At 37.2% G+C, this 72,089-nt stretch overlaps 2 protein-coding genes and 1 long non-coding RNA gene across 4 annotated transcripts; all 3 read right to left on the bottom strand.

The window, feature by feature from the left end:
* Window positions 1-38,711: 38,711 nt before the first annotated feature.
* LOC128205365 (uncharacterized) lies at window positions 38,712-48,110 on the bottom strand. Of its 2 annotated transcripts, none has more exons than XR_008256225.1 (3): window positions 48,072-48,110; window positions 39,070-39,183; window positions 38,712-38,826 (listed from the first exon to the last, which is right to left on the bottom strand). It is a non-coding gene; the product is annotated as an uncharacterized LOC128205365 (long non-coding RNA). The 2 variants fall into 2 exon arrangements; XR_008256224.1 differs by having other exon boundaries at window positions 38,758-38,839.
* Window positions 48,111-48,694: 584 nt separating this feature from the next.
* Window positions 48,695-49,198, bottom strand: LOC128205925 (uncharacterized). Its single transcript, XM_052907986.1, has one exon. It carries the CDS (start codon window positions 49,196-49,198, stop codon window positions 48,695-48,697), a length of 504 nt encoding a protein of 167 aa, XP_052763946.1.
* A 1,932-nt stretch (window positions 49,199-51,130) lies between these two features.
* LOC128205923 (splicing factor 3A subunit 2-like) lies at window positions 51,131-52,466 on the bottom strand. The gene is made up of 2 exons (XM_052907985.1): window positions 52,438-52,466; window positions 51,131-51,710 (listed from the first exon to the last, which is right to left on the bottom strand). The coding sequence occupies exons 1-2, from the start codon at window positions 52,464-52,466 to the stop codon at window positions 51,131-51,133; spliced, it is 609 nt and encodes a 202-aa protein (XP_052763945.1).
* Window positions 52,467-72,089: the final 19,623 nt, after the last annotated feature.

Below are 72,089 nucleotides of genomic sequence, written 5' to 3'. Positions count from 1 at the left end.
AGTGTGCATGTGATCCGGACTCTGAACATTGGATGAACTATCATTAAATATTGTAGATTTACGTAAATGGCCCAAAATATAAGAATAACAATGAAAATACATGCATGTTTGACTTGTTCTTTATTCATAATAAGTCTAAGTCTTTACAGCACATGTTTGGCAGAATCAAGTTCTAATGAACATAATAATTGATTTAAATGTACAGTGAAATAAATTGTTTTATACAGAAAATAAAAACCTTAACGATTCAGACCGATCTGTTCTCGTTTTGTTTTGGTGGCTCAAATATTTATCTGAGTTTTGGAGGAGGCCTAGCTGGTGTGAGCTGGTCAAATACAGTAGCTGCTTGAGGGTCAGTGTTTTCTTGATTGGATTTCCCATCGACAAAGTGCTGATATGAAAATAAGAAATCTATGAAATGTGTCGGAATGACAGCTACAAAAGCCATTGTTTACATAGGAACCATACGAGTATATGAGATTCGGAAGCATGCGATGGTTCGGACAAAAATCTAGTTGTACGATATTTCCTGATTTACTTTGAAAGCAAAGCAGTTTATAAAAACTACATAACGGTATCAACAAAAATACCTCTATCTTGAATGAAATCAATCGTGTCCATGTTGAACCTGATATTAAATGGCCATTAATGCCGATTTGACAACACAAGCCAAAGCATAAATGTACGATGTTTATAGTTTAAAAATAGTAACACTTATTTAGGTCATGCACGGACAATTTCAGTATTAAATAAATTTTGATATATATATATATATACATTGGTGGCGGTCATACTCATATGTAATATATATATAATATTACATATACATAATACATCTCAAAGGTGAAGGTGTGCAGGTTCAGGTAAATTAAATTAAAAGCATAGGTTAATTTACCTTTTTGTTACTTGTTTAAATTCTAAAATTATTTATGTATACCATTAAAGTATGCTCATGGGACTAAGGCCTTCATTCATTTGTAATAAACTAATCAACTGTATAAAAGTAAGTAAAACAACTTTTTGGAAAAAGAATTCGCTGGCAACGTAAAATCTATGAGTGAGTCCCTTAAACCTTTCCTGCTGTTTTTCTGTCGAACAACTAATCATATTTTTAACCAAAAGTGCTTTTGGAAGGGAAGCCATTGGTTTTGGTATTAGAGCAACGCGCCAACTTTTATGCTTTAACACAAGACAGCAACATTGTGCCATTTTAAAATATCTCAATACGTGACCGGATAAACCTAAATGCAAAGAATTTTAAAATATTATTTGATACTGAAAATCAATGGCGGACACACTCGCTCACTGTCAAGTTTTGTATAGTCTCAACACGGTTATTATTTTAGAATGTTGCTAAAGTTAGCATCAGTTAAGCAAAGTTCATTTATAACGTCAATTGTACAGGTTATAAGACGCAGATGATTTGTATCGATATGTTTAAACTTTAAATAGAGCTGTATAGATTGAAATTACATGAGTTCTCATAAAATAATTTTGTTTTTCTAAATTTCCAGACCTGTGTTCAAAACTCTAACTACCTATTTCATCTACCAGGAAGCAACATTTTCCGTAAATTATTTCAAACACATAAATATTTTATGAAGGTCGTTAAAGGATTATCGTAAGCTTTAAAATAAAATAACTATGATTTACTGCAGTTTAACAATATCAGAAAATCCCGAAATGCCTAAAGAGTAAATATCTGATTTAGGCCATTTGAGATTTTCTAACATTGCTAAACTGCAGTAATGCATAGTCATTTTATGCTAGATAGTTGATAGGAGTTACCCCTTTGATAAATCTGAAGAAAAAAACAACAAACATTTTAGTTTAAATGTCACTAAATTGTTCACAGGTCATATTACACCCAAGCAGGAGTTTATCCCTATTAATCTACAGTGAACGTATTGCAGACAGAAATGGTAATTTACGCCACAAGGCAACACAGCGACATGAGCTATGATATAATTGAAACTACATGAACGATCACATCAGTCTTGTTTAAATGCACAATGACCAAAAATACTGCACAAGATAGGATACATAAACGCCTTTACGCATCACATATGCTATGAGGTCAAAGTTGTTGGTCGAGCGGTCAAGTTTTAAGGGTAGATGAAAAACTTAATCTAAAACATTTAAAAATAAATTGCGTTTATCAATTTGTTAATGATATTGCTTGTTATATGTCTATAGGGAATATTGGGGACAGGTTGGACGGAAGCTGATAATTTACAGGACACATATTCGGAATCAATCATACAAAAGAGAAAGGGCGACACAGGCGGCCCAGTTTGTTTTGAAACTGTCTCAAGAAAGGAAAGAAGGGAAGCCAAAGAAGCACATACAGTATTAGATAATATATCAGCTGAACGCAAACAGTCTACCTGTAGCCAGGGTAAACAAAATTTAACCAAGGCACACACAGTGTAAAATATAAAAGTGGAAATCTAGAACGAATATGCAGTACTTAAATGAAAGTTTCAAAACCTTTAGCATAATATACAAGCATAAAAAAGTGATTCCCGAGTATGCACAACACTATCATTGTATACGGATGGTCGAACGCCTTGAAATAAAAGACAAGAAACGCCGCAATGCGACGAAACCAGGTTTTCAATGATTGACAGAAGAACTTCAGCCTGTGTCTGTTTTTCTATTTTAAGTAACAATGACCTTGACTCTAGGGACCCCAAACGCATTCCCATGAAAGGTCTCCATAAACTCTTCCTTTACACCAAGTTTTGTCAAGATATGTGAACACTGACTAAAGTTATTCAGTTTCATCTGTTATTCTGTTTTTAGTAACAGTGACCTTGACCTTGACCCTAGGAACCACAAACGCATGAAAGGTATCCATAAACTTTTCCTTTATTCCAAGTTGTGTCAAGATATGTCAACCCTAACTAAAGTTATTCAGTTTCAATCCCTTTTTCTATTTTTAGTTACAGTGACATTAACCTTGACTCTATGGACCCCAAACGCAATTCAATGATATGTATCCATAAACTCTTCCTATGATCAAGTTTGGTAAAGATATGTGAACCCTGACTAAAGTTATTCAGTTTCAACCCTTCTTCTATTTTAGTAACAGTGACATTGACCCTAGGACCTAGATATGTGGTGCGTGACTAAAGTAATTCAGTTTCAACTGTTTTTCTATTTTTAGTAACAGTGACCTTGACCTTGACCCAAGGGACCCCAAACGCAGACCAATGGGAGGTATCCATAATCACTTCGTTTATACCAAGTTTGGTCAAGATATGATATTAACACCTCAACTTTCATTCCTTAAATGAACTGCCTTTCGGCAATTGCGTTCATCAATCGATGAACGCAATATCTTCGGATATGTTCGGATCGTAATTCATTGCATAACAATATACATGAAAGCTATTGATCTTGTAATTGGTTGTATTGTGGCTGCAGGTCCCGTAAAATATAGAGTAACATTTTTAAAAGTGTTAGTTTATTATATTTTAAATATATTGGTACCAGAAGTGTTTCAATTCTACGTTTCAAAGTGATTTCAAGTGGTTGATCTTTTCCCGCGTTATTGTGACGTCATTTGAAAAAAATGTTTCCGGTTATAGTCGGGTCGTTCTATTTACAGAATGGGTAAGAACGGATTACTGAAAGGTTTTCTTTAATGAAATGAAGTATATTTTTAACAATTCTTAAATGAAATAATGAACTATTTGTGTAAATATAAGGAATGAATTGCGGGGTTGATGTCATTATCGGGGATATGAACGCAATTGGGTTGGTCAAAGTACGCGTGGAGTCCTTCGGACTCCACACACATTGACCAACCCAATTGCGTTCATACCCCGATAATGACATCAACCCCGCAATTCATTCCTTAATTAAAGTTATTCAGTTTCAACCGTTTTTCTATTTTCAGTAACAGTGACCTTGACTTTGACCTTAGAAACCCCGAACGCAATTCCATGAAAGGTATCCATAAACTCTTTCTATAGACCTACATTGGTCAAGATATGTCAACCCTTACTGAAATAATTCAGTTTCATAGGTGGGTTTGACGCCCCCGGCCGCCCGCCCGCCCGTCCGAACAAAGACGTTCGTCATTCTAATTACCAGGTTTCACTATGTGAAAACCTGGTTAATAAACTGTTAGCTTTCCGAGTTCTGCAAAACGATATGGAGATTGATATAGAAAGCATGCATTTATAGAGAGAGAGCTACTCGAGTAGAACTTATACCTAGGGGAAGGTTTCGACCTGTGTATCTTCAAGAAAAGCCGCCTCAACTGCTCGGACCGCCACATCCGCCTTACGAATATGATGAAGTACGGCACAACCTCCACATGTGTCAACGCGTCAATAACCACCACGCCAATCCCCTGCACTACCGTTACCAACTTGATCAGAGTCGATACCCGAAAATGTCGAATGATGTGAACGTACTCCACTGATTTGCCGAAGGCAGTAAATACACCAGTCATAAGGCAACATATCCGCATGCACTTTCGGACAGCCCTGTTCAGGCATTTGAGACAGGACATCCTTAATTAAGATTGTTCCCCCGGTCTATGACAGAGAGCAATATTGAACTGAGGTGGTTTTTCCATCGACCTAGCCAAAGGACTCTGTGGCTCCCAGCCCACAACAACCACGTTAGACTCGAATGATCAGTACAAACAGTAAACGCCCTCCCAAAAAGTTAAAGGCGATACTGCCGTATGAACCGAACTGCAGCTAGTAGCTGTTTACGTGTTACACAGTAGGGCCTCTGCTCCATTGTAAGAGAGAGACTACAATCTGTAACAACCAGACTAGCAACCAGCTATCCCATATCCTGGAACTGGCTCGGTACAGTTTGAATTGCAAAATTCAGGCCTCGAACAAGGCCTGCTGCTCCTCATCCCACTGATATACATTCGTGCCAGAAACACGATACAACGACAGTGCCTACAAAGTGTGGTCCTGAATGAAACAGCAACTAAACAAACCGTTAAACGCACGACATATTTTAAGCGAGTAAGATGAGTAAGTTATTAATAAATAACTTATCAACCAGCACATCAAAACAAAACTAGCTGGCACCAGACTTTCATCAGCGCAGGATAACCAAATAAACAATAACGTTTGAAAGCAAATATTTAGTGATTTACACTAAAATATTGCTCAACAAGTACCCATTCAACCTTAATCAATAATGATCCACACTCGGAACTTGCATGCACGTAGCCGTAAAGACCAATTGAGCGATTGAGTCACGACCGTAACCCGACCAAGCACCACAGGCAGTTGACATGTATTGCACTCGAACATCATTTGAGACACCATTGTAGTATTCCTACTATTACATAAGGACATACATTGCATTTAACCAGGTGGGTGTGTGTGGGTAAGAATCAGGAGAAAGGGGAACCTATTCCCTAATAAAGTATTGGCGTTGTTGTTGTTTTCTATTTCTAGGTCGTAAAGCAGTTACACAGAATCCCTGTGCCTGCGGTGACTTCAAAATTTAAGGTTTTAGCGATCGAGAAACACCGCAATAAGAAAGTCTTACTTGAACTAGGTCAAGATGAGAGCCAGCCACAAACAAATGCAATTCTCAATGGGAACACTAGCACCATAAAGAAAACAAAAACGTCCGCTTAAATCAAATTCAAACTTTTCCACGAAGGTAAAACAGTCGTCTCATATACTCAACCATGGAAACCCAGATACCAAACACAAAATAGATTGTGGAGGGCAAATTACATCAATTCGGAAGTGACTACTCAAGGTTACATGCCTTTTGTTTCCTTTTAAACACATGGCAGTAATTCATAGCCTGTTTATACCATTTCAAACCATTGTCTACTTTCCATCTTTAAATATTTAAGGCTGAATGGCAACAACGTTGTTTAATGTGTTGTACATGAGTGGAACTTTCTTCCCATTTTTGTTTATTAAATGCAGATGGTTTAATGAGCAAGCGGTTTAGTAAATTAGATTCTAATGAAATGATAACTATGTTTAATGAAAAGGACGTACTTTTGTTCACATTAGCATGGCTAATTGATGCATAACTGTCAGGAAAAGAAATTGCATTCCGACCAATGAAAGCGGAAAAGGAAACAATATGTGCCGAACGAGATTGTAACGGTGTATCGGTGTACTAATTTCTGTACATGTGGGATTGTCAAATGAATTATTCAACAATACAGTTGCCTGTATATTCTGGATAAAGTTAAGCAAAATAGTATGCATCTCTGATGAGATGTGTTTTATATTCAGCTTACAATGTGCTTACTGTCAGCTGTTGGGAATTACTAAATGTTTTAGATAAATTTATTTTATTTTTGGGCACCTCAATGGTCCCCTAGGTTTGAGGATATAACATGAAAGAACTTGTTTACATAAAATAAAAATGGTAAATTAACATGCGTTAATTCACATGACAGTAGTTTAATAAATAATGTTATGTGTAAAAGTGATTGTTTTAAGATGCAATCTTACTCTCAATTAAGCAGGACTGCAACTAATACAATTGTTTATTTTACCGAAAAGGATGAATAAATATAGAAAACAATGATTCTTATGCGTTTTTAGCTATTAAATACACGGTTACAATCTTGTTATCAGGAATTAAAAATGTTTAAATGAACTATTTAGTACTTAGTAGTTAAAGGTTTATCACTCAATATTTTTGTTTGTTATATTGATTATAAATATGAACTTTAAGTTATTTGAAAAGGTATTTTGTCAGACCACTGTGTGGTAAACTTTGGTCTGCAATCATGTTTTGATATTAATACTATACATTTAAATAGCGAAAGTAACCTAGAAGGCAACTTTTTAAGAACCTGTGTGTGTTGGTGGCTAATCTGATGAAAAACGTGACACAGAAACTTATAACTGTTACTGATAATCATCCAAATACAATTAAAATATTAGTGATGTTGACAATAGTCTTTGTGGTTTTATTCATAATATTCGAACTCCGTTTTTATGACAAATGTGGATAACGTCAAAACGTAAACAAATATTTCTTAGATGATGTATAGAAGTCACAAATGTCCACAAATTGGCAGCGTTCAAATTTAAGTATAAAACTTTTCTTTTGAATAAACATTAAACCATTCTGGTAAAGACTTGAAATCCGACTGAATACATTAAAAACAATTTTTTTTAAACGTTATATTTATTATCATCTTTCTCACTTGTTATAAAATAAGTTGGGTGTTTGTCGGTATGCGCTTGAAATTCGCTGAAATTATACAATGTGTTTACAATGGTTTATTATTCATTAATGCTTCATGTGATTTAATTTGTATCCTTTTTGCTATGTGTGAATTGTGTACTTGTGTTTAACATGATTATCATGTTTTATTATAAGTCATTAATGCTTAATATGATTTGTTATTTATCGTGTTTGATGATATTTATATAATAGTATGTATACATGCGTGAATTGTGTAAAGCTGTATGCCATTATGTTTGTTTTAGAAGACCATATTGAAAATATGATGTGTTATAGTTGACATTGTAATTATGTCATAACGTGTTGCCTTCTTAAAATAAAGATTTTATTATATTATTATTATCATAATGTTGTATGAAATGAATAGGTTGTCTTGACTTGGCAATACCATCGAATGAAGCAGGTGAGACTAAATAATAACTAATTGAACATTGGGACAAACATTCCAAGATTATTGATACTATTTCTTACAAAACAAACCCAATTGGATTTGATATTATTTAAAGTTAAGAGTTTATGCAATGTTATATAGAATAAAATGCTCAATGTTTTGTCATGTAAAATTTAATCCCAGTAGTTAAGAACTTAACTTTAAATTCGGGTTGAGAGTGGATCAATACCTAAATCAACATATATTTTACCATTTGGTGTCCTCTGCTTCAATTGTAGAATTATGTTTAGGTACATCAATTTAAATTATCCACAACACTTACATTTCAACACCCAACACTTCAGACAAAAAACATTTAACTGAACTGCCTTTTCCATATCAATCTATATATACTACTATGAAATGATAATTTGAAAATACCTGTTTCATAATTGCAAATTTTGAAAACTTTGTTATTCAGGATACACCCTTTTTACATAAATATCATTTGAAAGGTTTCTCTTACAATATACGGTATCTGACAGCATATTTGAAACATGTAACCATATACAGAAACATCAAATACTATAACAATAAGATGGACTTTAAATGTTAAAATTAAAAAAAAAAGATTTGAGCTTCAAAACTTAGCAAGCATAATACATATATCCGTTGCACCATGTGTAGCTGTATTTAGAAGTTAAGAAAAGATTTCAAATAAAAAAGGTTTTGCATTTTGTCCTCAATTTTATTATGCAAATAAATAAGTTTTTTTTTTTTAAAGTCAGTACTACCCATTCAACAATGTATTGCGGCTTTGTGGTGATTGCAGCTTTTGCATAAAATATATTTGCATATTTGTAACCAGGATATGCTCTTAAACTTCTATGGTTCATTATTATAATAAATATCTTTCTTATTTGATAATATATCACCAAGAACCCACAAAACAGTGTCGATAAGGAAGTTTGTTTTTTGTTGTTGTTTTTTTTTTGGGGGGGGGGGATTTTGACACAAACACATAGTTATATTATCGACAGACTTTCAAAAAAAGGCCAATGCGTATGATCCAAACGCTGATAAAATCTCTTTTTTTTAAACTTGTTTAACTCATTTTTTCCCCAACAAATGTCGCAATGGATGTATGTTTTACCCTTGAAAAAGATTGTTTTTCAAAACTAAATAAAACATGAACTTATGAAACGTTTTAATTTTTGGCCGTCCTTACACACTTTCGCACAGTCCATTAGTAGCGAAATAAAACCCCTAGTTTTTCCCATTTAGCGTCGTTTTGTTTCGTTTAAACATCAGAAGTAAGTCGGATAATTAAGCAGATTCCAACCGTTTAGCCAGAGATACGTCGGGGTCTATCATTTTGTAGCATGTGATCTCAATCGTGAATCTCAAATAAGCTTTAATCGCGTGTTTGTTCAGTTATTTGCAATTCAATTGTTCAAACTAAATGTTAGTATATCCAGTTCCGTCAAGTCAACCACTCGATAACTTGCAGGATCAGGGACCATGAAAAGTTGTATTTCAATGGTATCGTGAGTGAGAACAATATTGGTATCAATATTCTATTAGACACCATTGACCACCAAGTGTTACCCTGACCTTTGTGCTTGTCACAAATTTTACTGGCAACATACTGTCCCATCGTGATCTACATTTATGTCTGTTTCGATTGAAATTATTAATGAAAACCTGACCTCAATGAAACGACTGTATGACTGAACCAGGTGGCGGACTAACGGTATTTTTAAAGGACGGACGATATGACGGACGATGATCTCTACCATTAACTCATGTTTAATCAGATTTTTTTCAGAGCCATAAAGTTTATTTATGAAAACATGAAACCATGTGTAAAGATAGACAATAAAAAGTCATGTTATTTCAAAAGTACATGCGGAGTCAAACTAGGCGATCAAATAAGCCCAGTACTGTTTAGCCTATACTTAAATGATCTCGAAACAAATATACGCTCAAATAAATACGCAGGCATAAATATCGAGAGTGAAACGATAACAAATTTATTTAACCTAATAATTTTACTTTATGCTGACGATACGGTCCTTTTTTGGTCGCAATGAAAAAGAATTCCAAGATACACTTTGTTTTCCAAAATTATTGCAATCAATGTAATCTAAACAGAAGTAAAACTTAAATAATGATTTTTGGTGCCAGAAAAATAGATAAATTCCGTTTTAGGATTGATAATGATAATATTAAAATTAAAAAGCTATAAATATCTTGGAACTCTTCTCTCCAGTAATGGAAGATTTAAATCAGCAAGGCAACATATAGCTATTTAAGCAAACAAAGCAAGGCACTTACTATTATTAAAAATACATCACCTAGATAGTCCAATAGACTTACAATTTAATCTTTTTGATAGCACTATTTTACCAATACTTAAATATAGATCGGAAATTTGGGGGTTTGAAAATATTGATATCATTCAGAAATTATATAATGACTTTTGAGGAAAATCACTTACGCCAGGAGAAGTACATCAATGTATATTCTTTACGCAGAACTTTGAACCCCCTAAATATAATTCTGCGCTTGAAAATAATAAATTTTTGGTCGTAAATTTTAGATCCAAACTCTCTAAAATTAGTATCGTCATGTTATCACTATATGCTTCATACACATCACTTACTATCACTCTGTATAACATTGTATCTGTATATTTTCACGAAAAAATACATAGCCAAACAGAGCCCCTGGTGTTTTATACCCTTGTCTGAGTATCATAGTTGATACAATGTGATACTGCTCTATTTTATAGACGGGATAAAATAACAGAGGCCTTGCCAAGCTTTTATACACGTACATATGTAGATGTTCATCATTTTACGATATAATAAACCCTTATTTCGAATTCCTGTATCCGATTACGAATAATTAATATTCGTTCTATATATATCCTATTCATGTTGTTGCATACATTGTAACCTGATTTAGTAATAAAACGAGTCTTGACAAGTAAACTGATATCTTACTAATGGTTTGGGGAAATAACACATGATAGCCGTCATGTTTTCGACAACCATTTATATCCCCTATAATCAGTCAATGTAAATCGTTTGTTAAATATTGAAATAATTTTTTACAACCCGTATCTCATATTCAACTTTCAGATATTCTAAAAGATGAGCAGCCTTTCCGTCATCGTTTCACTTCAAGGCGCGTCCGCCGCACGGCTTGTGTGTTTACAGTATACTGGCGGTGATTCTAAATTCATTTTACATATTATCCTATTCAAATATGCGGTTTAAAATGAGCAGCTGTTTGGGATGCAACCCGTGCGCCCTCTCCCCACGAAACAAAACATATAGTTAAAGTAATTAAGCGGTCCTCTAACACACGGTGTTTGACTATTTTAGTCTGAATTGGTGCATTTCGGTATATTGTATTTATTTGTCTACGATATTGACAAACAAACAATATTTGCGCTCCCTCTATCCTTTAGTAGTTACCAATGGAGGGCACAATCGCTCACAGTTAAGTGTCACCTTCGCGATATCATCAGGGTTATTATTTGAGAATGTTGCTGAAGTAAGTCCCAGTTAAAAAAGGTAATTTATGTCAATATGTTCAGTATTGTTTGAAAATGCTATTAATTCTCATAAAATAACTTACATTTGCTATTAAATTCCCGACCTGTATTCAGAGGTCTTATTTATTATTCATCTACCAGGAAGAAAATTTTCTCTCAATGCATAAATTATTTCAAACCCGGAAGTATGTTTTTAAGTTTGATAAATGATAACCGTAAACTTCCACACCGGTCTTGCTTGAGCACAACGCAAAAGGGCACAAGGAGCATACTTCTAAACCAGACAGGCTACACAACGCTACACGACACAACGAGCAAACCTCTGCACAAGGATCAAACTTACAGCACCAGAGATGCCGCACTACGCTACAAGGCACAAAGAGCAAACTTTTCACACCAGACAAGACACACCACGCTAAATGGCACCAGGAGAAAACTTACTGCACCAGATAGGACACACCAAGCTACAAGGCACAAGGACCAAACTGACTGCACCAGACAGGACACACCACGATACAAGACACAAGGATCAAACTTACTGTACCAGACAGGCCACACCACGCTACAAGGCACAAGAAGCAAACTAACTGCATCAGACAGGACACACCAAGCTACAAGGCACAAGGATCAAACTGACTGCACCAGACAGGACACACCACGATACAAGACACAATGATCAAACTTACTGCACGAGACAGGACACACCAAGCTACAAGGCACAAGGAGCAAACTAACTGCACCAGACAGGACACACCACGATACAAGACACAAGGATCAAACTGACTGCACCAGATAGGACACACCAAGCTACAAGGCACAAGTAGCAAACTAACTGCACCAGACAGGACACACCACGATACAAGGCATAAGAAGCAAACTAACTGCACCAGACAGGACACACCACGCTAAAAGACACAAGGAGCATACGTAATGCACCAGACAGGACACACCACGCTACAAGACACAAGGAGCAAACGTACTGCACCAGACAGGACACACCACGCTACAAGACACAAGGAGCAAACGTACTGCACCAGACAGGACACACCACGCTACAAGACACAAGGAGCAAACGTACTGCACCAGACAGGACACACCACGCTACAAGGCATAAGGAGCAAACTTACTGCACCGGACAGGACACACCATGCTACAAGGCACAAGGAACAAACTTACTGTACCGGACAGGACACACCACGCTACAAGGCACAAGGAACAAACTGACTGCACCAGACAGGACACACCATGCTACAAGACACAAGGAGCAAACTTACTGCACCAGACAGGACACACCACGCTACAAGACACAAGGAGCAGACGTACTGCACCAGACAGGACACACCACGATACAAGGCACAAGGATCAAACTAACTTCACCAGACAGGACACACCACGATACAAGACACAAGGATCAAACTAACTTCACCAGACAGGACACACCACGATACAAGACACAAGGATCAAACTAACTATACCGGACAGGACACACCACAATACAAGACACAAAGAGCAAACTTACTGTACCAGACAGGACACACCACGATACAAGACACAAGGAGCAAACTTTATGCACCGGACAGGACACACCACGCTACAAGGCACAATGAACAAACTTAATGCACCGGACAGGACACACCACGCTACAAGGCACAAGGACCAAACTTACTGCACCAGACAGGACACACCACGATACATGGCACAAGGAACAAACTTACTGCACCAGACAGGACACACCACGATACAAGGCACAAGGACCAAACTAACTGCACCAGACAGGACACACCACGCTACAAGGCACAAGGACCAATCTAACTGCACCAGACAGGACACACCACGCTACAAGGCACAAGGACCAAACTAACTGCACCAGACAGGACACACCACGATACAAGACACAAGGAGCAAACTTACTGCACCAGACAGGACACACCACGCTACAAGGCACAAGGAGCAAACTTTATGCCCCAGACAAGACACTCCAATATACAAGACACAAGATGCAATCTTAATATACCAGACAGCACACATAACGCAACAACGTTACATATGTAATTATTACACACATTAAAAAAGCATAATCGTTAATCAATTAGTGTTGGGAAACTTTCTTGGAACGGTTTGTGAGAAAGGCAATTCATCTGTAGTCAAATGGATTTTGGTTATCACAGCTTACATATGTCCAAACATTAATCAAATATGTACAATGTTTTAATTACTCTCTAATAAAATATAATGTTTCATAAATATAGCCGGCATGTAGATCTTAATGAATTAAAAAAAATCATATTAACATGCAATATTGAAAATGTAAAAAAATGTAGTTATAGGAAAAGAAGAAAGATAACTCCAGTTGGAAAGATTACTGTTGTTAAGTCATTGTAACTTCCCCTTTTTAATGACATAAAACAGGTGTGTAAAAAGTTTTAACACACCTGTTTTATGTCATTACCGACCCCTAGTTCATGTATGTGTGCTCTATAATATCAATCTTTTTTTGATGTTTTGGTGGAAGGACTCCATAAGATTAAAAAGTCAATGTTAGTGAAGGACTATATAGATGGGTATCTAAAATGATAGATGTTATAGCACATTGAAATAGTTTGATTAGAAAATTTGTTAAAGGTCACGCCAAATATATATTGGTAACCTCCTTGATTGATGTATGTAAAGAACTAAATTCAGGACAGCTGAATGTTTGCTTAAGAAATAAAAAAAAAACATTTTTAATTGATAAATAAAGAGTATTTTGTGATTATGTTGAACAGTTCTTTACTAATACAGTTGAAGATGTACTTGATATACCACAGTTATAATCATCTTATGAACATTGGTAATAAACCTCGTTTTCGCAAAACACCCTACGCTCGGGTCGGAATAAACATATCTTACACTCTCGGCCATGGAAGATACTTATTATCTTTGAAGAAGGAAAATAATAAGACCAACTTTTGTTGGACTTAAATGTAACTTGAAATTAATTATAAAAACAAATGTATTAAAATTGACGAACATATTATCTGGTCAGTTGTAAGAATGTTTCCTTCGATCACAAGAGGAAAAACATATTTCATTTACTTTAAATAGATTATAATATGTATATTATAAATACTATATTCAGTATTTATATACAGCTCTTAACTGTGTACAAGAACATATTATAAATATGCTGTATTTTTATGCTATTTCTATATTAGCTGTGTGCGACCTTGTTATCTGTTACTAGTTATATATTATATATATAACTTTATTAAAACATGTAAAAAAGCCATTACATAATGCATTGGGTTAATAAAGGTTAACACACACACAATACAAATATAAAATATTGTAATTGTTTGTATTTGTTTATATATTATATTAATTGTCAACTGCAGCAGAACTGCTTGTTGTGTAGAAGAAGTTGAACGACTTCCAAGTTACATTAATATAAGACAAATGTTTCCCCCTTCACTCCTGGTATGTCTCAATTGATTGTAATAAGTAAACGTCTTCTTCCTCATCTTCTTCTTCTTTTTTCTTCATCTTCTTCCTCTTCTTCTTCTTCTTATTATTATTATTGACAGTCCCACCTTTTTTGACAGAATTAACAAATGAGACTGATTTTGCTTATCCTTGAGGTTCGAAAGCGTCTATTTGACGAAAGTTGCAGTTTTTTTACGAGGACGATCATTCATGTACTGCATAAACGTTGAAACAGTGCAATTCGATATTTGTATTTGCATTTTATCCTTCAGTGATTAAACATCATTACATCTTGATCGTGCTCACTTAAGTCATAGAAGTTGCAATCTTCGAAATCAGATTCATTCCAATCATCCTCATCATCTGAATCATCTGAATCATCAGAGCTGCAATTTTCAGAGTTGCTTTCATTATCCGATTTGACACAGTCATGCCCACTATTTATACTATGTGAATCTGGTATCACTACATTCATACACATAGACGGAATTTCGCACACATGTAATAATATTTCTTCAGTATCCGTTGCCCATTTTCTTACATTGTACATATATCCTCTTGTAGGACTGTTGGGATTAGCTGGAATATGCTTATTTAAAACAGCATTGTCTGTAAGATCAATGATATTTATGTCTTTTCTCATTTTGCACAGCACTACCAGGTTAATTTCAACGATAATGTACTTTCGATTTTTCTTTGCTTTTGCCTTTTTTAAGAACACTTTGCAAGCTTTCAGACTGGCTGAAGTGGAAATAAATTGTGTTTTTTTCACTCTTCCCCGCACGTGCCTAAACACCTTCACGTTTGCAGATGGATCACGAGCCGTAAGAGTTTCTGTTGGTTTTTCATTATGAGCTAACAAACGGTACACGCAGGATGGGATGACCATGATGGAACAGTTCTTTAATTCTGTTAATTCAGGCCGTTCTCAATGTCTTCCGTCGCTGTGGAATAAACACGTTTATAAGTCAAGGAAATCGATTATATAACAATGTCATATAAATATGTTTACTTTGATGATGATGCTGATGCTGATGCTTTCAGATTGTACAGATTTATATTTTTATCTATTTCGGGTTTTTCTTATCCACCAGATTACTGCTGTAGTGCCGCCCCTGCTACCGGAGCATAAATAGTTGGTCCTTTGATCTGACCGCGAGGTTGTATTGATGCATTCGGACAACTAACTATTGTTCAATCTCATCTCATCAGAAAAGCATTAGTAATTCATTTGCAAATTGAATCATTTTAGGCTCGGGTTTACAATAGTTTGATCATAAAAGTAAGTAAAATAACTCATTCTTTTCAGAAAAAAATGTTGCCAATATATGAATTGGGAGCGAGTTCTTTTAACCTTTCCTGCTGTTTATCTGTTGATTATCTACATACATTTTCAACTAAATGCGCCATTGAAGTGAGGGCAATTGCTTACGTTATTACATCATTTCGCCCTCTTCTAACGTACAATGCAAGACATGTATGCCATGTCGTTTTAAAATCCTCCATACGTGATCTTGTTACAGCCCAGACGAACCAAACTGCAAGTTTTGATTTACTAATCACCCTTGAGTTAGACCTTTACCTTTAACCTACTGATATTGGTCTTGCGTGCCACACGCCGCTTTAACAAGGTTAACACTTTTTCCACGGTGATTTAACATTCCTTATGCATGATCATAGTTACAGCCCGAAAAAACGGAAATTCAAGAAATTTTGACCAATTACCATTGAGTTGTGACCCTAACCTTTGGCTTACATCGTGATGAACATGAATGTCATGTTGTTGTTTTTTATAAATTTCTGAAAAATTGTGCATGGTCAAGTTTTAACCTGAACAACATATAATTACATATTCAGGTTTCAGTTTTTCCAAAAGGTCTTTCCGTCGTTGTTTCACTGCAAGACGCTTTCCCCGGTGGGTTCGAGTTATATTCGATGTGATTTTAATTATATTAAAAATATCATGTTCCATGCGGTTTAAAGGCACAGTTTTTTTGGGCAAAACTTTGGGCGAGCGCCGTCTCCCCTTGAATGAATAATATATTGCGGAGATGAGGATTAAAGGGGATTCAGGCGTCCTCGATATAAGCCTGATTGAGGTATTCAATGGCGGACACAATCACAATCACTCACTGTAAAGGTATTATTTGAGATTGTTGGTGAAGTAAGCCTGAGGTATGACGTCAAATTGGTCATGTTAACAAACCCTTATAACTTATGTTGATAGTTTTTGATATGGTTTGAAAATGGTGTTAGTTATCTTAAAATAACTTACTTTATTTTAATTCCACATCTGTGTTCAGAACTCTTATTTATCATTCATTTACCCGGAAGATTATTTTCTCTCAATGCTTAAATTATTTTAAACCCGGAAGTATGATTTGAAGGTTGATAAATGATATCCTTAAACGTCCAAATAAAGCGAAATAGAATATGATGGAAAGAAAACTACATGAAAGAGCACAGCAGACTTGTTTAAAGGCACAATGAGCAAACGTACTGTACAAGACATGAAACACAATATGGCTATCAGACACGAGGAACAAACTAACTGCAGCAGACAAGACACACTACGCTACAAGGCAGAGGAAACAAACTTACTGCACCAAACAGGCAGAACAACGTTACAATACAGAGGGAGCAAACTTACTGCACCAGACAGGACAAAACACACTAAAAGGCCAAATGAGTTGACTGAGTGTATCAGACAGGACACACCACGCTACAACACAGAGGGAGCAAACTTACTGCACCAGACAGGACACAACACGCAACAAGTCCCAATGAGTTGACTGACTCCACCAGACACGACAAACCACGCTACAAGACACAAGGAGCAAACTTACTGCACCAGACAGGACACACCACGCTAAAAGGCACAAGGAGCAAACTTACTTCACCCGACAGGATACACCACGATACAAGACACAAGGAGCAGACACACTTCACCAGACATGATTCATCACTATCCAAGGCACAAGAAACAAACTAACTTCACCAGACAGGACACACCACACTACAAGGCAGAAGAAGCAAACTAAATTCATCAGACAGGACACACCACTCCGCAAGACACAAGGAGCAAACTTACTGTACCAGACAGGACACACCAAACTTACTGTACCAGACAGGACACACAACGCTACAAGGCACAAACACCAAACTTACTGTACCAGACAGGACACACAACGCTACAAGGCACAAACACCAAACTTACTGTACCAGACAGGACACACAACGCTACAAGGCACAAACACCAAACTTAAAGCACCAGACAGGACACACAACGCTACAAGTTACGAACACCAAACTTACTGTACCAGACAGGACACACAACGCTACAAGGCATAAGGAACACACTTTCTGTACCAGAGAGGACACACCGCGTTACCAGACACAGGGAGCAAACTTACTGTACCAGACGGCCACACAATGCTACAAGGCACAAGAAGCAAACATACTGTACCAGACAGGACACACCACGCTACAAGGTACAATGAGCACAATTACTGTACTAGACAGGACTCACCACGCTACAAGGCACATGGAACACACTTACTGTACCAGTCAGGACACACAACGCTACAAGGAACAAGGAGCAAACTAACTCCACCAAACAGGCCACACCACGCTACAAGACACAAGAAGCAAATATACTGTACCAGACAGGACACACAACGCTACAAGGCACAATAATCAAACTAACTTAACTAGACACGACACACCACTCTATAAGGCAGAAGAAGCAAACTAAATTCACCAGACAGGACACACCAAGCTACAAGGCACAAGGAGCAAACTTACTGTACCAGACAGGACACACCACGCTACAAGGCACAATGAGCAAACTTACTACACCAGACAGAACACTACACGCTACAAGGCACAAGCAGCAAACTAACTGCACCAGACAGAACACACCACGCTACAAGGCACAAGGAGCACCCTTACTACAATAGACATGCCACACCACGCTACAAGGCACAGGGAGCAAACTTACTACACTAGACAGGCCACACCACGCTACAAGGCACAAGGAGCACCCTTACTGCACTAGACATGCCACACAACGCTACAAGGCACAAGGAGCAAACTTACTGCACCAGACAGGACACACAACGCTACAAGGCACATGGAGCAAACTTACTGCACCAGACAGGACACACCACGCTACAAGGCACAATGAGCAAACTAACTACACCAGACAGAACACTACACGCTACAAGGCACAAGCAGCAAACTAACTGCACTAGACAGAACACACCACGCTACAAGGCACAAGGAGCACCCTTACTACAATAGACATGCCACACCACGCTACAAGGCACAGGGAGCAAACTTACTACACTAGACAGGCCACACCACGCTACAAGGCACAAGGAGCAAACTTACTGCACTAGAAAGGCAACACCACGCTACAAGGCACAAGGAGCACCCTTACTGCACTAGACATGCCACACAACGCTACAAGGCACAAGGAGCAAACTTACTGAACCAGACAGGACACACAACGCTACAAGGCACATGGAGCAAACTTACTGCACCAGACAGGACAAACCACGCTACAACGCACAGGGAGCAAACTTACTGCACCAGACGGGACACACCGCGCTACAAGGCACAAGGATCAAACTTACTGCACCAGACAGGACACACCTCGCTACAAGGCACAAGGAGCAAACTTACTGCACCAGACTATACACACAACGCTACAAGGCACAAGGAGCAAATACACTATACCAGACAGGACACATCACGCTACAAGGCACAAGGAGCAAACTTACTGCACTAGACATGCCACATCACGCTACAAGACACAAGGAGCAAACTTACTGCACTAGACATGGCACACCAAGCTACAAGGCACAAGGAGCAAACTTACTGCACTAGACATGCCATACCACGCTACAAGACACAAGGAGCAAACTTACTGCACTAGACAGGCCGCACCACGCTATAAGGCACAAGGAGCACCTTTACTGCACTAGACATGCCACACCATGCTACAAGGCACAAGGAGCAAACCTACTGTACCAGACAGTACACACAACGCTACAAGGCACAAGGAGCAAATATACTGTACCACACAGGACACACCAAGCTACAAGGCACAAGGAGCAAACTTACTGTACCAGATAATACACACAACGGTACAAGGCACAATGAGCAAATACACTATACCAGACAGGACACATCACGCTACAAGACACAAGGAGCAAACTTACTGTACCAGACAGGACACACAACGCTACAAGGCACAAAGAGCAAATATACTGCACCAGACAGGCCATACCACGCTACAAGGCACAAGGAGCACCCTTACTGCACTAGACATGCCACACCACGCTACAAGGCACAGGGAGCAAACTTACTACACTAGACAGGCCACACCACGCTACAAGGCACAGGGAGCAAATATACTGTACCACACAGGACACACCAAGCTACAAGGCACAAGGAGCAAACTTACTGTACCAGATAATACACACAACGGTACAAGGCACAATGAGCAAATACACTATACCAGACAGGACACATCACGCTACAAGACACAAGGAGCAAACTTACTGTACCAGACAGGACACACAACGCTACAAGGCACAAAGAGCAAATATACTGCACCAGACAGGCCATACCACGCTACAAGGCACAAGGAGCACCCTTACTGCACTAGACATGCCACACCACGCTACAAGGCACAGGGAGCAAACTTACTACACTAGACAGGCCACACCACGCTACAAGGCACAGGGAGCAAAATTAATACACTATACAGGCCACAACACGTTACAAGGCACAAGGAGCAAAGTAATTGTACTAGACAGGACACACCTCGCTTCAAGGCACAAAGATCAAACTAACTGTACCAGACAGGACACAGCACACTACAAGGCACAAGAAGCAAACTTACTGTACCAGACAGTACACACAACGCTACAAGGCACAAGGAGCAAATATACTGTACCACACAGGACACACCATGCTACAAGGCACAAGGAGCAAACTTACTGTACCTGACAGTACACACAACGCTACAAGGCACAAGGAGCAAATACACTATACCAGACAGGACACATCACGTTACAAGACACAAGGAGCAAACTTACTGTACCCGACAGTACACAAAACCATTCAAGGCACAAGGAGCAAACTTAATGTACCACACAGGACACACAACGCTACAAGGCACAAAGAGCAAACATACTGCACCAGACAATACACACAACGCTTCAAGGCACAAGGAGCAAATACACTATACCAGACAGGACACATCACGCTACAAGACACAAGGAGCAAACTTACTGTACCCGACAGTACACACAACGCTACAAGACACAAGGAGCAAACTTACTGAACCAGACAGGACACACCACGATACAAGGCACAATAAGCAAACTTACTGTTCCAGACAGGACACACAACGCTACAAGTCACAAAGAGCAAATATACTGCACCAGACAATACACACAACGCTACAATGCACAAGGAGCACCCTTACTACAATAGACATGCCACACCACGCTACAAGGCACAGGGAGCAAACTTACTACACTAGACAGGCCACACCACGCTACAAGGCACAAGGAGCAAACTTACTGCACTAGAAAGGCCACACCACGCTACAAGGCACAAGGAGCACCCTTACTGCACTAGACATGCCACACCACGCTACAAGGCACAGGGAGCAAACTTACTACACTAGACAGGCCACACCACGCTACAAGGCACAAGGAGCAAACTTACTGCACTAGAAAGGCCACACCACGCTACAAGGCACAAGGAGCACCCTTACTGCACTAGACATGCCACACAACGCTACAAGGCACAAGGAGCAAACTTACTGCACCAGACAGGACACACAACGCTACAAGGCACATGGAGCAAACTTACTGCACCAGACAGGACAAACCACGCTACAACGCACAGGGAGCAAACTTACTGCACCAGACGGGACACACCGCGCTACAAGGCACAAGGATCAAACTTACTGCACCAGACTATACACACAACGCTACAAGGCACAAGGAGCAAATACACTATACCAGACAGGACACATCACGCTACAAGGCACAAGGAGCAAACTTACTGCACTAGACATGCCACACCACGCTACAAGACACAAGGAGCAAACTTACTGCACTAGACATGCCACACCAAGCTACAAGACACAAGGAGCAAACTTACTGCACTAGACATGCCATACCACGCTACAAGACACAAGGAGCAGACTTACTGCACTAGACAGGCCGCACCACGCTATAAGGCACAAGGAGCACCTTTACTGCACTAGACATGCCACACCACGCTACAAGGCACAGGGAGCAAACTTACTACACTAGACAGGCCACACCACGCTACAAGGCACAGGGAGCAAACTTAATACACTATGCAGGCCACAACACGCTACAAGGCACAAGGAGCAAACTAACTGTACTAGACAGGACACACCACGCTACAAGGCACAAAGAGCAAACTAACTGTACCAGACAGGACACAGCACACTACAAGGCACAATCAGCGAACTAACTGTACCAGACAAGACACACCATGCTACAAGGCACAAGGAGCAAACTTACTGTACCAGACAGTACATACAACGCTACAAGGCACAAGGAGCAAATATACTGTACCACACAGGACACACCAAGCTACAAGGCACAAGGAGCAAACTTACTGTACCCGACAGTACACACAACGCTACAAGGCACAAGGAGCAAATACACTATACCAGACAGGACACATCACGCTACAAGGCACAAGGAGCAAACTTACTGTACCAGATAATACACACAACGGTACAAGGCACAATGAGCAAATACACTATACCAGACAGGACACATCACGCTACAAGACACAAGGAGCAAACTTACTGTACCAGACAGGACACACCACGCTACAAGGCACAAAGAGCAAATATACTGCACCAGACAGGCCATACCACGCTACAAGGCACAAGGAGCACCCTTACTGCACTAGACATGCCACACCACGCTACAAGGCACAGGGAGCAAACTTACTACACTAGACAGGCCACACCACGCTACAAGGCACAGGGAGCAAAATTAATACACTATACAGGCCACAACACGTTACAAGGCACAAGGAGCAAAGTAATTGTACTAGACAGGACACACCTCGCTTCAAGGCACAAAGATCAAACTAACTGTACCAGACAGGACACAGCACACTACAAGGCACAAGAAGCAAACTTACTGTACCAGACAGTACACACAACGCTACAAGGCACAAGGAGCAAATATACTGTACCACACAGGACACACCAAGCTACAAGGCACAAGGAGCAAACTTACTGTACCCGACAGTACACACAACGCTACAAGGCACAAGGAGCAAATACACTATACCAGACAGGACACATCACGCTACAAGACACAAGGAGCAAACTTACTGTACCCGACAGTACACAAAACCATTCAAGGCACAAGGAGCAAACTTAATGTACCACACAGGACACACAACGCTACAAGGCACAAAGAGCAAACATACTGCACCAGACAATACACACAACGCTTCAAGGCACAAGGAGCAAATACACTATACCAGACAGGACACATCACGCTACAAGACACAAGGAGCAAACTTACTGTACCCGACAGTACACACAACGCTACAAGACACAAGGAGCAAACTTACTGAACCAGACAGGACACACCACGATACAAGGCACAAGAAGCAAACTTACTGTTCCAGACAGGACACACAACGCTACAAGTCACAAAGAGCAAATATACTGCACCAGACAATACACACAACGCTACAATGCACAAGGAGCAAATACAATATACCAGACAGGACAAACAACGCTACAAGGCACAAGGAGCAAATATACTGTACCAGACAATACACACAACGCTACGAGGCACAAGGAGCAAGCATACTCCTACCAGACAGGACAAATCACGCTACAAGGGAACACTTATAATTATGAGGCAAATTAAAATAGTAATACCTTTATCAATGTATGTTTTTAATACCATCTTAGAACGGTCTGTGAATATCATAATGGTTAGTTTGTACTATACACGATTTTCAAATTGAATCAAAATGACATTCACAATGTCCTTATTGCTCTCGAATAAAAAATATATTTTTATAAACATAACTGGCTTAATTCCTGCATGATACGTTCAGCATTTAACTCCAGTGACATTTCTAAGAGACTTATACAAAATCGTTATCAATAAGCGTCCAGGTATCTGGTTCGGAGCGGCCAGTGAATACAAAGGTTCTCGGGGTTGAGTACTAAGCGTTATAGAGTGTGTTCAGTATCTATTAGTTCATACACACAACTTAATTCAGACAAAGCATGTCATGTTTGTTCACCTCATAATCACCACGTTAAAAAGACTCTTTAAATTCACGGATTCAGCATTTAACTCATTTTTCCTCACCCAAAATTACTTATGTATACTCTCCATTTGTAAGTTTCTTCATATGCTTGATTGAGCTCATTCAATTATTTCCCAACCATGAGCATTCATTTTCCTTCACTTGATCGTCATTGTGTTAAGCAGCTAATTCACCCTAATCATGCTCACTCGCAAAATCAACGCCTTGCCCAAAGTCGCAACATTCCATTGAACGTTTAACAATAAAAAATATATTCTTTCAAATTGTGTGCTCACTGAAAGCATCGTTCTCACAATTTGCCATAGCAACGCTGTTTTCAGAATCAGAATCATTCCAATAAATCTCACTAGCTAAATAACTAAAGTTGTCATTTTCAATATAAGAATGCGTTTGCACATATTTCTTCGATAGTAAAAATAATTGGGACTTACCTTATTCCAAATATATAATGCACAAATGGGGGGGGGAGATGACGTGTATCCAGATAGACGGAAATTGTTCTTACAAACGGTATAAAGGTAACATGAAAAATACAATCTTAAGAGACATAAAAATTAAGATAGATTTTGGATATTTTATTTACATATACCAGCCTACCAATTCATTCAATGCTAAAAACGTAACACTCCTAAATAAAAAAAAACGTAATAAACTTGTCAAAACATTTAAAGCAAACATTTGTTTGTTTGTTTTTATTATCGCTAAGGCTCGATTATTCATACTTTGAACGACGGCAATCTTATCTAAGCGTAAAGATAAATGCATATGAAGTTAAATTAAACTAGTATTTATCAAGCCTATCAACATGGCCACTGTTTGAACAGACCAATTAATATTATTGTGACTAGGTGGTTGCGTTTATGGACAGACAATGATAAAGCAGGGACATACACGTGTAGTCTTGTTTGAAAGATGTTGTGAATTTTCCCAGTAACACAATAAATCGCATTCTAGAAAACTTGTAAGCGAGTTGAACCTCAAACAGTGTGGAGTAAGCCTGCTTATATCGATAACTTTAGTTTGAAATAAGAACAAAATTGGAACACTCTAGCAAGAATAAAAATTTCCCTATGTCGCGGTTGTTTCCCTTGTCATGAATTTCACTATAGTGTGATTTGAAAGTTGCTGGAAGTTGTTGAACGAAATGAATGTACATATTGGAGTGTATGTTGGTGTATTTCGTGCAAATAAATATAGTTTCTTACACCAGTTGTAAAACCACTAGGCATTAAATCCTTTCGGATTAAATTACCAAATCTGAACATCTCGGAAGGAGAGCCAAAGTTTTATCTCAAGATTGAAAATATTCATAGTTCATGGAGTGTCTATGGTTTTGAAACGTATCAGCATTTACGAGAAGACGCTACGTAGAACGATTCTCCGGACTTTTAAGACATATTTCAGACACGAAAATTGTGCTATGGATATGTATTAGGTATCACTGGTTATATTCAAACCAAACAAGTATAACGCACATGTATTCAGCATATTTTTATAACTAGAGCAAAATTAACAAAGTATTTGCAAATTTTGAATTGCAATTATATCTCAATCAAGTCAACATTCAGAAGAATAGAATAACACAAAGTTACGTTTGTCTTCACACCGGCTCGGTATTGAGGCTGGTCGGTAGAGAAACATACGAAGAGAAGAACGGTTTTGGGCTACATGTAATGAGTTCAAAGACAAATACCATTTGTTATTTGAATACATATTGTATAATGATAGACGAGGTAAATATATCAAGAGATACTAAAGAGAAAGACCAAATATGTTTAAAGCTTTTCAGTTGTTAAAAATCTCATAATGCAATTGTTGTGAAGAAATAAGCTGTATATTTTTTTATGCTTATGAAATAAAAAAGATACATACCCAAATCCAAGCCAAGGAAGACCTAAATTTTATTTCATGTTGATCGACCAAAATATATATCCAGTTTCATAATCATATTTATTCACCTTTGAGGTTATACACATTATATCATTATCAGCATGGTATAGTGAAGTAAGATAAAGTTGATGTTTATGATACGTTTGTTTGTTTTATCTTTCATTTGCTCGGCGAATAATTTACTTACGAACATATTTCATATTTTTGATTATGGGCCATTTGCTCTAAATGTACGTACAAGCGTAAGTTATACCAATAATAGACATACAACAGAGAAAGTTTTCATACATACTATACTTAGAAAATTATATTGAATTATACAGATTCATTAAGATACAGATTAAGCTATTTGTAAATATGCTCCGCCATACATGTATATATAAACCATTGTATTACATTAATTTGATCAAGGGTCATATTGGCCTATTTCAAATATGTAGTGTGTTGTATATTTCTTTTGGATTAACTTTCTTCTTCTTCTTCTTCTTCTTCTTGAAACACAGCTGTGTTTGGTTGACACATTAGTCTCTATAATTCCCTGTTCCACCATTGTCATTACTTACGGGTCTGCTGTCTCTGTATTTATTTTTCTTCTTGGTTAATTAATTTTTATTAAACATATCGACAATAAAACAATATGAAATTAATACAATGTACATACAAGATAACATTGAACAAAACAGGTCAATCGTAAAGGATTCATGTCATGTGATGTTTGTTACATCAAACATATGACTATCATACCCTTAGAGTATATATTTTTCAGAATTATTTCATTTTATTTGTATAAGCTACAGAATAGTGTTATTAACAGTGTTGTACCTTCTTTCGATTTAGAAATCACGGTTCATTGGTATTCAACTACCCAACGCGACACATGCAATGTATATTGTAAATACGTCCACATATTTGCGAATCCGTGGTCTAGTAGTAGTACACTTTTTTCTGACAAGCTCGCAAGGTCGATCCCCCGCCTCAGCACTAAAATCAACCGCCTTGTATGAGGGCGATAAACGGGGGTCCTGTGTGACAGTGCTACACGCAGGGACCAGAACTGAATTCTGACTGTGCACTATGGCTCATAGCCTAACAACTACTCCCACTTGGTCCGAAGCCGATGGCTGTATATCTAGGTGGCGTCATAAAAAAATGCCCCATCTCCCTTCTAATGTACTGAAAAAGTACAAATATCTCGAAAAGAAACTTAAAATCTTTCTCAAAGTAAATTAATTTAAATAGTCTGTATAACGGAAAAGAAAATGTATTCAGTTTGTGTCAAATTCTTATTTGCATTTGTATATATACATAATATTTTACAACTTAAAGTACTGTGCTATATCGAAACAAGGCATCAACAAATTGAGCACTTAAAACAATTCAGTACAATTTATTATTTTTGTGTTATTACTCAAGATTGTTTTTCTCTCAAATAACTTAACTTTTTAGGTTTTAATGTTTCGTCAACATAATGCATCCATAACAATATTATGGTAAGATTTAAACTCAAAATTATTGCACATTTTAAGAAAGAGTAAAGCATAAATGAATTAAGTCATGCCATGGTGATATACATGGGAATAATATATTAGATTGAGATTGAGAAATAAAATCAGTATAATATGATATTGGGGAGTGGTTTCACAAATAATAAGGTAAATATGTAATGTTTACTTTGAGAACCATTCAGATTATAAATTACTATCATCTTGTTTAATTGCAGAAGGATCAAAAACGTAATCAACAAGGAAAAGAAATAATTATGAAGATAATTAGCTCTTAAATTAACTAAATGAACAGGTAGCTAAGAATGTTGTTATCGGCAATGTTACGCTCTATGAAATTTTGCAAAGTTTAAATGAAAACCCTCGGGGCATGCAGTTTAGATAATGTTCTTGGATAATGCCTAGCAGATTTTTAACAAGAGACACACATATCAAAAATGACACATGCTAAACATGCATCACATTTAGTGTTTTCTTACAGTTGGTTACTTTTGACAATTTTTTTTTAAACATTTGGGTTACAACACAATACGTTTGATATCAGTGTAGGTGGCGTTTCGACGTTTAATAAATCTTTACGAATACTTAGATAAGTTATTGTTAATTGCCCTATCTAAGATGTGTTAGGGTGTGTTGTTTTGCATATTAATAATAACAAAATGACAATGATACCCTGTTGTGCATGTGAGTCTGCAACAACGGTGTATAAACTTTGTACAGCATACTTACATTGTAATTAAGAAACATTCTTAAATGGAAACGCTATTGACATTAAGAGGGTTCAATCAAGAATACGTTCGTTGAGAGATCATTTGTTTATGACTCTTGGAATATCGTACACCCCATTACATGCGGTAGTGAACATTTAGTATCCCATATACTTTCCTGGTATATTTCTATCATCTGTTGTTTCTCAAGTGTTATCTTGACTTTAAGTGTACCTATGGAGGTATCGTCGCCATTAACGTCTTAATGTTATTTCCGCGATTTCATGGCGCACAATATGCAGAATATAGATGAACATATGTAATCCAATTGTGAAAAAAGAAAGTTAGCTTGTAGTTCAAGGAAACGCCCATGTTATTGAAAATTTCAATTTAATAACGTTTGATCAATTCGTTTGTAAAAGAAAATGTTTTTGAGGTCGATATTAACATGAATAATTAAGACATTTGTTAAAACTTAAAAGAAAAAAAAGAAACAATGTTTTGCTACTTTAAATATTTTCTATGAAAAAACGTGTACTTATTGATGCAATTATTCCACCTAAAACGAGCAAAATGGATTTTACAGTAATTGTCTACTGAATACACGCTTGCCGAAGTATATCTTTGGCAGAGAAGATAAAAACATCCTGGATTTATACCGGTTATATAACACAAACTTTGCTTAAGCAAAAGTCAAAATTCATACAATATATGATGGTGTTTCGTTTCCAATATTATACAACAAATATCTTTTTTTTTTACTTTCTTTGCTCTTATCTATAAAATGTTATACACTAACTGTGCTGTTATTAATACATGACCATTGTTTTGTTGTTGTTGTTGTTATTATTGTTGTTGTTGTTGCTGCTATAAAAATGTTATCATTCCAGTGAGGAATTTTGTTGCCTAAACATAAAACGAATGGTCATAATTTATAGTCATTGAAATAATAATAATAATAATAATAATAATAATAATTAAATCTGTTTTAAAGGAATGTAAAAATAAGAGAATATAGTTAATGACCAAAATTGATTTTGCCGAGGAATTGCGTCTAAAAGATGTTTGTGAATAAACTGCGACATGACACCGACGATGAAGTATTTTGATTACAAAATCAACTATGCCTTTAAACTTCGCAGAGTTTGCTGAAAAATATTTCAAATATAACCATTGTTTCGATTTGATACCTGTGGAAATGACCGTGTCATTCATTACTTACATCTGAAAAGAAGTGCTTGCTCATAAAACTGTTTCTCGTAAGCCTAGTTGAAAAAATAATATAAATCCGGATAAGTTTATGTTGTGTTTAATACGGGGCGAAGTCACTCACTGGAATATAAATTGAATACACAGACAATGTAAAAGAATATTCGAACACGATTGACCTTAAAAAAAAGGTAAGCAAATCATCTGTTTCATAAGAGAAAGACAAGAAAAACAATGTGTGCTTTAACTGTAAACATTTAAATGTTAAACAAATCGTTATACATCGTGCTAACTCACAGTGACTGAACCAAGCAGAAATAGATCACACTCCACCTCTCTGGGAATATATTCCCCTATTTCTTTATTTTTGAATTATTCAACCCCTGTTAACATATGTCGGTTCTCTCATATTATAACTACCCTCTTTAAATGTTCTCTTTCCAACTTTTCTCGGTAACCAGTCATCGACCACTTTCTCTTAACTCTTATATTTGTACTAAATTCCCCTGTAAAAAGCATCCTTTATTTTATTGAATACCTTTAATCTCTTCTATAAGAATATTATACTTTGTTCTTTTGCCCAAGTTCCCACTCAATGCTCATTTGTGTTTCCTTGTACGACTCAATCCACTATCCTACATCTCCTTTTCCACAACCCGTATGTCTCTCTCCTCTTCTTTATCTACTTCTTTCTTTGCACCTTTTCAGGTTACCACAGGGCACCACTGTCCGTTTGCTAGGCACGTAATTGAGTAAACCAGTTGCATGTACTATACGAGATTACCGTCTGCTGTGCGAGAGAACAATAATATTATACAACACTAATTAAATATGTTTTTCACAAAATAAAATAGATAAATAAATAACTTACATCACTGTTTTTCTTAAAAAAGGATCCCTTTTAATAACATAATATGCGAGGGGCTTAGTTTCCTATAGGCCATGTAAACTGCGGCCTACACCTAATTGTATAAAAAAATAACAAAAAAACAGCCATATAAATATAAGGTTCCAAAGTAAAGTGTAAGGAAATCAGTGTACTTAAGAGGTAAACATGAGGTACTTATTCATGGCAGATTCCATTATTTAAAATGTAGGTTATAAACTAAATTGGAGTATAAAAATACCAATATTGAATACCAGCCCCAGTCCCCTTAATGGACCAATAAGGATAAAACAGGGACAAACACGTGTAGAAATGATTTTTTTCTGTGAAACAATTATGACATACCTGCGTGTATTAATTAGCATGTTTAACCTCAAACTTTGTTGATTATGCACTGTTGAAACATCGACCTATGAAGTGATAGAACAGGAACAGACTGTTGTTTGTTAAATGGGAACGATTCAAATGTTATTGGTTTGTAGTTTCCCTTCTTGTATCTTTGTAACATGGTTGGCACCAGGGCATTTCCTTGTAGTTGTCCTTGTTATATATTTGTAAACTGTTAGATTACTATGCTTGTTTCTGTAGTTCTATCTTTGAAAAAGGTAAGCTACTGGGCGTGTCCCTGTTTTCCTTTCTTTGTAAAATGATTTGCTACTGCGTGTGTCCATGTAGTTCTATCGTTGTAAAATGGTAAGCTAATGGGCTTGTCCCTGTAGTTTTATCTTTGTCAAATGGTTTGGGTACTGGGCCAGTCCCTTTAGTTCTATCTTTATAAAATGGCTGGCTACTGGGCCTGTCCATGTAGTTCTATCTTTGTTAAATGGCTGGCTACTGGGCTTGTCCATGTAGTTCTATCTGTGTAAAATGGCTGGCTACTGGGCTTGTCAATGTAGTTCTATCTGTGTTAATGGCTGGCTACTGGGCTTGTCAATGTAGTTCTATCCGTGTAAAATGGCTGGCTACTGGGCTTGTCAATGTAGTTCTCTCTTTGTAAAATGGCTGGCTACTGGGCTTGTCCATGTAGTTCTCTCTGTGTAAAATGGCTGGCTACTGGGCTTGTCCCTGTAGTTCTATCTGTGATAATGGCTGGCTACTGGGCTTGTCCATGTAGTTCTATCTGTGATAATGGCTGGCTACTGGGCTTGTCCATGTAGTTCTATCTGTGATAATGGCTGGCTACTGGGCTTGTCAATGTAGTTCTATCTGTGATAATGGCTGGCTACTGGGCTTGTCAATGTAGTTCTCTCTGTGTAAAATGGCTGGCTACTGGGCTTGTCCATGTAGTTCTCTCTGTGTAAAATGGCTGGCTACTGGGCTTGTCAATGTAGTTCTATCTGTGTTAAAGGGTTAGCTACTGGGCTTGTCCATGTAGTTCTCTCTGTGTAAAATGGTTGGCTACTGGGCTTGTTCATGTAGTTCTATCTGTGATAATGGCTGGTTACTGGGCTTGTTCATGTAGTTCTATCTTTGTAAAATGGCTGGCTACGGGGCTTGTCAATGTAGTTCTATCTGTGATAATGGCTGGCTACTGGGCTTGTCCATGTAGTTCTATCTGTGATAATGGCTGGCTACTGGGCTTGTCAATGTAGTTCTATCTTTGTAAAATGGCTGGCTTCTGGGCTTGTCAATGTAGTTCTATCTGTGATAATGACTGGCTACTGGGCTTGTCCATGTAGTTCTATCTTTGTAAAATGGCTGGCTACTGGGCTTGTCCATGTAGTTCTCTCTGTGTAAAATGGTTGGCTACTGGGCTTGTTCATGTAGTTCTATCTGTGATAATGGCTGGCTACTGGGCTTGTCCATGTAGTTCTATCTTTGTAAAATAGCTGGCTACTGGGCTTGTCAATGTAGTTCTATCTTTGTAAAATGGCTGGCTACTGGGCTTGTCCATGTAGTTCTATCTGTGATAATGGCTGGCTACTGGGCTTGTCCATGTAGTTCTATCTTTGTAAAATGGCTGGCTACTGGGCTTGTCCATGTAGTTCTATCTTTGTAAAATGGCTGGCTACTGGGCATGTCAATGTAGTTCTCTCTGTGTAAAATGGCTGGCTACTGGGCTTGTCAATGTAGTTCTATCTGTGTTAAAGGGCTGGCTACTGGGCTTGTCCATGTAGTCCTCTCTGTGTAAAATGGTTGGCTACTGGGCTTGTCCATGTAGTTATATCTGTGATAATGGCTGGCTACTGGGCTTGTCAATGTAGTTCTATCTGTGATAATGGCTGGCTACTGGGCTTGTCAATGTAGTTCTCTCTGTGTAAAATGGCTGGCTACTGGGCTTGTCCATGTAGTTCTCTCTGTGTAAAATGGCTGGCTACTGGGCTTGTCAATGTAGTTCTCTCTTTGTAAAATGGCTGGCTACTGGGCTTGTCCATGTAGTTCTCTCTGTGTAAAATGGCTGGCTACTGGGCTTGTCCCTGTAGTTCTATCTGTGATAATGGCTGGCTACTGGGCTTGTCCATGTAGTTCTATCTATGATAATGGCTGGCTACTGGGCTTGTCAATGTAGTTCTATCTGTGATAATGGCTGGCTACTGGGCTTGTCAATGTAGTTCTATCTGTGTTAAAGGGCTGGCTACTGGGCTTGTCAATGTAGTTCTCTCTGTGTAAAATGGCTGGCTACTGGGCTTGTCCATGTAGTTCTCTCTGTGTAAAATGGCTGGCTACTGGGCTTGTCCCTGTAGTTCTATCTGTGATAATGGCTGGCTACTGGGCTTGTCCATGTAGTTCTATCTATGATAATGGCTGGCTACTGGGCTTGTCAATGTAGTTTTATCTGTGATAATGGCTGGCTACTGGGCTTGTCAATGTAGTTCTATCTGCGTTAAAGGGCTGGCTACTGGGCTTGTCAATGTAGTTCTATCTGTGTAAAATGGCTGGCTACTGGGCTTGTCAATGTAGTTCTATCTTTGTAAAATGGCTGGCTACTGGGCTTGTCAATGTAGTTCTATCTGTGTAAAATGGCTGGCTACTGGGCTTGTCCATGTAGTTCTATCTTTGTAAAATGGCTGGCTACTGGGCTTGTCAATGTAGTTCTCTCTGTGTAAAATGGCTGGCTACTGGGCTTGTCCATGTAGTTCTCTCTGTGTAAAATGGCTGGCTACTGGGCTTGTCAATGTAGTTCTCTCTGTGTAAAATGGCTGGCTACTGGGCTTGTCAATGTAGTTCTCTCTGTGTAAAATGGCTGGCTACTGGGCCAGTCCCTATAGTTCTATCTTTGTAAAATGGCTGGCTACTGGGCTTGTCCAGGTAGTTCTCTCTGTGTAAAATGGTTGGCTACTGGGCTTGTCCATGTAGTTCTATCTGTGATAATGGCTGGCTACTGGGCTTGTCAATGTAGTTATATCTTTGTAAAATGCTGGCTACCGGGCTTGTCCATGTAGTTCTCTCTGTGTAAAATGGCTGGCTACTGGGGTTGTCAATGTAGTTCTATCTTTGTAAAATGGCTGGCTACTGGGCTTGTCCATGTAGTTCTATCTGTGTAAAATGGTTGGCTACTGGGCTTGTCCATGTAGTTCTATCTGTGCTAAAGGGTTGGCTACTGGGCTTGTCCATGTAGTTCTTTATGTGTAAAATGGCTGGCTACTGGGCTTGTAAATGTAGGTCTCTCTGTGCAAAATGGTTGGCTACTGGGCTTGTCCATTTAGTTCTCTCTGTGTAAAATGGCTGGCTACTGGGCTTGTCCATGTAGTTCTATCTGTGATAATGGCTGGCTACTGGGCTTGTCCATGTAGTTCTAGCTGTGATAATGGCTGGCTACTGGGCTTGTCAATGTAGTTCTATCTGTGTTAAAGGGTTGGCTACGGGGCTTGTCCAAGTAGTTCTATCTTTATAAAATGGTTGGCTACGGGGCTTGTCCATGTAGTTCTATCTTTATAAAATGGTTGGCTACAGGGCTTGTCCATGTAGTTCTATCTTTATAAAATGGTTGGCTACGGGGCTTGTCCATGTAGTTCTATCTGTGTAAAATGGTTGGCTACGGGGCTTGTCCATGTAGTTCTATCTGTGATTATGGCTGAAAAAACAACAACACATATGGCCACATATCTATGATTAAATGCTTTATTGTTATATTTGAAGGGCAGTTTTAAATTTTCATGCAGAAAAAAAACCCATTATGCTCATAAAATAAAGAGCACTCTCGCGTACTTGTTATAGCTTCCATATTGGAAAATATTTATTCCAATTAGTTTGTGGAATACCATTAAGATTCTATTTTTCAGTTGTTCAGTGGAAAAGGAAAATGCCACGCCGGTTCAAACTGGGTTCCAGTGAAGACAACCATCTGGTAATTTGGTAGACTGAGGACGTGGTCCGGTCTACTTCAACGTTAGAGCCAGGTTATCGTAGTATTTGAAACGTTGAATATCACCTCATAAAAACTGTACAAAACACGAGCATTCTAAGGAACTTTATACCGGGTGTTAATTTTATATCATTTATTTTCTACATAGGATGTTTACATTAAAGAGCAATACATATGATTTTTTGTAAACATTTCCTTGTTGAATACATTTTATAAAACACACACACACGCACGCACGCACGCACGCACGCACGCACGCACACACACACACACACACAAACACACAAACACATGCACACGCATTCACACAGAGTAATTTCTCTTTTTATTTTGAAAAATCATATAAGATATAAAGTACATTCCATTTTTGTTTGTGGGTCTCATATTTGTCATGATTAGGTGTATTTGTTCTTTAATTTTTATTCTTAACTTTAGGTACATCAAGTATGCATCATACGACAATATTCTATTGTTATTATTTCCTGAGTGTATATAAAATGTCATTAATATAATAAGAAGTTACGAACATTTGTATGTGTTTGTACCTGTTATTCCCAGTGAATTCCCTCGCATTTACCTATGTTGATACTTATTGTCGTTGATGCAATAAACTTACAGAATATGTTCCATAATTGTTGTACTTTACTACATTCCCAAAATAATTTTCAATTGACTCTATATTTGAGTAACACAAACTGCATTTCACCAGTTTTGATTTATAGAGCAATTGGTTTGTGGGAATTATTCTCATAAGAAATTTATAATGAAACTACACAAGGTTGTATCTATTGTTGATTTGTATATATTACCGTATATTTTGTTCCAATCTAAATATTCATTTTCGATTTCCATGTGTTCGGTCCATTTCATTTTTGAGGATGGACGGACAGATGTTATGGTAAGTATTGAGTTATGAAACTTGTTTGTTTGTTCTGATTTTTCAACTTTTTCTTTGAGTGTTATGTTTTCTGTAAAGGTGATACCGCCTTTGATTCATTGCATCTTTATATGTTGTGGTACTAAACGAATAAGAGTTTGATATTCTATGAAATCATTGCCATTTATATTGCAAAGGTACCTCATTTGATTGTAGCCATAAAAATTGTTTGTTCTATAGTCAAATATATGTTCAAGATATGTAATGCCTTTATAAAACCATTCGTTATAGAATAGGGTAAGGTTCCTGCTACAAATAGTTTTATTGTTCTATAAAACTTGTTTTAAATGTAAATTATTTTTTATATCATACATTTGTTTCATATTAATCCAAGCTTTAAGGACGTCGTTTAAACATGAAAGATTCCTAGAAATTATATTTATTAGTATTTAATCTCTTTCACAAACAAAGATTAATTCATTTCCGTAAGACATCAGCTTCTGATGAAAGCATATTTTCCATTGACCTTTGTTCCTGTCGTCTAGATGTCTTTTCACTCAAACAGCTTTTAATGACTCAAGTAAATTTTCAACATTTGTTAACTTTTGTCTACCTTTTTCAAGTTATTGGGTATAATATTTGTCTTTTGATATTGTCTGCTTTTCCGTCGAAAAAGAAATGGAATATGTCTGATTATCATGTAATATGTGTAATTACAAATATTTTTATTTTCAATTTGATTTAGCTATTATGTCTTAGAAAGTTACTGTTCCTTATAACTTACTTAGTGGGCCGATGATTATTACTCAATATAAGAATGGATAACTTGAATATAATGATTTGTTCTATTTCTATATGGTCAGTAGAACTCTGGTTCACTGCATATAGATGATCAATGCAACGTATAGGGAAACTTGATATTAAAAAGTTACTGAACAATTTCATAGCTAACCAATGCATCGCATTGGGAAACCTGATAATGAAAAGTTACTGACCAATTTCTTAGCTGACCAATGTAACGTTGTCCTTTTGAACTGAGTAAGTAAACAACACGTCATGTTAGGTTCGATCCTTTAACTCAACTAACTATATATATAACTACTATTCCAGTCACGGAATTTTTGGCCCGAAACCACTTTTTGGGCGAAAATGAGATATGAGTAATTTCTGGCTGTACTATTCTTTAAGATAAAAATACTGAAAAGAAAATTCAAATATTCCTATTTTTAACGAAATTATGACAAAAACTAGAAGGGCACTTGGTTAAGAAACAGCTGGAAATTCGGTAAAGTTCAAGAATTTATTGAAACATTTGTATTCACAGATGCAATAAATATTAATCACTACAATATACACAATTCCTACATTATAACGACAACAATATATTTTCAAAACCATTATCAATTATTATTGAGAAAATAAATGAAAATTAATTGGTTACCATGGCAACCTTTATTGAAAAAGGCGTTTTGGGGTTAAATTTGCATTTAAATATACAATAAATGCCATATGAAGCATTCAATAATAATTGATATCCTCAAACCTTACTGTACATGGTGTATGTATTTGACATTCAAAAAATATTCCGAAATCACAATAAATTGACATTAGGTTGGAACTTGCACCTAATACAAACCAATGTATATCTAGAAGTTAAAGTATGTTACCCCTGTAATTGACTATAATTTATCTTATTTGAATGGTATTTAAGGTTTTTTTTATCCTGGTTACCATGGCAACAGACCACAAACATGATTATAATCGCACTAACTTTACCAATTTACCTCAAATGTGATTTTTGTATAGTCATTCATTGCTCATAAAACAACAAATGGTATTATATATACTCTTAATTAAATAAACATAACAATCCTACACAATTTACACTAGTGTAAAATTAGATCAGTTAATAAATGGGCACATTTACATTTTACAAAAATGAAAACAATTTATTTAACAAACTAACTACTTAGCATGTACACGTCATTATGTAGTTTAAAGAGGTATGCAATTGGTCACATAGTACATGACAAATTATATTCTTGATGCTTATTCATAGATTAAAGTTAAAGCTAAAAATATTTATAGGGTTTAGGAAGGTTTTAAAAATAAAGATATTGAAGAAAACTGAAAGGTTGCTAAGGTACATTTTATCAGGCTGTGAAGTAACTAATATTGACAAACAATACTATAAATGTCTTCAATTCAAGCATTTATAGGCTTCAACTGCCAGATTGTTTTAAGTTTGTATTAATAATAAACATATAGTGGTCTACATTATGGCAGAGGGGCTCTACCGACAAAAGACAGGGTCTAGCACCCTTCTATCAATCATTTGCTAAAACCGCAGTTTTTTCACTTAAAATCACTGGTAGCTTCATTTCACATGAACATGTTTCTATTAAATAAATAATTGTCAATAACAAATTGATACACGTTTTCATCAGCTCAGTAACGGGCTCATTCTCAAATCTTATATTTAGTTTATAAAGATCACATATCAGTATATTAGTGTTTTCACTTATTTAAAGGATCAGAGCCTTTTTGCATTAAGTCCTTTTAGTTGGATGCGTTCAGGGTACTCTCCATGGAAAAGCCATTGTTGTGGGCTTGTCAATTTTAACTTCAATCTCACTGTCCTTGGGATGCTCTCTCATGAATTCACTCACTGGGTTGTCAGCTGAAGTTCTGCAAAATAATGTTCATATATGTACATTACTTAGTGTTTGGAATAAATTATGCAAATTAACTCCTTGGTGTACTCCAACCAGTCAATGAATATAACCAGTTTGCCAAGGTCATCAATCCACAAAGGATGTGTGCTGCCTCCATTTGGTCTAAATAAATAAACATGTTGTTTATATTATGATATAATACCTATTGTTTTAACACAAGCTTTCTTTTACATAATAAGGTATTATAACCAACTTTAGTGTTTAAATAAAGTACCAAATGTCAATATTTGTATACACAAAATCCTTTAATTTGGCTTTAAATCAAGATTTTAAGCACCAAAATTAAAAACAAAACAAAAACAACAACATTCTTACAACTTACCTTCAGAATACATCAGACCCTTAAACATAGAATTACATACAATTTATTGAATTGATTGCCTTCAATCCATGACATTTAGAGAAGTAAGAGAACAGATTTAAGCCAAACTATATTTATAAGACTAATGAATATTTTGAGATTTCTGATTACTTGTATTGAAAAAATAATAAATGTTACATTGTTTTGTTATTCTAATGTTCTCATGTGTCAATATGCAGTGCATAAGTGATGTACTTCAACACTGCTTTTGTCAATCATACACAATGACTGCATTGTTTTTATTCCACCAAACATAGTTGTCAATGTACAGGTATGCAGAGTCTTTTCTATATGGATGATGTTGAAAATGAGGTACCACACCATTGGCCACATAACAGCTAAACCCTTGTCACTGAGATATCTGTGAACCTGAAAAAACACACTTTGAAATAAAAAAGATGTATATATATTTACACTTTCATTTTATATTCAACTAAAAACTTTGAATAAAGGTGATATATAATATTTAAACAAGAGCACCGCAGAGCAAATGTGAGCGCTTCTCTGTTTTTTCAGTGAATTTACAAAATATAAAGGTTTTCCATTTCTCCTATAATAATTTAGTCAAATGGCAAAACTGTATTAACCACTCAATTTATAAATAAAATATACCATATGATTAACAGAAAGCAGGGCACTCTTGCTGTGCCTAGTATGGGTAGAAGACCTGCTCGGCATAGTCAAAGCTGTTATGGATTGTTGTTCTATGTACAGCAGGTGCTTGATCTGAAATTCACATTCGATCATAATGTTTGTAAAATATGTATTTACAGAAATACAAATCTTTAACTGTTTATAGTTGGGGTGATGCCCCGGCAGATCAACATGTACACAATTATGCATGCCAAAGAAATTTCCTGTTAGTCTGAATGTCATGCATACTCAAAAAGCAGCTTGCACCTACATTCATTAATATTGGTCCTGGCTTTTAGAGTATTGTGCTCTAATTCTAAATAAACATTTCCCCCATCTGCATTAGTCTATTATTTTCATAATCAGCATGATCATCTTCATCATAACAGAAATTTATTTCAATGTACCTGAACCTCATGAGATGGTATGTTATGCACATAAATCAACATTGCAAAAAAATGTTCATCTACAACTTTAAATTCATCAACATATACATGTAGCTAAAAAGACAGTTAAATTGCAACTCAAAATTAATTCGTAAAATCCATCAATAATTGTATTGATAGTTGGCCGCGGTAAGATGATGAAAAATTGATTATGTCCTTTTTCAGTCATCATAAGTATTGTAGTGGTTGTTCCTCAGCAGGAACTGTGGAGTGCTCCACCGGGGTGATAAGCGTGACGGTTCCCGAGCGGGAACTGTTTAGTGCGCCGGTGCTAGGGTAAAACATCGGTGTTACTGAGTTGGACGGCGATGCGAACAGACATGCGCAACTGACCGTTAACTTTTGTATAATAAGATCTATTTAGGACTTCACGATATTAGGTGAGACACATTAATGGTGGCAGCGGTGATTAGATTATTATTTGCAATAAAGATTTCAGTTGTTTTTAATTAGGAGTTTGGTTATTTTTTCTGTTGAAATTTTTCCCGCGAACGGGCCACGTGGTATTTTTTTCCTTTACTGAATTTCTTTTTTAACTTTCTTAGTTATCATTGGTATTGTGTGGCATAAATAACTTTTATTTTCAGTGTAAGTATGGCTAATTCGAATTTTCCTATAAATTTTATGACAGAGGAGGAATTGCAGCAATTGCCAAATGTGGGCCCTAGTCTTGCAAAGACTATTGTTGTTATTCGCACGGAAATGGGCAACCTTACAGAGCAGTCTCTGCAGGTTCATCTCCGTAGCAAAATGTCTAGGGATATTTTGGAGAAGTTAGATTTCAGGCCTAATAGGGACCTCCAACGGGTTCCTTGTGATTTGTCATTGGGAGAGGAGTATGGCGAAGAGCAAACGGCCAGTGGTGGGGATGAGCATCTGGTGGACATGAAGGAGGAGATCTGCCGAATGGAAAGTTGGTTGGCATCGATGCGTGGTACGTTCCCCAGGAAGGAGGATGCAATGGGAGTCTTGCCAGAAGTCCCTAAGAGTAAGTATGGGCAGGTAAGAGAAAAGTTTACCCCAGGTTATTATAAACCCACAGAGGGCCAGTCACCTTCACTCAGGGGTCAACAACCCCCTTTGTCAGATATTAAGCCTGCTAGACACAATAGAGAGACTCAGCCAGCCAGTACCCCGTCCGCCAATGCGGATGTTTTTAGTTATGGGCTTACAAATGTTCATGAGCCAAGATTTGCCAATACAAGGGATAGACATGCTCTTAGAGACATGCCAAAGTCTATGTCATATGACGGCACATCAAATTGGCAATCTTTTTTCATGAAATTTGATGAGTATGCTAAGGCTTTCAAATGGACGTCAGAAGAATGTCGCACATGTTTGTTGTTGTGCTTGCAAGGGAAGGCCCTTGATTATGGTGCTCGGCTGGTTAAAGGCAATCCAAAGATTACCTATCGTTTGTTATTGAAAAACCTTGAGGACCGTTTTGGTCCAGAATCACCGGCTACAGCACAGGCAAAGTTTTTACATGCCTGTCAGTCTAAAGGCGAAAGCCTCGAGGATTGGGCAGACAGGGTGCAAACTTTGTCTGTTGATGCTTACGCTGACTTGCCGGAATCATTTAGCAATCGCCAAGCTATTGATCGTTTTTGTCAAGGCCTTGTAGATACGGAGGCAGGACATAATGCATTCATGCAAGGTTTTGTTAGAATTGAAGCTGCCGTAAATCATTTATTTCAGCATAGCAGAAGTGTGATGAGGGAAAGGAAGACTTCACACCTGCCGGCAGCTGTTAGATTATGATGAAAGTGCTGTGCAAGTGCGGGCAGTGCAGAAGACAGCGGAGCCCATATCAGAGATAAGTATGTTACGTAAGCAAATTGAGGATTTGCAAGAACAGATGAAAAGTATGTACAATTCGGGCGGTCGTAGACCCCAAGCTCGGAGGATACCTGTCAGCACAGGCCCTCGGAAGTGTTTCATTTGCGATGAGACAACGCACATGGCTGCTAAATGTCCGTATAAAGCAGAGGTACAACAGGCTTTAAAAGACAAAGGGCTGAGTCGGGGAGCACGTAATTTCAGACAAGGTGTATGAAAAATTGAAAAATCCTTCTGCAAAATTGCATGATGTAAGACTGGACACTGCTGGTAGGCAGATGTCAATAAATGGGTTTGTAGCAAAGAGTGTTAAGTTAAAAATAGAAAAAAACTTGTTCTGTAAGCCCTATTTATGTGGCCCCTATTGATCAAGACATGCTTTTTGGTGCAGATCTTTTACAGCAGGGTAGCGCTATCCTGAACATGGGGAAGGGTACGTTGATTTACGACGGCCGTGAGATCACTATGGAAAGTACAAATCGGAGTGGGCAGCCAATTGTTGCACGTGTGACATTAGCACAGAGGAGAGTGGTACCGCCAAACTCGGTAGTAAAGTTAAATTGTAAGATAGATGCAAAAATGCCTGATTACTATATTGAGCCGAATGAAAATTCAAAAGTGTTTGGACCAAGAGTTGTTCGTAGTGAGGGTCAGCAGCCTTTTATGTGTGTTGTAAACACCACTGAAAGGTTTCAACTTTTAAAAAAGGGTAAAGAAATAGGAAGAGCCTATCCGGTTGAGTCATTTTTAGATGTAGATAGTGATAAGGAAGATCCAGAAGAGCAGTGGGTGGATACTGACCAATGTCAGGATCAGAACAATCATGGACACGACCATCCTAGGGTGAGTCATGAGCCTTTGGTCGTCCCTGATCATTTACAACATATGGTTGAATCGTCGAAAGGAAATCTTGAACCTGAGCAATCAGAGCAGTTATTACATTTACTAATTGCTTATGAAGACGTGTTTGCTAAAACTGAGTTTGATTTGGGCACATTTTCTTCTATTGAACATGCTATAGATACAGGGGATGCAAGACCAATTAAACAGCGTTTGCGCAGGACACCACCGTGTTTTGCAGGGGAGGAAAAAGCGCATTTGCAAAAGATGCTGCAGGCCGCGGTCATCCAGGAATCAACATCAGATTGGGCATCGTCTCCAGTACTCATTCGTAAACGGGATGGGAGTGTAAGGTGGTGTATTGATTATCGAGCGGTAAACAATGTCACTATAAAGGATGTATTCCCCCTCCCTCTTGTTGATGATTGTCTTGACACTTTGGCTGGTAATATTTGGTTTTCTAAGTTGGACGCAAATTCAGCGTATTGGCAGGTCCCTATTAAGGTAGAGGACCAAAAGAAAACAGCTTTCATTACCAAATGGGGTCTGTTCGAACATGTAAAAATGGGTTTTGTTTTATGCAATGCCCCCGCCACCTTCTCTAGAGTTATGAACCTTGTTCTACGTGGTTTAAACTGGAAAACAGTCCTCGCATTCTTGGACGATATTTTGGTCATGGGAAAATCATTTGAGGAACATATGGTAAACCTTAAGGAGTCCCTGGAACGTTTCAGGCTCTATGGGTTGAAGCTCAAACCCAAGAAATGCATTTTCTTTCAAAAAGAGGTTGAGTTCCTGTGAAGGAAGGTAAGTGGAGATTCACTTACAATGTCGGAAGCTGATACGGAGACCGTGTCAAAATGGCCGGTGCCTACATGCTCCAAGGAGGTAGAGCGTTTTATGGGTTTGGCAAACTACCATCGTACATTTGTCAAAAACTTTTCGAAGGTTGCAGAACCCCTGTATGCTGTAGTGGGTAAGCAGAAGTTTCATTGGGGAGATGTACAGCAAATAGCATTTGAAACACTTAAAAGGGCACTGGTGCAGCCACCAGTGTTATCTTTACCTAGGGTAGAAGGTGATTTCATTTTAGATACAGATGCGCCAGATATGGCTGTAGGTGCAGAGTTAGTGCAAGTGCAGGATGGTGTGGAAAGAGTAGTAGCTTATGGTAGTTATGCTCTGACTAAGGAGCAACGCCGTTATTGCACAACTAGGAAAGAGCTGGTTGCTGTCGTAAGATTTACAAGGCAATTTAAGCACTATTTGCTCGGTAAGCCTTTTAAGGTCAGAACCGACCACTCGAGTCTAACTTGGTTACTTAATTTCAAAGAACCACAAGGTCAACTTGCTAGATGGATGGAGGAGTTGTCCCAGTACAACATGGTACTGGAGCATCGTGCGGGTAAGAAACATGTGAATGCGGACGCGCTTTCACGTAGACCTCATCCGGGCGTATGCCCTTTATACCAGGTCGGGGTACGGGTGACTGACCTCCCTTGTGGTGGCTGTAAGTATTGTGTAAGAGCTGATAGCCAATGGGGTATTTTTTCACAGGATGTGGATTATGCGGTTTCTTTGGCAGCGCAGAGGGCTGGTATGGGAGAAGGTAGCGCCTTCAAGCATCGGGAGCCCGTGAGCGACTGTCAGGGGGAAGCTGCAGCCTTGAATGGTAGTGCACCACCGGGGATGGCCCCGCAGTCACAGGGTGATAGTGCGCACACTGAGTCAGAGAGTACACAGGTACAGTTTAGTAAGTGCCAAGTTTTGGGTAACAGTGGCAAGGCGGGAGACGAGGAAGGTTTACTTAGGGTTGATAGTGACTTTACAGTATCAGCGGCGGCAATAGGGCCGAATGAGGATACAACTGCATATAGTTGCCTACCAACAGAAGGAGAAACAGGGGATGTGGAGGTTTACATTGAGATAAGTAGGTCAAAAACTGAGTCCAATGTAAGAGTTTATGGTATACAGGTGCCCAATGGCATTCGTACTTGTTGGGGTTTCGAAATAGAAGACTTGCAAAAATCCCAGTCAGAGGACTCTGATCTTGCTATTTTGTTAAATTGGTTAATGGACACAATTAGTCCTAGTGAGCGGGACCTATTTCTAACAAGTTCATGTGCTAAGGCATATTGGCTCAATAAAGAGCAGTTTCTACTAATTGAAAATGTTCTTTATAGGTCTCGCAAGAAGGATAAGGATAAATACCTAGTGGTCCCACGATCATTACGGGAGGAAGTTATGATGCTGAACCATGACATACCATCTTCAGGCCACCAGGGAGTAGCTCGCACAAAAGCGCGCTTGAAAGAGAAGTTTTACTGGTATCGTATGGGCGATGACATCGCTAACTATATTGCTACATGTCCAGTGTGCAATCAGCACAAGAAAAACGACAGGTATGGTGTTACTCCTTTAAAAGAGTACCAGGCAGGAGCGCCGATGGAAAGGGTGCATTTAGATTTTCTGGGTCCTTTACCTGTCACTGCTAGGGGTAATCAGCATGTGTTGATGATGGTCGACCAATTTACTAAATGGGTCGAATGTGTACCATTACCAAACCAAACAGCGGAGGTAACAGCCAAGGCGGCTATTGACCAGTTTTTCTCAAGATTTGGGTATCCATTTCAGGTATTTACAGACCAGGGTTCCAATTTTGAGTCGAAATTGTTCACAGCCATTTGTGAAGTACTAGAAATTCATAAAGCTAGAACAACCCCCTATCGCCCAGCGGTGAACGGGCAGGTTGAAAGGTACAATCGCACACTGATGGATGCAGTACGATGCTATATACGAGATACACAAGATCAGTGGGATCTACATTTACCTCAAATCGCAGGGGCTCTTAGGAGTGCTGTGAATCGTAGTACGGGATTCACTGCAAATAAACTCATGTTATGCCGTGAGGTAAATACCCCGGCATATCTCATGTTCCCGCAATCAACGGGTACTTTGGTTCCGGCAGATAGTTATGTTGCTACTCTAGTAAAAAATATTGAGGCAGCATATGAGGTGGCAAGGAAAAACTTAGACACGTCTCTCAAGCGCATGAAACGAGACTATGACGTGCGTGTGCTCCAGACACCATACGCCGAAGGTGATGTGGTGTATCTCTTGGACACGGCAGTAATCAAGGGCAAGTGTCGAAAGCTTTCGCCGCCCTGGAAGGGGCCGGGAGTGGTTGTGGAGAAACTTTCTTCTTCTCTTTTCAGAATACAGCTACGCAGATCTCTGTTGGTGGTCAACCATGATCGTATCAAACCTTGCAGGGACAGACAGTTGCCTGAGTGGATCTTAGAGTTCCTGAAAAACCCACAAAAGGGGTCAGGTAACAGGGTGGTGGATAATACCCTTTATTGCATTTGTAGGCAGCCGTGGCAAGGTCGCTTCATGATTCAATGCGACGGCTGTGACAAATGGTTTCATGGGTCATGTGTAGGTGTAACGGCATCGGACGCCCTTACTATTGATAAGTACTGGTGCTATGTGTGTAGGCAGTAAAATCTCAATATACCATTTTCTATTTTCAGACATGGCTGACAAGGATGAGATTGTTATGCCGGCGAGAGATGTTCGGATGCTTGATAATCCGGACATAGAGCGTGTAGCCTACGTGATAGAGAGGGAGAAAGATGACTTGGATGAGGACAAGCTCCTGTGGAGTCCTCTGCATCAGGACATGGAAGTGGGAATGGCACATCTGTCCGTGTCCCCAGGACGCTCGCCACAAAAAGCAGACGCGGAAGCTTCCACGTCAACTGTTGAGACAAACCCGCCAGCTCTGAGAACTTCTCCGAGGAGGGGGGAGGAAAGGGTCGAGTTCCCATACTCCAAAGGTCACCTGTTAGGCGTGGCGGTAGAGGATCGGGACCCCAATCTCCTAGGTCTCCAGTTCGGAATGTGAGGGGTAGAGGACGGGGGCAGTCGAGGAGTACTGCGGAGAGAAGACCTGTGCCTTCTTCTCGTTATGGAAATAGACATTATGAGAGCCGTTCTCCTTCAAGGGACCAGCGTCCTGCGAAGAAAAGCCGGCAAGGACTTTGTGTGGTATCAAACTGCGATGTCCAGTTGTCTCGTGCCCATGCATTTCAGGATCATGTGCCGGGTATCTTCAATGAAAATCAGCACATGAATGAAGAGGTATCCGCAATTCAAGTGACTGCGCTGAATGTGATGGCCCGGATGTTGATTGGGTCCAGTGACTTAGAAAGGACCGTGAGAATGGTGAATATGTCCATAGGACCGTGTCCATCATTTATGTTCAGTCAGCGTCAACGCCAGTGCGTTGATGGGGTGCGAAAGATCTTGGGGATATCTGCTCCGGATACTTGTGATGTGTTTCCGCTTACTTCTCCCGAGGCGTTGGTTCATTGGAGAGCGCAGCTAGTGCTGTGTGATCTCCTGGGTGGTGAGAGGACTGCGTCCATTAGAGAGGAATTCAAGGGAGTGACGGAGTTGGAGAAACCCATTGGGTGGGACAGCCATTTTCATTTAGACAGTATGGCTAGTAGGGCGTGTCTTCGCGTAATGGACATTTCTACCGTGCTAGAGTGTCAGCCCAGTGATAGTGACTTTGCTATTCAGCTGGAGGGGGGCGTGGCCGTGTTCTGCGACCCAAAGTCTTACCCAAGTGCAGACTTAACTACTGCACTTATGGACAGGGGCATATGGACTGCAATAGGGATTCACCCTAAATCAACCTTTGATATTTCGGAGGAAGATTGGATTAACTTTGAAAGGTGTTTGGCTTTGCCAGGGGTACGTGCACTCGTAGAAGTGGGTTTGGATTATACTGTGCCGCCGAAAAAGTGGAATGTGCAACATAGAGTTCTTGACAGGACATTATCTAAATTACGGGGGGACCAAGTTCTGGTGTTGCATGCAAGGGCAAGGGAACAGGAGGACAACCTGTTGCAGCTGTTGTATATGCTTAAGGGAAGGGTACAGCCAAGCCAACGTATCCATCTGCATTGTTTTACGGGTGATCGGGAAACCGTGGATTTATGGGTGACGGAGTTCCCCAATGTGTGCTTCGGGTACACTAGTTTGATTGCCAGTTGCTCAGAGGCAGCTAAGGAGGCACTACGGACCTTGGATCCGAGTCGGCTGCTGCTTGAGACCGACTCTCCATTTTTCAAAGCGAAAGGGGCTAAGTTGGGGAGCCCACTACATCTGGGAACCATGGCCAATGCCGTGGCGCGGTACAGGACGGAGTCCTGGCAGGAGATTCTACAGTTAGCTTGCGCCAATGGCAAGCGGCTGTATGCGCCCCCACAGTAGGGCGTGGCGTTGCCTCTTCTCAAGCTGGGTGAGGGGAGGCGAGAGGATCATGATGGTACAGCAACTATCATGACGGTCCAGCAGTGAGTCATGGAGCATTCTGGTATCACCGGCTACGGAATACAAGGTAACACTTCTTTTTTTAAAATGGGGGGGGGGGAGTGTAGTGGTTGTTCCTCAGCAGGAACTGTGGAGTGCTCCACCGGGGTGATAAGCGTGACGGTTCCCGAGCGGGAACTGTTGAGTGCACCGGTGCTAGGGTAAAACATCGGTGTTACTGAATTGGACGGCGAGGCGAACAGACGTGCGCAACTGACTGTTAACTTTTGTATAATAAGATCTATTTAGGACTTCACGATATTAGGTGAGACACATTAGTATGCAAAAAGAGAATATCTGCTGGATTTTGATCTGTTTACATTTTCAATGTCAGACTGTCAATTTTCACTTCCGCTTTCTTTTCCTGCGACCAATTTCCGTCCATTTGACCGAATTTAGAATATATTGCATTACATTAAAGATATACACATTTATAAAATTATATGCTTAAACAATGAAAATAATTCTACTTACCAACAAATTCCTAATTTGATGTAAATGCCTTTGGTTCAGCTTGACCTACATCTTCAAATTTGGGTTAAAAAATAGCTTATGACAACTACGGGAGATAACACCAAAATTAATAAACAGTACGAAAGAAAGTGGTTAAAAAACACTATTTCTATGAACATTACATTTTAAAGAATATATTTGACTGAACAATCTAGGGCGACAAATTGTTTAATGGTTGTTTTTACGATAAAAACTTCATTTCTTTCTTATTTTTACGCTTCAACTTTCGCAAGTTTTTCTCGAAATCGAGGCTATCGCTTTCGGGCCAACAGTCTCATGACGCGTCACATATACAAAACAACGGAAGTGACGTCGACGTTAAGTCCATACGCCGCGACGTCACGTTACGTAAGTTCGCGCGTAATACTATGCAAATACATTTCATGTCACTCCGGGGCGGCGAATGATATTAGTCTCTAGCACTGTCGGTGTCACACAGCACTTCTAGTGGATACAGCTTTACGAAAGGGCGGGTAGTTAGATGTCCATTTTGTATCTAAATCCGCGCTGTACGAACCAAGCCGTCGTTTCCGGTAATGGTCTCCTCCAAAACTGCTAGTTCCCATGAGGACCCCGGTGTCTCGTTATGGACCTGGACAAAGTCGCCAACCTTGACCGTCTGCTGATCTTTGCCGGAAAAAACGGTAGTGCTCCCTAAAAGCGGTTAAATAAACAGTCTTCCATCGTTCGCGGAAATTGTCAACTAACTTTTCCTGGGTCCTCGCTCGCCTCGTGATGTTTTCAGAGCTACTCGCACGGGGTCCCGGAAGTTCAATGTGTTCGGAATAAGGCAACTTTGTTAGTCGTCTTCCATACAGCAAGTGCGATGGCGTCAATGGCTCCGTCTCGACCTCTCCGGAAGTGACATAAGTTAGTGGACGGTCATTGATAACGGCCTCCACTTCTGAGATGATAATGGATAACGTCTCGAAGACCACATAAGATCGACCGAGTACCTTCTTGATGGCAGTTTTGGTAAACCCAATCAGGCACTCACACCATCCTCCAAACCACGGAGCACGTTTTATGATAAAGCGCCATTCTGTTCCTTTGTTGTTGAGCTCTTCCTGTACTGCATTTGATTGCATGAGTTCACGTTGGAAAATGAAACGCATAAGTATTCCGGGTTAGTCGTTCAGTTGCTGTGGTGTTGATTGTAGGCAGTCATTAAGGCTAGGATTATCAGCAGATTGACGACGACAACTGCAATCGTATACAATACGTACTGGGGTGGTGACCGAGTACCTTTTTACTCCAAGGTGGGGAATATAGTGAATGGGATGATTGTTTTTAACGTTTGTGTCGACCTTTTCAATAAATCCCCGATCTCTTTGTTCATGAATAATTTCACCGTATTTCTGCAATATAATTGGTTTCGCAACCGCTTGATCAAGTTTTCTGTACGTCTCACGCTAACGTCATAATTGGTCGGCAACGGCAGATGGTCATTTTTCCATGGGAGCTTGGTGATGTAGCGACCCTCGTCATATGATATATTAGATACCATGTAAGTCTTCAGGTTACCGGAATCGGAAGTATTGTCTCCTTCCGAGTGATCCCGCTGGACTCAAGCTGTCAAAAGCGCTCCAAGTCCAGGGTCGTCGGCGGAGATGTGATGACAATCAACATGTACTGAGCGGATGGTTGTTGTGTTTTGCCTGGTAACGGACCGGAAAGAAGATATCCAATTTTCGACTTCACGGCAGTAGGTCCGTTGCCCCTGACGACATGGTTCAACACTATTTTCCAGTATGAATCCGCACCAATCAGTAATGAAATGTCCAAACTTTCAGCATCATTCACTGGGTGTGCCAACTTAGGTCCCCGGAGATAACACAATGACGTCACTTCCCTTTGAATGTTTGATAACGGCACTGCAATAGTTGGGACTTTCAAAACATCGATTTCGATTTTCTCATGTCCATCTGTAAGTAGATTCACTGTCGCCGGCTCCAGTTGTCGCACGTTCTGTGAGCTGTCGCCGAAGGAAACTAAGTGGATTGTCTCAATTCCAATCTGTCTTAGTTTGAGTTTGGTTGCCAAATTTTCAGTAATAAATTACCTCTGTGCCCCTTCGTCATACAAAATGTTGGCATCTGTTGCATATTGTTCGGGACTCACGCTAGCAATGGCAGTTTTGAGAAAAACATTTCGACGGTGTTGAGTGCAGTATGGCAGTGTCTGGTGCCTGTCTGTCTTTGACTGAAACAACGCTGCTTCTGGGTTTAGTTTGCCTATTTCCTCTGCTGTTCGCATATAGCGGTGTGATGCCTTCGCTGACAATTGCGACATCTGAAATTTGACTTGCAGACGGATACTTGATAGTCATCTGATAAGCAACACATTTTTTTACGTTTCACGCATTCAATTCTCTCATCAACATTGGCTAGGCTTTCACAATCAGACGATTTGTGATCTCCCTTGCAAAAAGCATATGTCACTCGACTAAGATAATTTGTAACTTGTTTCGATACCTTTCGTTTTTGCGTCTGCTTCCTGTTTGTTCTACCATTTCCGGTAAGGAAGGATACTGTTGGCATGTGATGTTCCTGGAACACTGGGATTTCTCCTTCCTGTTACACGTTGATTTCCATTCCAATGGCTCGTCTCATTTCCGATAGCGTCCACAGTCGGTCGCCATGGTCACGGGCCATATTACGTCTCAGCTCTTTCGGAAGTTTGTCTCTGATGATGGGAACCAACAAGTCGCCATATGATTCTTGAGACTGGCCTAAGTATATATCCGATTCTGACTTGATCGGAGGAAAAGCTCCTGGCAATACAATTCGTACTATATTGAAACGGAATCGTAGCCCCACATTCTTTCGAAAGATGTCCATTTGATAAAACTATCATATGAAAAATAAGTCAAACTCTCGTGTGTAAAAAACAAACAAAAGGCACAGCTGCACTACGGAAGTTTCGACAGCTCATTCCCTTTGCACCACCGATAAGTAGTGTAGCTGGCGTTAAGTAGGCGCTGTGAAAATATTAAGGGATCACATTTTCAATATTTGTCTTCACATCGTAGGTGGAGTCATGTTGAAGGCCGGGTTGTGGATTTCCCCTGGAAGCCTTGTTGTGGAGGGTTGATGTCTGATGTCAACGGCATAATGGAGGCCTTGTGTTTGAAGAGGGATGCCTGGCGTACGATGTCGGAAACCTGGTGTTGGAATGTGGAAGCCTGGTGGTGGAGGCCTGGTGACGGCCTGGCGATGGAACATATATACCTGCTGTGGGTGGGTAGATGCCGGATGCTGGATTTTGAACGTCTTATGATCGAGGATGGAGGCCTGGTGGTAACTGTTAGTGGAATGTGGATGTCTTGTAGTGAAGGATGGAGGCCTGGCGGTCGAGGCCAGGTGGAGGATTTGTGTTGCAGGATGGAAGCCTGCTGGACGAGGTTGGAGATCTATATGGGAGGCGGGCAGAATTTCGATGGGTGTAACTTGGAGGCCTCGCGGTGGAGGACGAAGGCCTGGCAGTTGATGTTGGAGGCCAGGCGGTTGAGGTTGTAGGCCTGGTGGTGGTGGCCTAGTGGTGGAGGGTGGAGGTCTGATGATGGTGGCCTGTTGGTGGAGGGTTCGTGCATCTCTGCTTCTGTAGAGGTAGTTGATATTGAACAAATTTAGAACAGGCCGTCTATGTTGTTATTTTCTGAGTTGAACCACAATTTGTTCATTCAGTCGGTTGAGTGGTCAATGGATCAAGACGTGTAAACAAAGTGGAGACTAAAGTATTTAAAAAAAATACTAATAAAGGTGATTTCTAAGACTTTTTTTCCAAAACATGGCTATTGGTGGGGAGGATTGTTATTGTGCGAGTGGTGATTATGATGAAGAAATGGAATTAAGTGAGAAAACACCAGTTAGAAATCCGGACAATGGCGGTAATGGCGGGAAATTCACGCAGGTGACAAAAGAAAAAAACAACAAGTAGTAATAGCAGCATTGTTAGCTTTACACAATTGTTTGCTGATGAAAAATAAAATAGCATATTTGAACAACTGAATAGGAACTTTAACAAAATAACCGATGTTGAGGGTGAGCAGCATGCATGCAGAAAGGATGGACAGAATGTTCGCAAACATTGCAGTGAGCTCGAATCGCGTATTGAATACCTTGAGCAGATGTGCGATAAACAAAAGTCATTATCAGAAGCCCTCAGTTATATGTCTATTGACAGTGAAGCCAGAAATGTCAAAATAATATGTTCTCATATGTGAATAGCTTTGAGGTATTAGATCCGAATATATTATCTGATCATTGCATTGTGAGTTTTAGCTTAAGTTGTTCAACAAGTTTTTATATGAGTGAAAATGATGTACCTTGTAATGAGGCGGTGAATATTGAGCATACTGTTAATTGCTTACCATAAAGATACGAATGGAGTGATGAGAAAAAAAAGATTATATTAATGCATTAGATTATGATTATGTTACAAATAAGCTTGGAACACTTTGTGAAAATATTGAAAATTCACAGAATAATTTTGATATAGATGAGGAATTGAATTATTTTTGCAATATTATAGAAGATGTGTGTTCACCATTGTTAAATTAAGAGTTGTACTACCAATTATTTATCTAGTAATAATAAAACTGATGATGCTATAATTTTGATGATGAGTGTAGATACTTAAAACATTGTTAATACAAGGATTTGAATGTGTACAGGAATTACTCATGTGATATAAATAGAAAAAATATGTTAGAAGCTAGATTATATATAAAAAATACTGTTAGAAAAAAGAAATATATTTATGATAGACAACAAACACAAAAGCTAGAAAATACTAGATTAACAAATGCTAAACTTTATTGGAAATTGTTGAAAGGGTCTTCTGTAAAAACAGACAAGTTGAATGTGTCAAATAAAGATTTATTGGAGTATTTTAAAGATAATAGATATGTACTTAAAGAATTGAATACTTTGTTTGAGGAACTGAATGAATCATTTACTCATGCTGAAATTGTTAAGGCATGCAATCAATTGAATAATGGTAGGGTAGCAGGGCCCGATTATTTGTTAAATGAGTTTGTTTTAAATATGGTATTAATAGTGATCGTTTTTTAAAGGCGGTTTGTACTTTGTTTAATAAGTTGTTATATATGAGATATTTTCCAGAGGCATGGTCAGAAGGCTTTATAGTTCCATTACATTAGAAAGGTGATAAGGATAATGCTTATATCTATAATAGTGGAATTACATTATCAAGTACTTTTGGTAAATTATTTACTAAAGTGATAAACAAATAGGTTGAATTTTTGGGTTGAAAAATATCATGTGTATATTGAGGCTAAAGCAGGATTCAGACAGAATATGGATACTGTTGATAATATCTTTGTTCTACATGGTATTATTGATTATTTTTTAGAGAATAAAAAGTAATTGGATGCAGTTTTTGTGGTCATTACGAAGAAGTTCGATGTTTTGGTGAGATATATCATATGGTATAAGCTTTTAAAATTATGGGTAAATGAAAATATGTTTAATGTTATAAAATATATGTATTTAAATGTTAAATCAAGAATTAAACTTAATAATACAGTAAGTAATGAAGATTTTACATGTTCCTTAGGGGTAAGGCAGGGAGAAAGTTTATCTCCATTTTTATTATCTTGTGTTTAAATGACATAGATGAACATTACATGTTGAATGGGTTCAATGGTATTGATATGGGTATGTTAAAATTATTTCTGTACTAAAGTAATCATGGCTGTTTCTGAGAATGTGTTAAAGAAAGGATTGTTGTTATTAGAAGAGTATTGTAATAGATGGAAGCTAAGTGTAAATTCTACCAAGACTAAAGTAATGATTTTTAAAAAGGGCGGCAGGTTAAGGAATAATATATGTTTCTTATATCAGGGTGAAAATTTAGAGATAGTAAAAAATACATACTTGGGTATAGTTTATACAAGTTGGGGCTCTTTTATAACAACTTTTGATACACTAGCAGGACACGCATCTAAGGCTATTTTTAAATTAAACTCGTATTTAATAAAATTTTCTTCAATGTCCCTGCAAAATAAATTAGATCTGTTTGATAAATCAATTCTTCCAATTTTAAATTATGGATCAGAAATTTGGGGTCTAAATAATTATCTTGTTTTAGAAAGAATTCATTTCAAGTTTTGTAAAAAAAGTCTTAGGTGTTAAAATTCAAATCAGAATAATTTCATCTATGGAGAGCTTGGTAGAATTTCATTGTTAAGCAGGAGAGCTGTTAATGTAATACGATATTGGTTTAAAGTTGTTAAATTAGAAGATCATAAATATACTAAAGGTGTTTACATTCAAATGTGTAATTACATAGAAACAGAGCCAAATTGTAAGTCTTGGTCGAAATCTGTATGTACTTTGTTACAAACACTTCGATTCCATTATGCTTGGTTGAATCAAGGTGCTGGTGATGAAAGTCTATTTATGTCTTTGTTGAAGTCTAGACTTAATGATACACTTATCCAAAACTGGAAGTCAGAACTTAATAAATCGCCACGTGCAAGAACTTATACAATGTTTTGCAATTTTGTGTTGCAACATTATTTGACAAATGTTGATATATACATATAAATTTAGAAAAGACCTATGTAAATTAAGAGTATCATATCATAGATTAGAAATAGAAGCAGGAAGGTGGCACAGACCTGAACCAATATGTTTTTGAAAATAGGAAATGTATTAATTAGATGTATTGGAAGATTAATTTCATTTTATTCTTGGATGTTCTCTGTAAAACGAATTAGGAAAGTCATATATCACTAAGTATTATCGAAATAGACCAAAAGTACCAACATTTCTTGAATTAATGCAATCCGCAAATGTTAAAGTTAATAGAAATGAAGCCATGTATGTTAATTATGCATTTAGTTTTAGAAACAAGTATCATTATTATTATGACTAGTGATAGCCTTTATAAGCGTTATTTCACACAGAACTCTCGTTGTCATGTATTGATTTTACTCTACATGTATACAATAGTTATTAGTTTTGTATTATATGCGTTGTCATACATGTTCTGTATATTATAAATATTGAATTGATCTCTTTACAACTAATATATTTTCTCAAAATATATACACATTGACAGTATGTATACATGTATTTCTGAATAATAAATTTTATAAGAAAGAAATACAAACAGCAAACATTTGGTTTTATAGATGACCTTGGAGATGCGGCCATGACTGTGTCATGACGATATAGATAGTGACTGTAAAGAAAGGATGAGAGCAACAAAACGAAACTATCTTGATATGGTTTTCGAATGTTAAATCAACAGACAAAATTTTCATAGATGAAATATTTTCTGCAAATTCATAATAAAGTGATAGACAGGAGTAATTCTACATATAACAAAGAAGGCAATGTCGTTCCGGGCGATACTATATGATTTATATTCAAAATGGCGTCCAAAATGGCTGCCAACTGTACGAAGGTGTTAAATTTCGTATGACCTTGAACATTTGCTATGAAATTATGTGAATGGTATTGCTTTGAATAACAAAACATACTTTATACATTTTAAACAAAATCACCATCAAAGTGTTGTCAAGCTCGTATCCAAAATGCATTGAGACTTTTTTCGAAATTCTGCATTGGCTTGTTATTTGGTCAGAAATCATCGTAGCGTTTGTTAACATTGAACAAGTACACTATAATGTAATGAGAAAGCATTTCGGACCATATGAAGTTCAATATGGTGTCCAAGATGGCCACCAAAGTAAAACAAAATGAAGTTAACTTGCAAATGTTGACGTGTTTTCAAGGATATAAGAACTGTGTATTTGATATTCACTTAAAAATACTAAAAATCATCTATGGGCAAATATTGCGTCAAAGATTGGACCCGATTTACAAAGTCTTGTTGAAGTTATTCTTTAAGCTAAAAGCACTCTTGGTAGTTTATAATCTTTAAGTACTACTCAAGGTTCATGACGATGCCATCACGTGTGTGCCCACGTTATCCTTTTATATACTGCGAACTAGTGAGTAGAAGACCAGAGGATGATCGATCGTTGCCCATAGATTACACGAGACTCTCATCCTAAGGAATATGCAGAACATGTTATGAATAAATGGCAATTTAAATTAAAATTGATAAACTTCGATAACCGTGGAGTTATCCAACGCTTCTCTAATAGAGCCGTGCTCGGCCGCAATCGGACGTAATATATCATTATGTGAACCTACTTTGCACCCGTAAGCATTCGTTGATATTCGCACTTTACTCATAGAACAATAGGGACATTCTACTTATCGTGGATAATGCTACTCTCACTAATTCGGGTCACAATCGATCATCGATTCACACATTCTTGGTAAAATGTATCATATTAAGGGCATCAACTGGACGGTATTTGCAAACTCTTGATCATTACTTTATAAGAGTCAAAGTTCTGTTGAATTTGTGAAGTAAGGCGAGGGTGTAACATGATACGTTTTTTTTTTCAAACTGAAGAGAAGTATAAGTAAGCTGGTTACTATAATGACCGGGAACATGTCACATTCGCTGTCTTTAGTACTTTAATTTGCTTGATTCTATGTCATTATAAAGTATAAATAATAAAGCACGAAATTTGGTTTATATGTATTGCTACGCATCAAACACGCTTTCATTCGATGCTGAACGCTTTAGATACGGTTTAGATGCGACTCAAATTAATACACAATTATCTGGAATAGACCCAACAATTATTTATTAAGTACGGCTATTTTAACGATCGACAACTCTTCCATCGTTACACCAATACTTGGTGCGTCTACGATAATACCCCAATCATAGGTTGTCACGTATCAAATTGTACAAAGTCTTGACTTATGTTCTTACGCTACGTTACTGCTATGATAATGCCTTCATAGGCGGTGTTGGAAGCGTCATATATCGTTGAGTAAGTCATGATTATTGTCGTAGTAGGTCGCATCAAAGAGAAAGCGTTGAATATCTTATGCAATAGGGATAAATATATAGCAAATGTTAATTGTTCATTTTCTAAACTATGTTCTTACATATTGCGACAATAATTAACTTATTGACTTGAGTTAGAATCAATGGTGCTTGTGAATAGATATAAACATATTATATAAATCAATAAATATTGATAAAATAACATGGTGGAATAGTCATCGCATTCGATAAAACAAAATGAATACAAAATCATAATTAAAGAAGTCTTAAAGATAAGTTCTTATATCATTCAAAACACGCATATTTAAAAGAACACTTTGGTTGCCATCTTTGATGCAACGTTGAACTTCGTATGGTCTAAACTGCTCTAGAGAACAAACAATATCAATTAATATATTTCTGACAAAATCGCACAGCAAAGTCACACATTTAAAGATATCCATAATCAAAACTGAATAGAACAAACATTTCATTTAGACTTATTCAATGTAAACCGGGGATAATTTGGCAGTCATCTTAAACGCCGCCCTGGATTTTATTTTGAACAAGATTTTTACCAAAATACTGTTTAAACGTATATATTTTTTATTCAAGTCAACATCATTAAGCTAGTTTCTAACGCAAATGGAGAAGTTCATAAGAAACTTAACATTTATCGATTCAATAAGGACATTAACGATACAGCAAAATAACAGTTCTAATCAAGCTGCATGTCTGACATTTGTTCTCAAGCTCTCAATACATTCCACATATTATTCCGTGTGAAAATGCCATGATTTTCGATGCAAAACAAAAGGATTGTGCACGTTCTACTGTAAGGTAAGTACAGTGTACTTTGGCGGCCATCTTAGACTCCATGTTGGTTTATGAATGCCACACACATATGCCATTTTTTTTTATTGGAAAACAAGTTTACATACGAAAGTGACGTATGTTTTCAAAATGACAATCCTGTACACTCATAACAGCTTCCAAACTGGACAAAATTTCATAACTTTTAAGCTCGACGTTTCGGAAAAAGGAGGGTTTTACTTCTCGCCCCAGCATCGGCGTCGGTGTCTGGTTAAAGTTTAAGGGCAAGTTGGGATTTTCACTTATAAGTCCGAAACCCTTCATTCAATTCATTTAGTATTTCACACAGTTGTTCAGGACCATCACACAATGAGATTACATAACTCCATATTATCCTTAATGAAAGTTATGGCCCCTGATTGACTAAGGAACTTAGGTTAAAATTTTAGGGCAGGTTAAAGTTTTAGGTCAAGTTTAGATTTTGATAAAAAAATATATACCCTTTGTTCAATTGACTTTATACTTCGCACAATCAATGACGATCATCTTATTATAAGGTTACATAACTCCATTTTAACCCTTAGTGCAAATTATGGCCCTTGATTAACTTTCATTTTAAATTTCTTTTTATTTCTTAATAAATATTGTTGTTGTTGTTGTTGTTGTTGTTGTTGTTGTTAACAAATTTGTAATCATTAAGTGTTCAAACTCGTTATAGATTTGTGTATTTTATTAGTTCATGGGAACCTTGTATGAATTTCATGTCATTGAGCTGATAACGTCAGTTAAGGTGTAAACATTTGTCTCCTTATAAATCGTAACGAGTGCTTAGATAAATCATTGGTTATCGCCCTCTTACATAATTAAAATATTTAAGTGTGTTTGTAGCAATGTTTATTAATAGTCACTAAATGACAACTTGATACTGTTGCGCATGTGAGTCATCAAAGACGGTGTATTTTATTTGTTCAGCATACTTAACTTGTTATCAAAAACAGTCTGTAATGAAACGCAATTGACATCAAAACATTATTTGTTTTCATTATTTATACAACAATTGCGTTTAGCAACTTAATCATCTTAATCATCTTCCTCATATTCGCCATCAACACTTGCCCATAGTCGAAAAATTCCGTTTATTTTCTATTAATATTTTAATTCAAACCGTGCTCACTGAAAGCCGTGTAGTTCCGAAATATTATTTTTCATTTCGTCTTATTCAATATAATAATCCTCACTATCTAAATATTCATAGTCTTCATATTCAATCACTTCCACAAAGTTGCGTTCGGCAGCAAAGTTATTTCACTTATGTAAAGGAAACTCGTGTTTGTGATACGCGTTAGAATAAATAAAGTCCATACACCCAACAGGTATACAACAACTGTCTCCTATTTACCCACTACGTGTTTAATTTATACGAAATATATAGATAAATGAATAACTTATATCACTTTATTCTGGAAAAGTGATCCTCTGGAAATACGTACTATATCAGGGACTTAGCTTTCTATAGGTAATTTTGGTTGTGGCCTCCACTTTCTTTTCTAAAAGTAACAAAATAAAATTCTAGACATATAAATTAATGTTCTTTATTAAAAATGTAAAGAAATCGAATAACTTGAAAATATATTTAGCCGTTGAACTTTTAAAGGCCGATTGGTGATTTCACTGCGTTCAAATTTAGGCAATAATATCAATTTGAGAATACATAATACTTGATGTGCCGCTGGCACGTCGTTTATTGATATGGGCCACTTTCATTTAGTCTTTGCATATATGGGCAGAAAATGATAACACAGGGACACACACGCGTAGAATATAAAAAAAGTGTAAAATTACTCTGCGCGATACAAATCGGACATACACGTGTGTATTAATAGGCGTGTTTAACCTCAAAGTTTGCGGGTTGTGGACTGTTTAAGTGAGAAATATCGACCCACTATAAAGGCAACAGACTGTTTTTTCATAAATGGGTGGCTCCACCAACAGTACCATTGTCGTTATGTTTTGGTAGCTTCCCTTGTATCAGTTTTGTAAGATGCTATTGCATTTGGCAAGTAGCGAGATCCGTCGAAATTTGGAGCTCAACCTGATACTCAAGTATTTTTCATCCTTTCCAATTCATAGTGGCCTTAGCCTTTTTTTGTTTTCCGTTGTGTATTAATGCACCCACCCAGAGGTCGGGGCACACACAGTTAAGTCATGTCGGTTATTTATCGGAACGCTACAAACGGAAAGGACGTATGTTTCAAAATGACCGGCAATCCCGTACACTCATTACAGCTTCCAAACTGGAAATAATTTCATAACGTTTTGAATGTAATATTTTATTCCTTTTTCTTAGACGTTAAGGCTATATGAATTACTTGGTTTTGTTAGTAAGTGGTGCCTTAAAAATAAATATATTTGTTGTTGTTAATGTTGTTGTTGTTTGTGTTAACAAATTTGTAATTATCAAATGTTCAAACTCGTAATAGCTTTGTGTACTTCATTAGTTCATGGGAACCTTGTATGGATTTCAGTTTATTGAGCTGATAACGTCAGTGCTGGTAGAAACAATTGTCTTCTAATAAATCGTAATGAGTGCTTAGATAAATCATTGGTTATTGCCTTCTTACATAATTAAATTATTTAAGGGTGTTTGTAGCATTGTTTATTAATAGTTACAAAATGACAATTTGGTACTTTTGCGCATGTGCGTCTTCAAAGACGGTGTATTTCATTTGTTCAGCATACTTAACTTGTTATCAAAAACAGTCTGTTATGAAACGCAATTGACACCAAAACGTTTCAACCAAGAATATGTTTGTTGAGAAAGCATATAGGTAAGACTCTTGGAATATCGTAAACCCCATAATAGGTGGTTGGTACATTTCGTATCCAATTTAATTTCCTGTTGTTTTTTATGATCTGTTGCCCTTCAAGTTATATCTTGACTTTAAGTGTATCTATGGAGGCATCACCGCCGTTATTTCTGTACATTTCATGGCGCACAATATGTAAAATATAGATAAACATATTTAACCCAATTGCAAAAAACAAACATGAAAGAAAGTTAGCACGTAGTTTAAGGAAACGCTCATGTTCATTTTGAATTTCAAAAAAATAAAGTTAAAACAAATCGTTTGTATGAAAATATGCCTTTTAAGGTCGATAATAACTTGAATATTTTACCGGTTCTAAAAAATAAAGACACCATTTTTGATGGTTTTTTTTAAATAGAATGTATTAATTAAAGTAATAATTCAATCTAAATCGACCAAGTGAATTGAACAGTAACTGTCCAATGCACAAATGCATGCTGAAAAATATCCTTAGTTCACAGAAGGTAAACTTATCCAAGGTTAAAACCGGATTGTAAAACAAAACTCCTTTTGAGCGTTGGTCAAAACTTATTTATGTGATGGCGTTTCGTTTCCAACATTTAATATACAACAGACACCATCACTTATTTTATTTCTTTGCTTTTATCCATTACATCATTATAAAACTGTTTGTGTTATAATAATGATAATCTGTTCTTATTCCAGTTAAGCGATCAGGTTGGATGCTTGTGATTTTGAACAGATTTGGGACATGAAAGGATCTGTACCGATAGTAGTGGTTGTTTGTTTTGAATGTAATGAAATTCCAAGAAACAAAAAGCTTCTGTTTTGTATGATGCGTCATTCTTAAGTTACTTTCGTCGAACGAAACAAGCAGATCTGTTTATATGAAAGTTAAACTAAGAGAAACCCAAAATACTGACCAAAATAGATGTTTCCGAGAAGTTGCATCTGTACACATATTTGATTGTTATGTTCGCTCTTCCCAAAAAAAGGGGTTCGTGGATATACGGTGACAATGCAGCGACGATCCTGTATTGTGCATTGCAGACTTTGCTGTAATAATATATCACATAATACGATCGTGTCGCATTTTGCCTGTGCAAATGGCTGTAACCTTCATAACAACCATTTGAAATTAGTGCTTGCTCATAAACTGTTTTTCGTTTGCCAAGTGGGAGAAATAATATAAATCCGGCACGAATGCTGTGTTTATTACAACGTGAAGTCAAACAGGGGAATAATGATGGACTCTTATTGTTATTACACAGACAATGTAAAAAGATGTTCGGAAATTGTTAGGATTGACTATAAAGAACTCAGTGCATTAACTGTAAACAAAGTAATGTGAAACAAACCGGTATACATACTTACAGTGACTGAAATAAGCAGAAATAAACACTCAACTCCTCAAAGGGAATTCACTCCCGAATTTCTTTACTCTTTGAGTATTCAACCCCAGTTTACTTATCTCCCTTCTCTCATATTATTACTACACTCTTTCAACTTTCTGTTATCCCCCGTCACCCACTTTCCCTAATTTTTTTTATCTCTACCAAATTCTCCTTTATACAATCTCCCCTATTTTCTGAACACCTATTTCCTTCCTTAAAAATACTACACTTAGTTATCCTGCCCAATTCCTCACTTAATGCCCATTAATTTTCCTTGTACGACTCAATCCCCTCTCTCTCATCTCATTTTTAGCAACCCTTATATCCCTCCCATCTACATATCTCTCTTCAGCTGTTCAGCTTACCACAGGGCACCACTGTCCGTCTGCTAGGCACGTCATTGAGTGAACCAGTCATAGGTACGTAGTTGTACAATACGAGATTACCGTCTGCCGTGCGAGAGAACAATACACAACACTAATTAAATCAATTCTACGAAATAAAAAAAATATATATATATATTACTTATGTCGCTTTTTTCTGGAAAAAGGATCATTTGTTATTTTCGTAATATACAAGGGGCTTAGCTTCTTAAAGGCCATGAAGGCTGTGGCCTACAATTTTCTAAAAAACAATAAAAAAAAGACACATAAATATTAGGTTCCATCGTAAAATTTAAGGAAATCGGTTTACTTAAGACATTTACCCGAGGTACTTATTCGTGACCGAATGGCGACTCCTTTAGTTTGAAGCGTAGGTTATAAACTAAATTGGAGTTTAAATAAAACATATTAATATGTTTTAAATGATCACTGTTTGCGAGCCGTATATTGATATGGCCCTTTTCATGTCGCCTTAATGGACCGATAGTGATAAAACAGGGACAAATACTTGTAGAATATAAGATATGTGTATAATTATGACATACATGCTTATATAAATTAGCGTGTTTAGCCTCAAAGTTTGTGGATAATGCACTGTTTAAATGTGAAATATTGACCTTTTAAGTGAAAAAAACAAACAAGAACAGACTGTTGTTTGTTAAATGGGAACAATAAAAATGTCACAATGTGTTGCTAATTTATTTTGTTATATCTTTGTGAAAGGGTTGGCTACTGGGCTTTTCTTTGTAGTTACCCTTGTAATATTTGGTAAAAAGGTTGACTACTTGGATTTTCCTTGTAGTTTCCCTTGGATTATATTTGCAAAATGGTTGGCTACTGGGCTTTCCTTGTAGTTTCCCTTGGAATATATTTGTTAAAAGGTTGGCTACTTGGATTTTCCTTGTAGTTTCCCTTGGAATATATTTGTAAAATGGTTGGCTACTGGGCTTTCCTTGTAGTTTTCCTTGTAATATTTTGTAAAATGGTTGGCTACTGGGCTTTTCCTTGTAATTTCCGTTGTAATATATTTTTAAGATAGTTGGCTACTGGGCTTTCCTTGTAGTTTCCCTTGTAATATTTTGTAAAATGGTTGGCTACTGGGCTTTTCCTTGTAGTGACCCTTGTCATATTTTGTAAAATGGTTGGCTAGTGGGCTTTCCCTTGTAGTTACCCTTGTTATATATTTGTAAGATGGTTGGCTACTGGGCTTTTCTTTGTAGTTTTCCTTGTAATATTTTTGTAAAATGTTTGGCTACTGGGCTTTTCCTTGTATTTTCCCTTGTAATATATTTGTAAGATGGTTGGCTGCTGGGCTTTTCTTTGAGTTTTCATTGTAATATCTTTGTAAAATGGTTGGCTACTTGACTTTTCCTCGTAGTTTTCCTTGTAGTCTTGTTGTTAAATATTTGGGAAATGTTAGACTTCTGTGATTATTCCAGTAGTTCTATCTTTGTAAAGTGGTTACTTGTCCCTGTAGTTCTACTTGTTAAATGGTTGGCTACTGGGCTTGCTAAGTCAAAAGTTGCTTTTCTGAAGTTGATATTTCATTGGATAATTGAGACAGCTTTCGGACGTATAAATCAATTCAATAGTAGTATTAAGGAAACTATTTGTTTAAGTGTTAAAACTGTTCTGGATGATGTACTCTGAATTATAGCATTTAATCGACCTGAATAAACGCATGATGTTTACAAACACCATCCAATGAAATAAACACGCTTTCTGTAGTATATTCTAATGGAAAAAAACAGTAACACAATTTTCAATTAAATTGCACACAGCAGACACCTTTTTCATTTCTTTGCATTTATTTCAAACATCAGTATAGCACTGTCTGCGCTATAATAATGCACATTTGACATCATTCCAATGGATTATATAATGTTGCCATTAACGTTATAAAATTGCTCGAATTTATATTGTTTTTCCCACTGGACAAGCTATCCGCATTTTTAGAGTAAATATATCTTTGAATATTTGGGTGTTTTTATTGAGCAAATGAGTATTGTTTGTTTTGCATGCGCAATAAAGGGTATTTGGGGAACAGTTGACGAAACAATGTTAATTACGGGTCAAACAAGGTTAATGATTTAATGCAATGAGACAATTAGGCTGGTTATTAAACTTGCTGGAGATGTTACGACCATTACCCTAATTGTGACCAATGATTTTAAACTTGATAGGAGCGGACAACATCTGAGGATACAACCAGCTCGCCAAGGGTGCTCCAGTAATAAGTTATGTTTTCTCAAATTGGCGTATTAAAGGAATACATGATAATTTAGAAGCTATATGATGATATAACAAAAGACAAAAGAAAACATATTGTCACATAATTCTACATAAAGACATTTTGTTTTCAAAATGAAGAGCAATCTCGTGTACTTATAATAGCTTCCGAATTGGAAATTACTTATTTAAATCCATTTTTGGAATACCATTTAGATTATTTTTCTATGGAGTATGCGTAGGGTAGAATGAATTATTTTTGGTTTCTTTTTTTGTCGTTTTGTTTCCTAAAAAAATTGAGAGCGCAATCTGTGAATTATTCTCGTGGAATCCGTAGAGTGTACCCGTTATCTTGATTTTAGAACTTGTTATATTTTTTTGATAAGATTAAACTAGTTTAATATAATATTTTGCTCAATACTTATTCAAAAACTACAGAAACAAGCTCAGTAGCAAAAAGTTTAAACATAACCCGGTTTAATGTATAATATAATGTTATTAATTAGGTGATTTCATATTGGCCTAGTTATTTGTCCAAAGTTAGCTGTATTTGCCTGATCCCGAAAGTATGGGCGACAAGGCCCATGGCGAGCTACGGGAAGTGAAGCGACCTGGGGGATGTTACGAATGTGTAAAAAATGTCCCCATAAGCTAAGTTCTATTCACGAAATTGTTTTGTGTTTAAAGATTTTTCGCATGTCGTAGTGGCTTCAAATCAATAACCCGCCACAAAGAGTTTTACAGAACAGAACAGAACAGAACAGATTTTATTTCAACTTATGCATAAAGCATCTCGTTACAGTATTCGTACAAAGAAAAGACAAATGTCATAATATGTGATCAACGTGTATAAGATGGTACTTTTAGATAAACAATAAATAATAAACTGTAGATATCATATTGTTTTATGGAGAATGTTAACAATGTATCAATAAGCTAAATTATAGTAATATAAAGTAATTGATTCCACAAAATAATAGCTAAATAGTGGAAATGTAAATGGTGATAAAGGTGGTTACTCATTTATATCATTAATGATTGTATTACGTCTATCGTTAGCAAATAATAAGTATTTACAAAGATTAACAATAGTTGTTTTACAAGAACAGTTGAGTAATTCAATAAACTTATACATATTTGGTCTAATTCTAAAATATCGTTTAATGTACTGTATCCTTAGATCGTTATAACGACTACAACTTAAAACAAAATGAAATTCGTCTTCAATGTCCTGTGCATCACACAATAAACATATTCTCTCGTTTCTTTGAAGTCTATTTGCCCCATATCTTCCGGTTTCAATACGTAAACAATGGGCTGACACACGTAATTTGGTAAGATATTTTCTATATGTCTTATTATAAAGCAAATTTAAATAACTGGCGATTTCAAACTTATCATGGAGGTGTAAAAATACAGTATTAAGTTTTGTACTGTTAGTAATATCCGCGCGCCACTTCTGTAAAAAAGTATCAGTAAGGCGCTGTTTAAATAGCGGAACAAATGTTTTAACATTATAATTCCATGGGTTGCACCAGACATCATAAAATCCATATCCCTCTAGTAATGTTTTCACATTATATGCCCAGTTTTTGCGTCTAAGTTCACACGACTGAAGGGATTTACGATAAAGGGATGTAAGCAATATATTATTGGAATCTTGTGCCTTGAACCAGTACTTAATTATTTTTAAATATCGGGTAATATATAATGGATAGCGTCCTAATTCGCCATAGACTGCTGCTGTGCACGTTGTTTTCTTGACACCAAGTAGAAATTTACAATATTTAAGGTGTATTCTTTCCAGGTCCTTGGACTTCGTAAACCCCCATATCGGACATGCATAATTAAGAGTAGACCCGACAAAGGAATCAAATAGTTGTAACGCTATTTTAGGTGGGACATCGTATTTACTTATATTTCTGGTTAATACGCTCATCGCCTTTAGTGCTTTACCCACTACATACTGGTTGTTTAAAACAAATGATCCCGTATAGTTAAAAACAACACCCAAATAATTAAAATCGTCGACTATCTCCAGGGGTTCATTATTATAGTACCAAGTTTCGTTGGGTCTTGTTGGGCCTCTCTTTCGAAATACTACCACTTTAGTTTTGACAGTATTAACTTGTAAACCCCAAGTGTGACAGTATTCATATAATTTGTTTAAACTAGTTTGTAGGTCCTCTGGAGAGTTACCAAATATGACCATATCATCAGCAAATAGCAATATCATAATATATAAATCATATAGTGACAATCCACTCCCAATATCGGATTGTAAATATAATTCCAGGTCTTTTAAGAACGACGCAAATAATATCGGTGAATTATTTAGGCCCTGTTTTACACTTGTACTGTAATTATACCACCAATCTGTTTAAATGTAGTAAAATTTTGTGCGAAAATGTGTGAAAACCTAATTATTGATTTCGCTCCATCCATCTTGATATACTAGTATACGTTTTTAAATACAAATAACTTGTCAATAAAATCAACTCTGTGTTACGTTTTTGAACTGTGTTTTAATACTATCGGCTACGTTCTTCGACAATCATGATTACAAGGAAAAACATTGCCACATCTATAATACAAATATGGTATCAGAAAGCAAATTTACATACGAAAGTTACTTATGTTTTCAATATGACCAACAATCTCGTACACTCAATACTGCTTCCAAATTGGATGCATTTTTCATATATGTGTGGGCGTATGATTTGATTCTGTTTTCTCTTGAGGCTAAAGTGAATTAAATCGTGTTTTGATTGGTGATGTGTTGCCATAAATATCTGAACTGTTGGCATGAAGCACCAATCCACAATATTTACTGAACATTTGCCAAACATATCAATTTACAGAATCTTAATACAGTTTTGCTGACACTTATGGACCAACGGATGTTTTTACATCCAAAGCTTTTCAAAGAATACAAATGTATATATAATTTAGAATTGTTTTACACTTCTTTCGTTTTAATGAAAAACAATACACATTTTATTCCTTCGGATTAGAATTCACAAAACGTTATATCTAAGGCGCCACAGTGAATAAATATCAATATTGACAAAACATGTCCATCGTCATTTGAGCGCAGACGTAAGAGTGATGTTTTCTTGGTACTGATCGTTGTGTCAACTTCATTTCCTGCAGTTGATCTAACTTCGTTAGTTGGAAATATGTCTTCATATCTGTCCGTATATATCAGTCGAAACTTGTTCAGAGAGCTCTTTGATTATCAGCAGAACAACAATTCAACACTTTTCAGAAACGATAGCAGTTTGCTTTTTATAGAGGTGTTTTTTAATACTTAAGGGCGAAACATGTACCAAATGGGCAAGCTAACAGGCTAAATGTTATCTACTTCAAAACAATCATGAGAACAAGAAAACAAACAATGGCACATAGGTATGACGACCATTGTATAATAAAACAAGCATAGATACACAAATGGTGTATGTTTTCAAAATGACACACACTCTCTTTACTCACTACAGCTTCCAAATTGGAAAAAGTGTACATATATTGGTGGACATATGATTTTTACCCTTTCTTTTAGTAGTTAATCGTGTTTTGTAGAGAATGCGCTGCTATAAAATATATGAACAGTTGGCAAAGTATTCTGGGTATCTTTTAATCAATATTACAACGGTAGTTGAAAGGAAACGCCTATTAGCTAAATTTCAATTAGACCCTGAAGGCAGAAGGCTTATGTATAACAGATATTAAACCAGAGACACACGACGTCACAACACAAAACAGACAGACCATACATCTTACACAATAAACGTTTGGTTTTAGCAAATAATTTTTATTCTTAGTGATATGGTTGTTTTCAATACCACCGAATGAACGTGGTAGAGACAGAAAATGAATTACGAAAAAAGGCTTATATAATATTTTACTAATCAAATCAGTATAAAACACGTTTGCTAAATGTTTATATGTTATTTTGAACATATACTTAAGAAAATCCAAATAACTGTACACATATAGAGCCTAACTGCCATTATTGCTCTTGTTTGTATCCACGTAGATCAGAAATTATTTTTTTCACAGTTAATTACAGAGTGACCTAAGTGTCATAGTCATTTAATAATTCAGCAGACTGCCTACCTCGTAGATCGGGGCAGAGAATTGGTTCAAGCAAGGTATCCTTGTTCGAATTCCAGGTAATTTACTTGTTGACGTCAGTGGAGGTGGAAACAAGTTAATACTTATAAATATGTACTCTCGTGAGTGCTAAGATACAGTATCGATAATTGCATTCTTGAGTAATCAAGATATGAAAGGTCGTATATACTAGTAGCTATATTTCCTAATATTAACACAATTTGAATTTTATGTTGTTGTACATGCGAGGCTTCAAATAAATATTGCGCATATTTTAATTTGTACAGCATACTTAACTTCTTTCCAGTAGGTAACGGAAACGTCATCAACATAGTTATACGAATATATTTGTTGCGAGTTCCACATAAAATGTGGTATGCACATGTTGTACACCATATAGTTTACTAGTCTATTTATTGGTATTGCCTTTCAAGTTATCTCTTGACATCTCAATGTCGTTTCCGGATATTTAATGGTGCACATAATTAAACTAAACAACATATGTAATCAAATTTTAAAACAAAAACACGACAGAAAGTTAGCTCATTGTTTGTAGAAATGTCCATGCCTATTATTTTTTGGTACTACTATTGTATACTTCTAAATCAATCAGATCTGTTTTTCTTAAAAATTAACATAATTGAAACATAATGTTCTTGCTGGAATCTATTTATACTGTCACAAAAGGTAACACTTTCAGCTTGGCCGATGACGTTTGTTTCTAATAAATTGAATACAATAGACACCATCAATTATTTTTACTTATTCATTTTCACGCAGTCTGTGCTATAATAATGAGCATATGTTATTATTCCAGCGGGTAACTTTATGTTGCCATAAACCCTGTTGTTATAAAATTGCAAGGATTTATGTTGTTTCTTCAACTGCAGTTTAAGGGAAACATGTCTTTGAATATTTGGGTTGTTTTATTTAGTATTTTGTGTTGGGGTTTGCACGTGCAAGAAAGAATGAGGATTTTTAACAATTATAAACACGATATAAGTTTGGGAAATATTTGACGAAAAAATAAAATACGATAAATAAGTGATCAGATAAGCTGAATTATTATTTTAATGTTTCACAATGAAAGGGCCATAACTGAACTGTTACTGAAGCCATCGTTTTGGTACCTTGTGCTTTGGGTCGGAGTAGGGACCGGAAAGGGTCTGTGCCGATGTTTTTAATGTTATTACAAGTAACAAGAAGTTATCGTTAGGGCTATTTCGTCATACTAAAGCTAACGAAACAAGCCTGTGCATAGTTGAAAAAATGTTTAAAATAAGGAAAACCAATTACCTTAATAGACAAAGCCGAGAAGTTTCGTCTTCAAATATATTTCTGTTTTAAGTAATCTATTATTGATAATAGGGGTTTGTGGGTAAACGGCGACCTGGCACCGACGAGGAAGTTCAGTTGATAGCAGTAGTAACACAGACTTTATATTTCGCAGGCTTTCCAATAAAACATGATCAAAATTAAAATAAACATCGTGTGGATTTTATACCGTGCAAATGACTGTGTATGTCATGACAACCACTTGAAAAGAGTGCTTGCTTACTGTTTCTTATTTGCCCAACCGGAGTTATAACATAAATCCGGTCAATGTATGTCCACAAATTTTGTCTTTACTACAGTATGAAATCACTCACTGGAATAATAACATACTCGTATTGTTATTGCACAGACGGTGTAAAAGATGGTCAGAAACTGCTAGGATTGACGATAAAGAACTTGTAAATATGCTCACCGCTATTGACGTGTTCATTACGTCGTACTTATATACAGTGATTGCATTAAACAGAAATAGATCACTGTTTTCTTTAAGGGAATGCGCCTCTAAGATATATTGTCTTGCATTTTTCATCCCAGTTAACTTATGGTCTTTCTTTATAACCATATCTCATCTATTTCCAAATTTCCATCAAGCCCTTTCAATTTTCTCTATTACCCCTATTTTTCTGTTGCGCCTCACTTATCCTTATTTCTCTAAACTCCTTAATATCTGCTAAATTCTTTTGAAGACAGTCTTCCTCTTTTCCTCAGAACTTTTTTATGATCAGACTACTAAACTTTGTTCCATGCTTATGTATGTCTCCTAGTATGATTCAACCCCCTATCTCCCATCTTCTTTCCTGTAACCCGTTTCCCCACCTCCTCTTTATCTAGTTTTGGTCGTCCATCAATTCAGGTTCAGTACCTTATTGTTGTGGATTTTGCTAACTCATAAAATACATGATGATAATAATAAAAACATAAAAAGAGCTCTTTTTCATAATTTTCAATAATTTCTTGACTCGGCGTTCAGAGGCAACCTCATTATTTGTTTTCATTACTTATACAACACTTGCGTTTAGCAGCTAAATCATCGTAATATTCCTTATATTTTACCATCAACACTTGCCCATAGTCGCAACATTTCGTTGCTTTTCTATCAATCTGCAAATATCCACGAGAGTCGAATACGACATTCCGGATCAAAACGCAGTACTAATAACCCTTTTATTGTTTCCATTACTGGTAAGATCACTTAAATGCCTCATGTCTTCATAATAAATATCATTTTAACGACGCACTATTTTGTTTTATGACGTCATTTTAACATCGCGCAACGATACTTGTAATTTCGTGACGTCATAGGAGTGGAATACGGCCGTATCGTATTTTGCGATATGTATTACGTGTGGATGTATGACGGGTATATAATAAATTTATTAACATCGTGCTCACTGAAAGCATTGATGTCTTTTTTCATCTCGTCTTTATCAATATAACCATCCTCACTATCTAAATCTTCATAGTCGTCATATTCAATCACTTGCACAAAGTTGCGTTCGGCAGAAAAGGTATTTCAATCATGTAAAGGAAACTCGTGTTTGTGATACGCGTTAGAATAAATAAAGTCCATACTTCCAACAGGTATACCGCAACTGTCTCCCATTTCCTCACTATGTGCAACTTATACGAACTAAATAGATAAATTAGTAATTTATATCACTTAATACTGGAAAAGGGATCCTCGGGAAGTACATACTATATCAGGAGCTTAGCTTTTAATAAGCCATGTAGGTCGAAAATATATTTAGCCGTGGAACTTTTCCAAGGCCGATTGGCGATTTCATCGCGTTAAAATTTGCGTTCAATCATATAAATTTGAGTATAATTTATTCAATATGCATTGACGGTAACTTATTTTTAGATGGTATTGTAGAAGCTTACCTTTAAAATGACCGCTGTTTGCACATCCTATATTGATATGGGCAACATTGTTGCACTCTTTGCGTATATGAACAGATAATGAAAACACAAGGACAAACACATATATATTATTTTTAG

This window comes from Mya arenaria, chromosome 10 (assembly GCF_026914265.1).
Source record: "Mya arenaria isolate MELC-2E11 chromosome 10, ASM2691426v1".
In the NCBI taxonomy this organism is placed as follows: domain Eukaryota; kingdom Metazoa; phylum Mollusca; class Bivalvia; order Myida; family Myidae; genus Mya; species Mya arenaria.
Note: the sequence above shows the minus strand (reverse complement) of the source record. Positions and strands in the feature narration are given on the sequence as shown.

Coding starts and splice junctions, on each gene's coding strand:
- LOC128205923 (XM_052907985.1), bottom strand. CDS start 52,466: ATGCTCAATATTCACCGCCTCATTACAAG. Junction 51,711..52,437: donor ATTCACCGCCTCATTACAAG/GTACATCATTTT, acceptor CTACCTCTACAG/AAGCAGAGATGCACGAACCC.
- LOC128205925 (XM_052907986.1), bottom strand. CDS start 49,198: ATGCAATCAAATGCAGTACAGGAAGAGCTCAACAACAAAGGAACAGAA.